Source organism: Coregonus clupeaformis, chromosome 4 (genome assembly GCF_020615455.1).
Source record: "Coregonus clupeaformis isolate EN_2021a chromosome 4, ASM2061545v1, whole genome shotgun sequence".
Classification (NCBI taxonomy): Eukaryota; Metazoa; Chordata; class Actinopteri; order Salmoniformes; family Salmonidae; genus Coregonus; species Coregonus clupeaformis.
In genome coordinates, this window is record NC_059195.1 from 6,945,244 (window position 1) to 7,017,332 (window position 72,089).

General features: G+C 43.3%; 1 protein-coding gene across 1 annotated transcript; it reads left to right on the forward strand.

Moving 5' to 3' along the window:
• Positions 1 to 24,677: 24,677 nt before the first annotated feature.
• Positions 24,678 to 58,078, forward strand: LOC121550480 (ATP-dependent RNA helicase DDX18-like). Its single transcript, XM_041862750.2, has 14 exons — positions 24,678 to 24,822; positions 29,121 to 29,312; positions 29,447 to 29,677; positions 38,124 to 38,259; positions 38,487 to 38,587; positions 42,969 to 43,168; positions 50,151 to 50,265; positions 50,391 to 50,530; positions 50,846 to 51,007; positions 52,352 to 52,504; positions 52,654 to 52,767; positions 52,928 to 52,984; positions 57,029 to 57,206; positions 57,434 to 58,078. Exons 1-14 carry the CDS (start codon positions 24,717 to 24,719, stop codon positions 57,577 to 57,579), a joined length of 2,031 nt encoding a protein of 676 aa, XP_041718684.2. The 5' UTR covers positions 24,678 to 24,716; the 3' UTR covers positions 57,580 to 58,078.
• Positions 58,079 to 72,089: the final 14,011 nt, after the last annotated feature.

Sequence of the window (72,089 nt, forward strand, 5' to 3'; positions counted from 1 at the left end):
CCCTTCTGCAGTGATGATTTATGAACTTCTTCGACAAAAAGATAATGATCATTAGAAAGCAAATGATGGACTCCTCTTTGAATCTGCGTATTTCTCCAAAGCTCAGCTGTCCTGAGTGTGCACAAAACTGCCAGGACCTAGGATCAATGGACACACTCTAGTCTTTTAATCCTATATCTCTTGACACATTCATGAAAATAGCCATGGCCTCTAAACGTTCAAGCTGCATACTGGACCCTATTCCAACTAAACTACTGAAAGAGCTACTTCGTGTGCTTGGTCCTCTTATGTTGAACATAATAAATGGCTCCCTATCCATTGGATGTTTACCAAACTCACTAAAAGTGGCAGTAAAAAAGCCTCTCTTGAAAAAGCCAAACCTTGACCCAGAAAATGTAAAAAACTTTTGCCCTACAGTATATCGAATCTCCCATTCCTCTAAAAAATTTTTGAAAAAGCTGTTGTGCAGCAACTCACTGCCTTCCTGAAGACACAAAATGTATATGAAATGTTTCAGTCTGCTTTTAGACCCAATCATAGCACTAAGACCGCACTCGTGAAGGTGGTAAATAACCTTTTAATGGCGTCAGACCAAGGCTCTGCATCTGTCCTCATGCTCCTAGACCTTAGTGCTGCTTTTGACACCATCGATCACCACATTCTTTTGGAGAGATTGGAAACCTTAATTGGTCTACACAGACAAGTTCTTGCCTGGTTTAAATCTTATCTGTCGGAATGATATCAGGTCGTCTCTGTGGATGATTTGTCCTCTGACAAATCAATTGTACGTTTCGGTGTTCCTCAAGGTTCCGTTTTAGGACCACTATTGTTTTCACTATATATTTTAACTGTTGGTGATGTCATTCGGAAACACAATGTTAACTTTCATTACTATGCGGACGACACACAGCTCTACATTCGATGAAACATGGTGAAGCACCAAAATTGCCTACCCTGGAAGCATGTGTTTCAGACATACGGAAGTGGATGGCGGCAAATGTTTTACTTTTAAACTCGGACAAAACAGAGATGCTAGTTCTAGGTCCCAAGAAACAAAGAGATCTTCTGTTGAATCTGACAATTAATCTTGATGGTTGTACAGTTGTCTAAAGAAAAACTGTGAAGGACCTCTGCATTACTCTGGACCCTGATCTCTCTTTTGACGAACATATCAAGAATATTTCAAGGACAGCTTTTTTCCATCTTCGTATCATTGCAAAAATCTGAAACCTTTTGTCATAAAAAGATGCAGAAAAGCTAATCCATGCTTTTGTCACTTCTAGATTAGACTACTGCAATGCATTACTCTCCGGCTACCCGGATAAAACAATAGATAAAACTTTAGTAAGTGCTAAACACGGCTGCTAGAACCTTGACTAGAACCAACAAATTTGATCATATTACTCCAGTGCTAGCCTCTGGCTTCCTGTTAATGCTAGGGCTGATTTAAAGGTTTTACTGCTAACCTACAAAGCATTACATGGGCTTCCTCCTACCTGTCTCTCCGATTTGGTCCTGCCGTACATACAGTGAGGGAAAAAAGTATTTGATCCCCTGCTGATTTTGTACGTTTGCCCACTGACAAATAAACTATCAGTCTATAATTTTAACGGTAGGTTTATTTGAACAGTGAGAGACAGAATAACTAAAAAAAAAATCCAGAAAAACGCATGTCAAAAATGTTATAAATTGATTTGCATTTTAATGAGGGAAATAAGTATATGACCCCCTCTCAATCAGAAAGATGTCTGGCTCCCAGGTGTCTTTTATACAGGTAACGAGCTGAGATTAGGAGCACACTCTTAAAGGGAGTGCTCCTAATCTCAGTTTGTTACCTGTATAAAAGACACCTGTCCACAGAAGCAATCAATCAATAAGATTCCAAACTCTCCACCATGTCCAAGACCAAAGAGCTCTCCAATGATGTCAGGGACAAGATTGTAGACCTACACAAGGCTGGAATGGGCTACAAGACCATCGCCATGGGCTACAGACGGATTACCAGGACATGTACTCCGAGCATGTGCTGACCAACTGGCAAGTGTTTTCACTGACATTTTCAACATGTCCCTGACTGAGTCTGTAATACCAACATGTTTCAAGCAGACCACCATAGTCCCTGTGCCCAAGGACACTAAGATAACCTGCCTAAATGACTATCGACCCGTAGCACTCACGTCTTTAGCCATGAAGTGCTTTGAAAGGCTGGTCATGGCTCACATCAACACCATTATCCCAGAAACCCTAGACCCACTCCAATTTGCATACCGCCCCAACAGATCCACAGATGATGCAATCTCTATTGCACTCCACACTGCCCTTTCCCACCTGGACAAGAGGAACACCTACATGAGAATGCTATTCATTGACTACAGCTCAGCGTTCAACACCATAGTGCCCTCAAAGCTCATCACAATGCTAAGGATCCTGGGACTGAACACCTCCCTCTACAACTGGATCCTAGACTTCCTGACGGGCCGCCCCTAATTGGAAAGGGTAGGTAACAACACATCTGCCACACTGATCCTCAACACGGGGGCCCCTCAGGGCTGCGTGCTCAGTCCCCTCCTGTACTCCCTGTTCACCCATGGCTGCATGGCCAGGCACGACTCCAACACCTTCATTAAGTTTGCCGACGACACAACAGTAGTTGGCCTGATCACCGACAACGATGAGACAGCCTATAGGGAGGAGGTCAGAGACCTGGCGGTGTGGTGCCAGGACAACAACCTCTCCCTCAACATGATCAAATCAAAGAAGATGATTGTGGACTACAGGAAAAAAATGGAGGACTGAGCATGCCCCCATTCTCATCAACAGGGCTGTAGTGGAACAGGTTGAGAGCTTCAAGTTCCTTGGTGTCCACATCACCAACGAACTATCATGGTCCAAACACACCAAGACAGTCGTGAAGAGGGCACGACAAAGCCTATTCCCCCTCAGGAGACTGAAAACATTTGGCATGGGTCCTCAGATCCTCAAAAAGTTATACAGCTGCACCAGTGACTGACTGGTTGCATCACCGCCTGGTATGGCAACTGCTCGGCCTCCGACCGCAAGGCACTACAGAGGGTAGTGCCTGGAGCAAAATACAAGAAATGCGTCTTTTAGTTTGGGTATTGCTGTAAAAGCCATCTACTCTATACCTGTGTTGGTGTTTTCATCGCGAGCGAGCCAGAGTTTGCCCACCGCGCAACCCCCTCGCCTCGCTCCTGAACCTCAGCATCAATAAGTGAAGAGTGTCTCATCTGTTTGGTTTTCACAGAGCTCTCTGAAGAGCTCGGAGGATTGCTTCCCCCAACTTGAAAGACGTTTTCGACAGAGGGAGGTGCTGCCTTTTGAGCATGTAAAGGTTGAGGTGGGAAAGTGCTTGTCCATCGATCGGCATCCAAAATGTCACGGGTAACTGTAGAGTGTCGGATGGGGATGGGCTCTGAAATGAAGCCCGGTGCAGGATTCTTTAGACTGGGCTTCTCATCCCAAAGACTGTCCTTGCATATATGTCACAAAGTGTCTTCCTGTCAGTGGCTAGTGTGTGTGTGTGTGTGTGTGTGTGTGTGTGTGTGTGTGTGTGTGTGTGTGTGTGTGTGTGTGTGTGTGTGTGTGTGTGTGCGCGCGCACGCGTATGTCTTTCTTCACATTGTGACCCCTGTGTATCTTACCTTTAGTAAAATGGAGAACTGATACTTTATCTGATTTTATATGACTTTCTGATGCATCCGTCAACCCAACTCTGGGTAGTTTCCAATGTAATTTTACCAGGCAATGTCAGAGGAAGGCCCTCAAAATTGTAAAAGACTCCAGCCACCCTAGTCATAGACTGTTCTCTCTGCTACCGCACAGCAAGCCGTACCGGAGCGCCAAGTCTAGGCCCAAAAGGCTTCTCAACAGCTTCTACCCCCAAGCCATAAGACTCCTGAACAGCTAATTATGGCTACCCGGACAATTTGCACTGCCCCCCCCCACCCCCACCCCGTCCCCCTTTTTTACTCTGCTGCTACTCTGTTTATTATTTATGCATAGTCACTTTAACTCTACCCACATGTACATATTACCTAAATTACCTCGACTAGCCGGTGCCCCCGCACATTGACTCTGCACCGGTACCCCCCTGTATATAGACCCCTACTGTTATTTTATTTTACTGCTGCTCTTTAGTTATTTGCTTTTATTTATTAAATTTTTTTGCTTAACACTTTTTTTATTTGTTTTACTTTGCGTTGTTGGTTAAGGGCTTGTAAGTAAGCATTTCACTGTAATGTCTACACCTGTTGTATTCGGCGCATGTGGCTGAGCTGGTCTGGTTACGCATGGTCTCGGGACTCCCGAGTGGCGCAGTGGTCTAAGGCACTGCATCACAGTGCTAGCTGTGTCACTAGAGATCCTGGTTCGAATCCAGGCTCTGTCGTAGCCGGCCGCGACCGGGAGACCCATGGGGTGGCGCACAATTGGCCCAGGGTAGGGGAGGGAATGGCCGGCAGGGATGTAGCTCAGTTGGTAGAGCATGGCGTTTGCAACGCCAGGGTTGTGGGTTCGTTTCCCACGGGGGGGTATAAAAAATAATGTATGCACTAACTGTAAGTCGCTCTGGATAAGAGCGTCTGCTAAATGACTAAAATGTAAAAATGCATCCACCATAGTTGCTGGAAGCATGCTGAAATGGACAGAAAATTACAACTTTGTTTGGGTCGGCATGATAATGTGAAAGGGGTATGACAGCTACGCAATGTACCAATCTGGAGCAAAATACAAGAAATGCGTCTTTTAGTTTGGGTATTGCTGTAAAAGCCATCTACTCTATACCTGTGTTGGTGTTTTCATCGCGAGCGAGCCAGAGTTTGCCCACCGCGCAACCCCCTCGCCTCGCTCCTGAACCTCAGCATCAATAAGTGAAGAGTGTCTCATCTGTTTGGTTTTCACAGAGCTCTCTGAAGAGCTCGGAGGATTGCTTCCCCCAACTTGAAAGACGTTTTCGACAGAGGGAGGTGCTGCCTTTTGAGCATGTAAAGGTTGAGGTGGGAAAGTGAGGGGTCAATGTCCATCGATCGGCATCCAAAATGTCACGGGTAACTGTAGAGTGTCGGATGGGGATGGGCTCTGAAATGAAGCCCGGTGCAGGATTCTTTAGACTGGGCTTCTCATCCCAAAGACTGTCCTTGCATATATGTCACAAAGTGTCTTCCTGTCAGTGGCTAGTGTGTGTGTGTGTGTGTGTGTGTGCGCGCGCACGCGTATGTCTTTCTTCACATTGTGACCCCTGTGTATCTTACCTTTAGTAAAATGGAGAACTGATACTTTATCTGATTTTATATGACTTTCTGATGCATCCGTCAACCCAGCTCTGGGCAGTTTCCAATGTAATTTTGTATTACTTTGTAGTTACAATGTAACAACATTTACAGAAAATAGGCTAACCAGGAGAAATAAGGAGACAGGAGAACATTTTGACAAAGATTCATATTCAAATCGTTCAAATTCAATTCCCCATTTCAGACTCAAAGCAATAGCTATTTTAGTAAAACTTCCTAACACAGGGTGGTAAAGCTAGCTTAGCTAGCTAGCATTTCCCCATTATTCACTAATTTAACCTAAGTATAAGTATATCCTATGTAACAATATTGTTCTTACATTACACTTTATTCGGTATAGCCTTTGAGCCAGGTCATAATATAGAAATAAACTAATGACCGGGAGTTAATGACAGGGTGTGCCTTGTTACAATTGCTGTTACCAGGTCCTAGCCTATATATCAACTCTGGTATTACATGTGAATTCGATGGTAGTGGCACCTTGTAGTTACATGTAACAAGGTCATATTTTGTTTAGCATTATTAACATGGTAATTCACAGGTGACTTTAAAATGTGTAATTACAAAACATTAGTTACATAGTGGAACAAGAACATTTGTAATAGCATCAGTAAAATCAGGTAACAACACATCTGCCACACTGATCCTCAACACGGGGGCCCCTCAGGGGTGCGTGCTCAGTCCCCTCCTGTACTCTCTGTTCACCCATGACTGCATGGCCAGGCACGACTCCAACACCATCATTAAGTTTGCCGACGACACAACAGTTGTAGGCCTGATCACCGACAACGATGAGACAGCCTATAGGGAGGAGGTCAGAGATCTGGCCGTGTGGTGCCAGGACAACAACCTCTCCCTCAACGTGACCAAGACAAAGGAGATGATTGTGGACTACAGGAAAAAAAAGAGGACTGAGCACGCCCCCATTCTCATCGACGGGGCTGTAGTGGAACAGGTTGAGAGCTTCAAGTTCCTTGGTGTCCACATCACCAACGAACTATCATGGTCCAAACACACCAAGACAGTCGTGAAGAGGGCACGACAAAGCCTATTCCCCCTCAGGAGACTAAAAAGATTTGGCATGGGTCCTCAGATCCTCAAAAAATTATACAGCTGCACCATCGAGAGCATCCTGACTGGTTGCATCACCGCCTGGTATGGCAACTGCTTGGCCTCTGACCGCAAGGCACTACAGAGGGTAGTGCGTACGGCCCAGTACATCACTGGGGCAAAGCTCCCTGCCATTCAGGACCTCTATACCAGGCGGTGTCAGAGGAAGGCCCTCAAAATTGTCAAAGACTCCAGCCACCCTAGTCATAGACTGTTCTCTCTGCTACCGCACGGCAAGCGGTACCGGAGTGCCAAGTCTAGGTCCAAAAGACTTCTCAACAGCTTCTACCCCCAAGCCATAAGACTCCTGAACAGCTAATCATGGCTACCCGGACTATTTGCACTGCCCCCCCACCCCATCCTTTTTACGCTGCTGCTACTCTGTTAAGTATTTATGCATAGTCACTTTAACTCTACCCACATGTACATATTACCTCAACTACCTCAACTAGTCGGTGCCCCCGCACATTGACTCTGCAACGGTACCCCCTGTATATATAGCCTCCCTACTGTCACTTTATTTTACTGTATATATAGCCTCCCTACTGTCACTTTATTTTACTTCTGCTCTTTTTTTCTCAACACTTTTTTTGTTGTTGTTTTATTCTTACTTTTTTTGTTTAAAATAAATGCACTGTTGGTTAAGGGCTGTAAGTAAGCATTTCACTGTAATGTCTGCACCTGTTGTATTCGGCGCATGTGACCAATAAAATTTGATTTGATTTGATTTAATTACACAAGTGGAATAGCCTTCAGCAAGTGGATGTGTAATTACACATTCCTTGTTCCAATTGTGTAATAACTGACAGCGCTATAACCTCATTACCATGTAATAACATAGTAACACATATGTAACTACTATGTTGTTACTATAGTTATTACTGTGAAGTTAAATAGTAATAGGGGCAACTTAATGTTAAGTGTTAACTAATTCTCTATCATATTCCGTAAACAACTCCAGGTGACAGTAATCATTATGTTTCAGCCTGATGATGACAGCACAGCACAATACAGACTTTATCCACTCAAACATTCTCTTTAATCTGTAATAATATAATAATAATATGCCATTTAGCAGACGCTTTTATCCAAAGTGACTTACAGTCATGCGTGCATACATTTTTGTGTATGGGTGGTCCCGGGGATCGAACCCACTACCTTGGCGTTACAAGCGCCGTGCTCTACCAGCTGAGCTACAGAGGACCACATCTGTCTTATCTATAGCCCTAGCTCTCTTCTGTTCACATTCACCCATATGGATTCATTTGTACGTTATTCACTCTCATCAATCTTCTTTAATATTTATGCAAGAATGAATGATTCCTGAAATGTTGAAATGAGGATGATCATGAGAGGGTATAAGAGAGATGGAAAAAGACTAAGAATAGAAGGGCGAGAGAGACAGTGTCATGCCTTCTCTTCTTGGTTCTTGAGTTAATTGGCATCTGTCTTAGCTCAACATCATTGGGACCGTTAAAGCACCAAAGACGTTTGTTTCCCTTCCCCTAATGTATGAATTCGTCAATCAATCAATCAGTTATCAATCAACCAATCAGCTTGATTTCCCAGTGCCCACTCTACCATAGTGTCGTCTCCTGTGCCTACCTACAGCTGAGGCAGCTACACTACATCACTCCTAGACTGGTAATCACTTTCCCTCCCTCTCTCCCTCCTCTCTCTCCAGAGAGAAAGATATTGTGTTTGTGTGGTTTAACGGTCCTCTTCCTGTCTAGTGCTCCTTTTCACTTTTAACATTTCAATCCCTGGTTGGAAGATTGCTATTTCTATGCTCTTCTGATGTTTCTTCGCAACAGCATAGGACAGGAGCTCTCTTTCATGAACTCAAATCTGTCACTCTCTGCTTAGTTTTTCTTCTGCACTAGACAGTGTTATCTTCAATCCTTTCATTAAAAATGACCACTGCCAATGCACTTTTTCTCTCCTACACCTGTGGAACAGGGAATTAGAATATTGGGATATAATTGTTCAGATGGATGAGGAGAAGAGGAAGTCGTTTTCTTCCTTTGATGGATCCCAGACTTGTCGGTGTTCCCAGAGCTCCGCTGTCGGAAGTTAATCTGCTGGCTTTCATTTATTTATTGTAATGGAAAAATGATATATTCCCATAATGGAAAAATATTACCACAAATATCGTCCTCATACAAAAAAAAAACTTTATCCAAGCCCACTTTGTAGCCAAACCCCATCCCTTTAAGTCATGTGTGTTCTCCCATGATAAGACTATGCATTAATAACAGTAATATGGAAATAGTAATCACCAACGTTAAGAATGTATTCTCTTTACGGTGCTTTATTTAATTAAACTCTTAGCTGGATTTACGTAGGTTTATACCTTAATTATAAAAAAAATTAGGAAATCATAACTTTCTCTCGCACAAAGTTATTGGCTAATTTCATCCTCATCATTGTAATCAAATTAAGTCTGCTGGACATTTCTGTTCCACACAGCAAATAACACTCCCTTGGCCTCGCAAACGCAACCCAGAAAGTAAATCAAACAGAGAATTTTGATTAAATTATATCCGGGAGCTGTATCACCCAATTGTTCTGATCCAAGCAAGCCCAATCATTAAAAAATAATGGTTTAATTGCATTTCCACTTGCCATGTCACAACCAGAGAGAGGTTATTCTTCTTAGTGGACTACTTCTGTGTTTTCATCTTGGAAACTGGAGGGAAAGTAGTTTAGCATCCACCCTCACAATCCACACATAGCAGAGGAAAGGTGAAGTAGGCAGGTTGATCTTCTAGCCGCTAGCTGTGATTACCACTCATGTTCCTATTAAGGCCAGGGCACACCTAATCAGCCCCCTGAGCATGTAGCATGCAGTGCTACACGGCTAAGCTAGCACTTTCACTCTCTTCCTTTCCTTTACCTCTTCCTCTCAGTCTACCTTCTTCTTTCCTATTTCATGCTCTCAAGCGTGTTCTCCAGGGCCTTTTTTTCCTTTTCATATGTTGTCCATTAATTATAAATGAAAGAATGTGCCTCTAAAGAGTGTCGTTAGGGACATGGTTGATGTTACGGGGCCAAGGTGAAAGGAGACCCTAGGGATTTTCTTCTACCTTTATAAAAGAGAAAACCACGCTCAGAGAGATGGAGGGAAGGATGGAGGAAGGAGAGAAGCTTTAGTGTACAGCACCCTGCAGGGTATGAAGAAGTGTATACAGTACCTGGGATGATTTAGAACCACCCAAACATACATGAGACGATAGCTTTGTGAGTCGGAATTATGTGGCTTTCATGAAAGAGTAATGTCCAGAGAGCTGATTAAATCGGTCAGTGCTGTTAACTCTACAGTACAGTGCCTTCAGAAAGTATTCATACCCCTTGATATATTCAAACTTTTGTTGCGTTACAGCCTGAATTCAAAATGTATTAAATGTTGTTTTTTTTCTCACCCATCTACACACAATACCGGTGTTGTCTTGGCTGTGTGCTTAGGGTCGTTGTCCTGTTGGAAGGTGAACCTTCGACCCAGTCTGAGGTCCTGAGCACTCTGGAGCAGGTTTTAATCAAGGATCACTCTGTACTTTTCTCTGTTAATCTTTCCCTCGATCCTGACTAGTCTCCCAGTCCCTGCCGCTGAAAAACATCCCCACAGCATGATGTTGCCACCACCATGCTTCACCGTAGGGATGGTGCCTGGTTTCTTCCAGACGTGACGCTTGGCATTCAGGCCAAAGAGTTCAATCTTGGTTTCATCAGACCAGAGAATCTTGTGTCTCATGGTCTGAGAGTCCTTTAGGTGCCTTTTGGCAAACTCCAAGCGGGCTGTCATGTGCCTTTTCCTGAGGAGTGGCTCCGTCTGGCCACTCTACCATAAAGGCCTGATTGGTCAAGTGCTGCAGAGATGGTTGTCCTTCTGGAAGGTTATCCCGTCTCCACAGAGGAACTCTGGAGCTCTGTCAGAGTGATCATAGGGTTCTTGGTCACCTCCCTGACCAAGGCCCTTCTCCCCCGATTGCTCAGATTGGCCTGGCGGCCAGCTCTAGGAAGTATCTTTGTGGTTCTAAACTTCTTCCATTTAAGAATGATGGAGGCCACTGTGGAATGATTACTCTCCTCCCCACAGCAGGCAACCAGACTGGACTGTTCTTCTAGCAAGGTGTTTCAGTTCTGGAGCATTGCCTGAGGCTCTACTTTTGATGATGATGTCAATCACTTCAGATAACACCGGGTCGTTTCTGGTGTTTCTCTGCACTGTTTCTCCACACATCAAATCAAATCAAATTGATTGGTCACATACACATTTTTAGCAGATGTTATTGCGAGTGTAGCGAAATGCTTGTGCTTGTAGTTCCGACAGTGCAGCAATATCTAGCAAGTAATATCTAACAGTTCCACAACAAATACCTAATACACACAAATCTAAGTAAAGGAATGGAATAAGAATATATAAATACAGTGGGGGAAAAAAGTATTTAGTCAGCCACCAATTGTGCAAGTTCTCCCACTTAAAAAGATGAGAGGCCTGTAATTTTCATCATAGGTACAAATCAACTATGACAGACAAAATGAGAAAAAAAAATCCAGAAAATCACATTGTAGGATTTTTTATTAATTTATTTGCAAATTATGGTGGAAAATAAGTATTTGGTCAATAACAAAAGTTTCTCAATACTTTGTTATATACCCTTTGTTGGCAATGACACAGGTCAAACGTTTTCTGTAAGTCTTCACAAGGTTTTCACACACTGTTGCTGGTATTTTGGCCCATTCTGTCACGATCGTTTACGAACGAGAAGGACCAAGGCGCAGCGTGATAAGCGTACATGTTTATTTAAACTTAAACACCACGACAAAACAACAAACGAAACGTGAAGTCCAAGGTAGACAAATAACATACCTCACACGGAACAAGATCCCACAACTAACAGGTGCCAAAAGGCTGCCTAAGTATGGTCCCCAATCAGAGACAACGAGCAACAGCTGCCTCTGATTGGGAACCACACAGGCCAACATAGATCTACACATTCTAGATCTTAAACATAGAACATCGACATAGCAAACACAACACAGAAAATACACACCCTGACTCAACAAATACAAGTCCTCAGAGTCAGGGCGTGACAGTACCCCCCAAAGGTGCGGACACCGACCGCGCCACATAAACATAACAGGGTAGGAGCCGGGTGGGCATTCCGCCTCGGAGGCGGATCCGGTTCCGGGCGTGACCACCACTTACTCTCCACCTCCCTGTTGCGCCCCTGGTCTGGTCTGGACCTCGGCGCGCTGCTTCCCCTCTCCTTCCTCCCACGACATACCAAGCCCTGTCTGGACCCTGGTGTGGGAGACCCCGAACCTGGAGAGGGGCTGACGTCTGGGTCTGGACTGGAACCGCTGACTGGAGCTGGACCCGACGACGGTTGATCGAACTGCTCTGGCTCCGGAGTGGAACCGCTGACCGGAGCTGGATCAGGCACCGGTGGAGCGGACTGCTCTGGCTCCGGAGTGGAGCGGCTGACCGGAGCTGGACTGGGCCCCGGTGGAGCGGATTGCTCTGGCTCCGGAGTGGATCCGCTGACCGGAGTTGGACCGAACCCCGGTGGAGCGGATTGCTCTGGCTCCGGAGTGGAGCAGCTGACCGGAACAGGCACGGGCCGTGCCGGACTGGACACACGCACCACTGGCTTGTTGCAGGGAGCAGGAACGGGCCGGACCGGGCTGACGACACGCACCACTGACTTGGTGCGAGGGACAGGAACAGGCCGGGCCGGGCTGGCGACGCGCACCACTGGCTTGGTGCGAGGGACAGGAACATGCCGGGCCGGGCTGGCGACGCGCACCACTGGCTTGGTGCGAGGGGCAGGAACAGGCCGGGCCGGGCTGGACACACGCACCACTGGCTTGGTGCAGGGAGCAGGAACGGGCCGGACCGGGCTGACAACACGCACCACTGACTTGGTGCGGGGAGCAGGAACGGGCCGTACCGGACTGGCGACGCGCACCACTGGCCTGGTGCGGGGAGCAGGAACAGGCCGGGCCGGGCTGGCGACTCGCACCACTGGCTTGGTGCGAGGGGCAGGAACAGGCCGGGCCGGGCTGGCGACGCGCACCACTGGCTTGGTGCGAGGGACAGGAACAGGCCGGGCCGGGCTGGCGACGCGCACCACTGGCTTGGTGCGAGGGGCAGGAACAGGCCGGGCCGGGCTGGCGACGCGCACCACTGGTTTGGTGCGAGGGACAGGAACAGGCCAGGCCGGGCTGACAACACGCACCACTGACTTGGTGCGGGGAGCAGGAACGGGCCGTACCGGACTGGCGACGCGCACCACTGGCCTGGTGCGGGGAGCAGGAACAGGCCGGGCCGGGCTGGCAACTCGCACCACTGGCTTGGTGCGAGGGGCAGGAACAGGCCGGGCCGGGCTGGCGACGCGCACCACTGGCTTGGTGCGAGGGACAGGAACAGGCCGGGCCGGGCTGGCGACGTGCACCACTGGCTTGGTGCGAGGGGCAGGAACAGGCCGGGCCGGGCTGGCGACGCGCACCACTGGTTTGGTGCGAGGGACAGGAACAGGCCAGGCCGGGCTGGCGACGCGCACCACTGGCTTGGTGCGAGGGGCAGGAACAGGCCGGGCCGGGCTGGCTTCACAGTAGGTATGGTGTTCTTTGGATGCAACTCAGCATTCTTTGTCCTCCGAACACGACGAGTTGAGTTTATACCAAAAAGTTATATTTTGGTTTCATCTGACCGTATGACATTCTCCCAATCCTCTTCTGTATCATCCAAATGCACTCTAGCAAACTTCAGACGGGCCTGGACATGTACTGGCTTAAGCAGGGGGACACGTCTTGCACTGCAGGATTTGAGTCCCTGGCGGTGTACTGTGTTACTGATGGTAGGCTTTGTTACTTTGGTCTCAGCTCTCTGCAGGTCATTCACTAGGTCCCCCCGTGTGGTTCTGGGATTTTTCCTCACCGTTCTTGTGATCATTTTGACCCCACGGGGGAGATCTTGCGTGGAGCCCCAGATCGAGGGAGATTATCAGTGGTCTTGTATGTCTTCCATTTCCTAATAATTGCTCCCACAGTTGATTTTTTCAAACCAAGCTGCTTACCTATTGCAGATTCAGTCTTCCCAGCCTGGTGCAGGTCTACAATTGTGTTTCTAGTGTCCTTTGACAGCTCTTTGGTCTTGGCCATAGTGGAGTTTGGAGTGTGACTGTTTGAGGTTGTGGACAGGTGTCTTTTATACTGATAACAAGTTCAAACAGGTGCCATTAATACAGGTAACGAGTGGAGGACAGAGGAGCCTCTTAAAGAAGAAGTTACAGGTCTGTGAGAGCCAGAAATCTTGCTTGTTTGTAGGTGACCAAATACTTATTTTCCACCATAATTTGCAAATAAATTCATTAAAAATACAACAATGTGATTTTCTGGATTTTTTTTTCTCAATTTGTCTGTAATAGTTGACGTGTACCTATGATGAAAATTACAGGCCTCTCTCATCTTTTTAAGTGGGAGAACTTGGTGGCTGACTAAATACTCATTGTCATAGAGGCATAGGCTAAGATGCAATAGATAGTATAGAATACAGTACAGTGGGGAGAACAAGTATTTGATAGATTGCCGATTTTGCAGGTTTTCCTACTTACAAAGCATGTAGAGGTCTGTAATTTTTTATCATAGGTACACTTCAACTGTGAGAGACGGAATCTAAAACAAAAATCCAGAAAATCACATTGTATGATTTTTAAGTAATTAATTTGCATTTTATTGCATGACATAAGTATTTGATACATCAGAAAAGCAGAACTTAGTATTTGGTACAGAAACTTTTGTTTGCAATTACAGAGATCATACGTTTCCTGTAGGTCTTGACCAGGTTTGCACACACTGCAATAGGGATTTTGGCCCACTCCTCCATACAGACCTTCTCCAGATCCTTCAGGTTTTGGGGCTGTCGCTGGGCAATACAGACTTTCAGCTCCCTCCGAAGATTTTCTATTGGGTTCAGGTCTGGAGACTGGCTAGGCCACTCCAGGACCTTGAGATGCTTCTTACAGAGCCACTCCTTAGTTGGCTGTGTGTTTCGGGTCGTTGTCATGCTGGAAGACCCAGCCACGACCCATCTTCAATGCTTACTGAGGGAAGGAGGTTGTTGGCCAAGATCTCGCGATACATGGCCCCATCTATCCTCCCCTCAATACGGTGCAGTCGTCCTGTCCCCTTTGCAGAAAAGCATCCCCAAAGAATGATGTTTCCACCTCCATGCTTCACGGTTGGGATGGTGTTCTTGGGGTTGTACTCATCCTTCTTCTTCCTCCAAACACGGCGAGTGGAGTTTAGACCAAAAAGCTCTGTTTTTGTCTCATCAGACCACATGACCTTCTCCCATTCCTCCTCTGGATCATCCATATGGTCATTGGCAAACTTCAGACGGGCCTGGACATGCGCTGGCTTGAGCAGGGGGACCTTCCGTGTGCTGCAGGATTTTAATCCATGACGGCGTAGTGTGTTACTAATGGTTTTCTTTGAGACTGTGGTCCCAGCTCTCTTCAGGTCATTGACCAGGTCCTGCCTTGTAGTTCTGGGCTGATCCCTCACCTTCCTCATGATCATTGATGCCCCACGAGGTGAGATCTTGCATGGAGCCCCAGACCGAGGGTGATTGACCGTCATCTTGAACTTCTTCCATTTTCTAATAATTGCGCCAACAGTTGTTGCCTTCTCACCAAGCTGCTTGCCTATTGTCCTGTAGCCCATCCCAGCCTTGTGCAGGTCTACAATTTTATCCCTGATGTCCTTACACAGCTCTTTGGTGTTGGCCATTGTGGAGAGGTTGGAGTCTGTTTGATTGAGTGTGTGGACAGGTGTCTTTTATACAGTTAACGAGTTCAAACAGGTGCAGTTAATACAGGTAATGAGTGGAGAACAGGAGGGCTTCTTAAAGAAAAACTAACAGGTCTGTGAGAGCCGGAATTCTTACTTGTTGGTAGGTGATCAAATACTTATGTCATGCAATAAAATGCAAATGAATTACTTAAAAATCATACAATATGTTTTTCTGGATTTTTGTTTTAGATTCCGTCTCTCACAGTTGAAGTGTACCTATGATAAAAATTACAGACCTCTACATGCTTTGTAAGTAGGGAAACCTGCAAAATCGGCAGTGTATCAAATAATTGTTCTCCACACTGTATATACATATGAGATGGGTAATGCAAGATATGTAAATGTTATTAAAGTGGCATTATGAAAGTGACTAGTGTTCCATTTATTTAAGTGGCCAGTGATTTTCAAGTCTATATGTAGGCAGCAGCCTTTCTGTGCTAGTGATGGCTGTTTAACAGTCTGATGACCTTGAGATAGAAGCTGTTTTTCAGTTTCTTGGTCCCAGCTTTGATGCACCTGTATTGACCTCGCCTTCTGGATGATAGCGGGATGAACAAGCAGTGGCTTGGGTGGTAGTTGTCCTTGATTATCTTTTTGGCCTTCCTGTGACATCGTGTGCTGTAGTTTCTATGTGAGAATTGACAGAACAATTTGAGATAGCAAAAATATTTTCGGGCTATCCCACATTAAATAATACTACAGTTTACTATAGAATACTACAGTACTTGCTATATAATTATAGTAAATTGTAGTATACTGTAGAATATTATATACTATGGCCCAGTACATCACAGGGGCAAAGCTCCCTGCCATCCAGGACCTCTATACCAGGCGGTGTCAGAGGAAGGCCCTCAAAATTGTCAAAGACTCCAGTCACCCTAGTCATAGACTGTTCTCTCTGCTACCGCACGGCAAGCGGTACCGGAGTGCCAAGTCTAGGTCCAAAAGACTTCTCAACAGCTTCTACCCCCAAGCCATAAGACTCCTGAACAGCTAATCATGTCTACCCGGACTATTTGCACTGCCCCCCCACCCCATACTTTTTACGCTGCTGCTACTCTGTTAAGTATTTATGCATAGTCACTTTAACTCTACCCACATGTACATATTACCTCAACTACCTCAACTAGCCGGTGCCCCCGCACATTGACTATGCAACGGTACCCCCCTGTATATATAGCCTCCCTACTGTCACTTTATTCTATTGTATATATAGCCTCCCTACTGTCACTTTATTTTTACTTCTGCTCTTTTTTTCTCAACACTTTTTTGTTGTTGTTTTATTCTTACTTTTTTTGTTTAAAATAAATGCACTGTTGGTTAAGGGCTGTAAGTAAGCATTTCACTGTAATGTCTGCACCTGTTGTATTCGGCGCATGTGACCAATAAAATTTGATTTGATTTGATTTACACACATGCGCGGCAGGTAGCTTAGTGGTTAAGAGCGTTGTGCCAGTAACCGAAAGGTCGCTGGTTCTAATCCCTGAGCCGACTAGGTGAAAATTTTTTGTCTATGCCCATGAGCAAGGCACTTAACCCTAATTGCTCCTGTAAGTCGCTCATTTAGAGCGTCTGCTAAATGACTTAAATGTAGCTCTGTTTGGACAAATGTGGAAGAAGCCCATCTGTTAGCTCTTATGGCAGGTAAGTTTACATTTCTTTCTTCATTGTAATATGTTTTTGGAAGCTAGCTTGATTCTATATGGTGCTATAGCTAGCTAGCTAGCTAGCTAGCATGATCTTTAGAACAGGAATAATTTATTTGCTAAGACCTAGTAACTGACCTAAATCCCATGATTTATTGATCACCCAGTTAGATCTGGAGTTTTAGTAGAAGCACGCCTGAAGGTAGAAAATAATTTGTTTAGCTTTGACGTTGGCTGCAAATCTGTACTGCCCTTTAATTAATATAAACCATTTACAGGCTGCAATACACTCCCAGTTAGACAGGGTCTTTTCAGGCCTCTGTCAGCTCCACAATGCCCTGGGGGACGTGAAGGACATCCAGAACTCCTTGGCAGAATTTAGCAATGACTTGAGGCAAAGCATCAACACCATTGAGAGCCTGAAGGATGTAAAATATGCTGGGGATGCAACAGAGTCAGCTTGCTTCATCCGTGGCGAACCTGAATAATATTTTTTCAGGTATGTTCAGCTGCACCATTACATGCCACTTGATTGGGAACTATTATTGTTGGCTTGCATTGCATTTGATGTGACACTGTACTGTTACAATGTATTTGTTTATTAATATTTATCCTGTCCCCTGTGCAGTGTTTGAGGTGGCAGACACTCCGTTAATGATAGAGCAAGCCGAGCTGCTGGAGGATCACCACAAGCTGATGAACCTGGAGTGCTCATCTAATGACCTCATGTACGATCACTACCACATGGGCAGCAAGAACACGCACAACATGAACCTCATTCGAAACTACTTTGTCAAGGTGCAGGGCCTGTCGGAAGACCAGGCCAAGCAACTGTGGATAGTGCTGAAGGCCACAGTGAGCAGTGATGCTGGTGCATTGCTTCCCAACACATTACAACACCTTGACAGGTTCTCCCAGCTCTACCACATCACTGTGTTCATGAGGGTGCAAGAACTGGCTGCAGAGGGCCTGATGACCAACAAGGTTGTGTCCCTCCTCACCTGGGTCCTCAATTAGTACTTACAAAAGGAAGTCTATACTGCCCTCTGTGACTCATGTAGCCACAGTGATATCTGGACACCAATCATACCTTTCTATCATCTTAGGTTGTAAACTAACTATGTTCGCATCCACATTAATGTAGAAGTGTTTAGAAACATATTCTATTGTTATTTACAATAAAAGTGACTCCAAAATGACACAATACATTATTTACCATTAATTTCTATTGGGTACAAAATAATCTGAAACACAACCAAAACAAACAGAAAATGCATCCAACAAATTTGTAGAGTCACAAGCTTGATGTAGTCATTGCGTGCTATGAATATGGGACCAAATACGTAACTTTTTACTACTTTAATACACATAAGTAAATTTGTCCCAATACATTTGGTCCCCTAAAATGGGGGGACTATGTAAAAAAAAGTGCTGTAATTTCTAAACGGTTCACTCAATATGGATGGAAATACCCTCAAATTAAAGCTGACAGTCTGCACGTTAACCTCATCGACATTGTATTATTTCAAATCAAAAGTGCTGGAATACAACAAAACATGTGTCACTGTCCCAATACTTTTGGAGCACACCGTAAGTGTTTTTTTCCCCCAAGGAGATCTTCATCAGAAAATACACACGTCTTGATCTAACTATTCAGTCAGTTTCAGCCAATAGCTTATGATTTCTGATGTAAGTAAGCCACCTTTTCACTGCTATTTCCACTGATACTGTTATTGATGTGTATTGTAATGAATACTGCTGTTATAGTTTGTCTGTCCTATCTCTGTTCTCCTCCAGGCTGAGGGGACTGACCGGCTGTGTGACTCCATCGTTGCCATAGCTGAGGGGTTCAAATTCAAATGCAGACACATTAAATGCAGTGAAGGTAAGTTGTAAAACTATTTCAATGGAACATCTATTTAACATAGAAATCACCACCTTGGTGCTGATGTTGGTTGCAATTACCCAACATAGTGTACATTGTATAGACCACATGAATGTTAACAATAGTGTATGTTTGCACAAACATAATGTTTTTGTAATCACTAATGTAGGATTTTAGTAGTAGAACTATATGTTTAATGTGTAATTAGACAAAGTACTTTATGATGCCTGAAATATGAGTAATCTGTTATGAATTCCTTACTGTTATTGTGAAAAAGATTTTATCCTAAATGACTGAATGGATGAATCTGTCATTCTTGTAGATCTTTTAGAACTACCAATTTATTGTTTATCACTGTAAATCTATATTTCTCTCAAGTCTGCATGTAACAAATGTAGGCAAATTCAAACTAACATGCCTCCAGTGTTTCTAGTTGCATTCCTCCTTCTCACCCTTGTATCCTGCATCCCTCCTGCCAAAGATCTCTCATGTAGTGTGACTTAGGCATTCAGATAGTGAAACGTTATTATTTTTCAGCTAGCCATCAGTTGATATTCAAATATGAATCAAATATTTCAAAATATGAGTACAATAAAGTTATTTCCAAAGGTTTATTGATGAAGTGGGCTGCATACAATGAGAATTGGGCCATTTTGACCCATTCGCCTAATCTGTTAGGTGAGCTGTCATTATAATTGTACTAATATCAGCACAAACAGGGTTCAGTGCAGTGAATGTATGTGTAAATTGATCAAATAAAGCAGTTTGGAGAGCCTGATACAGAATTGAACACTCACTTGTAGCTATTGACACCTGCTGTATACCATGAGAATTGGGCCATTTTGACCCATTCGCCTAAGATGTTAGGTGTGCTGCCATTATAATATACACTGAGTGTAACGGGGTGCGCCCCGTTCAAAGGCATTTCAAGATTTATTTTTCCCATTCACCCTCTGAATGGCAAACATACACAATCCATGTCTCAATTGTATCAAGGCTTAAAAATCCTTATTTAACCTGTCTCCTCCCCTTCATGTACACTGATTGAAGTGGATATAACAGATGACATCAATAAGGGATCATAGTTTTCACCTGAATTCACCTGGTCACTATGTCATGGAAAGAGCAGGTGTTCTTAATGTTTTGTACACTCAGTGTAGGTACAGTATCAGCTTAAAAGGGGTTCATTTACAATCTTTGAGTTTAACATGCAATCTCAACACTAACCCTAACCTGAATTCTGTGTAATTACTCAATTTCAAGCCATTTGTCAATGGGTTTTGTACCATAATGTTTGACCAGTGCACCTTCCTAACATCAGGGTGCAGGACACAGTCTTTGCCAGTGAGAACCAAGAGGGGCCCAGCTTTGTTCCTGCCTCCAGAAGGCTACTGAGTAAGAAGGGCTGCATTCTGTTCCATTAAGCCCTCTGCACCACCAAGTCCCCTGAAGTACTACCACAATATCCTACCCCCAATTCAGTAGTGGTCTTCCGTGAGGTGCACGGCTGTAAGTTTTGTCCTCCGTGACTGGGAAAGACCCATAAGATCCTACATGCACCTGGTTTGAATCCCAATATTGTGTTCATTGTTTTCACAGCCCTTTAAGTAATGAGACTTTAAAACAGTGACCATACAATTAGGAGTAAAATTACTTTGCATGTGTGTGCTACTATGCTATCTGGACTATGGATGCAAGGACAGACAATTTTGAACGGGGCCTAAAATTAACACCCACCACCTGGCAAATGTGGGTAGATTTTGGCATTGGCGGGTAAAATGTCTATTTCACCAGCCATGTTGGCAGGTGGTCAGGGCTCCACAGTGAGAGCATTTCACTTGCATTTGTGAATAGAAATAGTCAAGTATGATCACATTTATAGTAAAATAAATGCTGCAGTAGCTTTCAAAGTATTTCTGCCGTTTTGTTTCATAGCTGGTAAATTAATCGCACAAAGTCAAAGAACTACAAATCCTATATAGCCTATTCCACCTCATGCTACAACACTGCCTGGCAGGGGGATGTGCGCACGTGAAGAGCTGAGTGAAAGATTAATTTTTATACTGATGGCCGGGGGACCAGGATTGATGTAGCCACAGGGAAAGAGTCTGCCTTGGACCTCACTCTGGTATCTAGTGCGATGGGTGAGCAGGTGATGGCTCGGGTGGATATGAGAGGGGATGTGGATAGTATGAATAACTGGGTGAGAACAACGTTAGTGGGGGCAGCTACTGAGGCTATACCTAAGAATTCAGGGAGGAGGAGGAGGAGGAACGTTATCCCATGGTGGACGGAGGAGTGTGGGGCAATGGTGAGGAGTAGGAACAGGGCATTTAGAGTACTGCGAAGGAAGCATAACTTCAAACATCTGATTCGGTATAAGCAGGCCCAGGTCCTGGTGAGGATAACTATTCGTCAGGCAAAGAGGTCATGTCGGCGTCTGTTCTGTGACACCATTGGAAGGGCAACACCTGTGGGAGAAGTGTGGGGAATGATTAAGAGGATGAGTGGGGTCAGAAGGGAGTTGGATTATCCAGTGTTGACGAGTGGGAAGGATGTGGCAGTAACAGATGTGGAGAATGCAGAGATGATGGCCAAAGCATTTGTCCAAGTGCATAGCTCTGCAAATTTGTCAGAGGAGGGGCAGAGGGGGAGAGAGAGAACGAGAGAGGAGCATCCTGGAGTGCTGGATAGGAGGGAGGATGTAAATGATGCGTTGAATATACCATTTACCATGGCAGAGGTAAAAAGGGCAATAGGTAAAGCTGGGTTAACTTCACCTGAGAAAGATGAGGTGTGCTATGTGATGTTGGCCCATCTTAGTGATGAGGCACTGGATAAAGTATTGGTGTTGTACAACAGAGTGTGGGAGGAGAGGAGACTACCGGGCAGCTGGAAGGAGGTAGTAGTGGTACCAATCCGGAAGCCAGGGAAGGACCTAATGAGGCCAACAAGCTATCGGCCAATAGCTTTAACATCACATGTATGTAAGATTATGGAACGTATGATTTCGGAGAGGCTAACTTACTTCCTGGAGAGCAGGGGGCTAGTATCGCCACATTAGAGTGGGTTAAGGAAGGATAGGGGAACTATGGACCCAGTGCTCTGCTTAGAAGCAGAGGTCAGGAAGGCAGTTACTGTTGTAACTGTCTTTTTTGATGTGGAGAAGGCATATGATATGATGTGGAAGGAGAGGTTGTTAATCCAGCTTGATATTATGGGGGTAGGAGGAAGAACGTACAACTGGATAAAGGATTTCCTGTTTGGAAGGTCTATCCAGGTGAGGGTGGGGAAGTCTCTATCAGGCAGCTACCTGGTGGAAAACAGTACACCGCAGGGGAGCGTGATTAGTCCTCTGTTGTTCTCAATCATGATCAATGATGTTTACTCTCAGGTACGGATGGATATTTGGAGGTCTTTATTTGCAGATGATGGGGCCTTATGGAAGAGGGGAAGAAATGTACCATACATAGTCAGGAAGGTACAGGAAGCAATTGATGAGGTAGAGCGGTGGGCATTAATGTGGGGATTCAGGTTCTCTGTAGAGAACACTCAGACAAAACTCTTTACCAGGAGGTAGGTGTGAGATGAGGTATGCTTGAGGTTATATGGGAGAAACTTGGAGAGGGTGGGGGCCTTCAGGTTCCTTGGGGTATACTTTGACACTAGACTGACCTGGGTAGAACACATTGAGAGAGTGGTGGGAAAGCGTAAGAAGGTGCTAAATGTGATACGCTGTCTGGTGGGGAAGAAGTGGGGGGCTGGGCGTTCCTCATTGAGGACCATGTATGTTGCATTGATCCGATCTGTAATAGACTTTGTAGTATAGCGTATGGTTTGGCAGCCCGGACCTCATTGGAAAGGCTAGATGTTATACAGGGGCAAGGACTTCGAATATGTAGTGGGGCGTTTCGGACCTCCCCAGTGGCTGCACTACAGGTGGAGATGAGGGATATGCCATTGCAGATTAGGAGATACTTGAAGTTGTATGGAAGGAATCTGGAGAGAGTGGGAGGGTTTAGGTTCCTGGGGGTCTGGTTTGACACTCAAATGACATGGGCGGAGCATATTAACAGAGTAATTGTCAAAGGAAATAAAATATTGAGTGTGATGCATTGCTTGTCAGGAATGGATTGGGGGCAGATTGAATGGCGTTGAAAATGATATATATAGTGCTGTTAAGGTCATCAATGGATTATGGATGTATAACATATGGATCAGCAGCTCAGACATCTTTTAAAAAAGCTAGATGTTATCCCGAGTGGCGCAGCAGTCTAAGCACTGCATCTCAGTGCTAGAGGCATCACTACAGACCCTGGTTTGATTCCAGGCTGTATCACAATCCAGCCATGATTGGGAGTCCCATAGGGTGGCGCACAATTGGCCCAGCGTCGTCCGGGTTTGACTGGGGTAGGCCGTCATTGTAAATAAGAATTTGTTCTTAACTGACTTGCCTAGTTAAATAAAGGTTAAATAAAAATAAATAAAAAATATCCAGGCCCAAGCCCTAAGAATATGTTGTGGAGCACTCAGGACCTCCCCAATGGCATCGATGCAGGTAGAGTTGGGAGAGATGCCGTTAAAGTTAAGAAGACAACAGCTAGCCATGACATATTGGGTAAATCTACAAGGACATAAGGTTACACATCCTACTAAAAGGTGCTCCTAGAGTGCTGGGAACAAAAATCTGAATACAAGCTTTTGGTGGATAGAAAATTGCATGGCGAGAGAGATGGGGTTGTTTGGGAGGGAGTTTAGCCCCTCTGTGGTTCTTCCTGCTATCCCACCTTGGGTTCTCCCTCAACCAGTATTATATCTAGGGTTGCTTGAGAGGGTAAGAGATGTTGAGGAAGGAGTAGATTCAGTTGTAAGTGAACATTTAAGAACACAATACTATGCTTTCTTGAATATATTCACATATGGATCTAAGGACCCTAAAACAGGGAGGACAGGAGCAGCTTTTAGTGTTCCTGAGTTTAAGGTGGCAGTGACGAAAAGAGCAACAGATAATTTATCTGTTTACACAATGGAGTTGTTGGCCATACTATTGGCTGCAGAGTGGGTGGAGGAGGTGAGGCCAGACATCTGCTCTGACTCCTGTGCAGCACTGATGAGCTTAAATTCATGTGTGTCTCAGAGCAGACAGGATGTATTGTATGAGGCTTTGCAGTGTTTGTATAGGGTGAAACAGATGGGGGTATTTGTGATGTTCCTCTGGGTACCAGCTCATGTGGGAGTAGAGGGGAATAAGGAAGTGGATATTATTGCCAAGCAGGCTCTTAAACATCCTAATGTTGAGATGGAATCGTCAATCAGTAAAGCAGAAGCCAAGGGATTAATAAGAACAGTTGTTGAAAATAAGTGGCAAGAGTTGTGGAACAGGGAGAGTAAGGGAAGACACCTGTATAAGATCCAGGAAAAGGTGAGTGCAGGAAGGTCCTCAGGCAGACAGAGAAGGGAGGAAAGTGTAGTCACAAGGCTGAGACTGGGATACACAAGGCTAAATAGTACATTGAATGTGGTGGGGGAAACATCCGACTGGGATGTGTGATCATTGTCAGGAGGAGATGGAGACAGTGGAACATGTTCTATTTCAGTGCCAGCAATATGTGAGAGAAAGGAAGCGATTGTTATTAGATTTGAGGAGTAATAGGGTTGAAGAGCCAGAATTAAGTGAACTGCTGGGGAAATCTTCAGGGGTAGTATTTAATTATGTATTTCGTTTCCTTAGGGAGACGAGATTATTGGGTAGGATTTAGACCTTCACTGTCTCTGGTCCACACTCCAGTCCAGTTGGTGGCGGTAATGCACTTTAAAGTTGGTTGCCAACCGCCATATAAAAGCCACAGAAGAAAAAAATAAGAAGAGTAAGAGGAATTCCACGTGTGTGTGCGCTCAGCTGCAATCATGGCAGATCTTCAGATGAGGCTTCTTCGGCAGAAAATCCAGAAAAGAAGCGAAAAGAACAAAGAGCGAAAGCTACTTCAGAAACGGAAACCGGAGGAAGATAATGGTAACTGTTTTTCGAGTATCATTGTCGACAAGTTGTATTGACACTCGCGCTAGCCAACCTCGAAGCAAGGCTAAGTAGCTAGCTATGTTAGTTTGCTTAACTATCTAGTATGTCTCTGGTGGATGTTTCTGCAGAGTTGATTGTCTATATCGGAAGTCACGCATTAAAGACAGTCTTTTAGTTCAGTAACGAGTGAATGAACATGATCCCCATTCCGTTAGCTTGTGGTGTTTTTCTAGCTAACGTTAGCTACTACATTTACATTTTAGTCATTTAGCAGACGCTCTTATCCAGAGCGACTTAGTTAGTGAGTGCATGGGTCATTCTACAGATTCGGTGCCTTTTGTGATTGAGGAGGATGAAACAATGAACATTAAAATCTTAAGCTTTTTTTTATTTGATGTGACAAAGTAATGTGTGTACTTGATAGAAAATACCTTTTCCCATCTCAATGTAGAGTATTAAGTTATTATTCTGTATTATTTTCTCAAACAAGTCCCAATTTAATTCAACCCCGTCACAGTCATTTTGTTATTCAACTATTCATTTTTCCAATAAGCTTGAGATCAGCTTCTGGCATAATCTCACAGTTTAGATGTCCCTTGTAAATAATGGCATATTGTAATTAAAGAGAAAATCAAGAAAAACTGACCAGCACCATCCTTTCCAGTTTACGATGAAGAAATTTCTAATCTAACTCCACATTTTCGCAAGAAATGTGCAAGAATGCTGCGTAATTCCTGACAAAATTGAAATAGCCTTATTTACCCTGATTTAATACACACAATAAAAACACTATTGATGTTATATTTTGTGTATTTAATACAAAAATGTAAAAAAAATAATCTCGTAACAGGGATGAATGCACCGCAACAGGGTTGAAAATCATGTAACAGGGTTGAGTGAAAAGCATCACGTGTCATATGTTTTATCTTTTGAGATCACTAACATGTTGCCATTTTTTAAACCTACTGTCAACATAGCTTTTAAAATCTAAAGAATCTAGATGAAAGCTAGACAGAGTAAAACACATTAATGAACTAATAACAGTAACAACATTTCATTGATTTCATAAAAATATCCATCTGATAATGGCAGGAGTCTGTTTGAACATTGAGCAAACATCTTAACATTGATAACCTATATAGGTCACATGTTGCCATTTTTTAACATTTTAAACTACTGTCAACATAGCTTTTAAAGTTTAAACAATCAAGATGAAATCTAGACAGATTAAAACACATTAATAAACTAACAACAGTTACAACATTTCATTGATTTCATAGAAATATCCAGAGTAATGGCAGGAATGTCTGTGTTGTTTGAACATTAAGCAAACATCTTAACATTAATAACCTATAGGTAAGCCTACAGTTTGTTCACCATTTTTACTGAGAGAGCCTAGCCCACACTTCCTTCTGTATTTCCATGTGCCTAGAAGTCACCGGTTTAGGGGGATCAATGTGTTCCAAGATGTCCTCAAATGGATACCACAGGATATCATCAAGAAGTGGCCAGAAGTACCTATTTGGTCCAGCACAGCACATGCATTTGACCTGCACATGGGATTCATCTGTGGCTAGAATTATTCCGGGATAGAAATCGTCATCATATTTGGCCACGCACCATTTCCCGCATATGTCTGGATTTGCCCAATCAACCTCCCTCTGTGACACGACTGATGTAACTTTAGGGGGTAAATGTGAAATGTTGTGTATTGAAACACTGGCATTCCAGTTTCTTGTTGTGGACTGTGCACATACAGCTTACATCACGGTAGGCAATTTGCCTTGCAGCCACACAAACAACTTGGTGGATCCGCATTGTGGATGGAACTACTGGCAAATTGGCTGGCATACCTTGGACGGCTTTCTCGATGGCCTCGTCTTCAATGAAGTAAAGCTTGATGGCAGTGTTGTTCTCCTCTAAGACCCTGTACAGAGTATGAGCATTTGGGATGTCACATCCTTGACTTATCAGCCTGTCTGCGGTTCTTTTTAGGGTTGCACCAACACCATCTGGTGCTCCCTTCCCATGCCCTGCTTCAAAGAAATTCCAAGACCCTGCCCTCAAGCCCCTCTTGGCCAGTTCTGTGCTGAACAGAAAGAAATTGCCTTTTTGCCTGTACTGGGTACAAGGGCCATCGCTGAAGAAGTGTACTGTTGATACCTTTGCTTTTGCCGCTCCTTCGCTTTTCTCCATCCCTTTCTCCTCATCTTTTGACCTCTCTTATCTAGATCTCCTTTTCCTTTCTTCTTTCCTGCTAAAACATATTTTGTCCATCTCATGCGTTCACTCCAGAGGTACTTTTCCCTTCGTTCTGGATCAGCATTTCTTCTTGCCCTGTACTCTCTTTGCCTTTCTGCTGCTGTTTTTGCCATTGTTGAATCTGAAATTGTAGGTCAAGGTCAAGTCAATGACCAGTTTACTCTCCAAAACTAATTACTGTATCCTTTTAATCACTATGTAGTAAAATGAACGTGAACTTGCAGATAATACTCCTAAATATGTCAGTACAAACCAGTCGGCTAGTGAACATGAACCCCTCACGCACCAGTTGCCAAGGCAGTATACTGTATGTCTTTTTAGACTAGTCTTCATTTACATTCTCTAGTCTTTTTATGCATTACCAAATTATGCTTTAAAGCAACAAAACTTTATTTTCTGTTGATTGTGTGTCCATGACCACCACCACCTCGTGTCTTAAAGATCTTACATTTCCAGGAGAATTACCTGACCACCGGCGCGCGGATGTCCCTCACCTTCCTCTCTATGTGTGTTTCCTTTCTGCTGCTGTTTTTTCCATTGTTGAATCTGAAATTGTAGGTCAAGGTCAAGTCAATGACCTGCTTACTCTTCAAGACTAAATATTGTATCCTTTTAATCACTATGTAGTAAAATGAACATGAACTTGCAGATAATACTCCTAAATATGTCAATGTATATAGGAGAGAGAACAAATTAATTGTCACTTTTTTAAAAAAAATCTTCGTACTTTTAGTTGATACTGTAAAACCGTAAACAACAAACATTCAACAAGAAAATATGATTGGTATTAAGCAATATACATTAAATATTGCTAAGATTTAACAGCTATTCAACCCTGTAACAGCCATTCAACCCCGTAACATTGAAAAATGTGATGGGGTTGAATGTGACAGGGTTGAAGATTTTGTGCTAATCTGTTGCTAATTCGGGATGCTAGCAGCTAGCAGTGTGCCACATGGCATTATTCAACAAAATACATTGTTATACTTCATAGCTATAAAAACAATTATTGGTAAAATCTTAACTATGAATTCCCCCCCAACAGAGTTGAATACCTGAGATTGACAAAGCCCATATGTGCTTAAAAAACATGAAATATTTATAAAAAGTGAGAGAGCAGCTTACCACTTGTCACACCAGGCTTCTCTGAAGACTTGTATGATGTCACTTCCTCATAAATGATGTCCACAGGATCAAACCATTATTTAATTGTGAGTGGGGGGTATTGTTGCGTTACGGGGTTGAAAGAAATACAAGGACAGGGGTAAAAGCCTGAATTTCTCAGAAAATAAAATGTCTTATGCTGAGAAAATGGATTATGCATAATAAGGGGGCATATACAATTCATTTAACAAAAAAAAAGCATTATTATTTAACACTGTGTACTCAAAATGAGTCACGCCATTTGCATGATGGTCAATAGGGACAGGCGAAATTCTTAATACTCCTAAGAAAAGCAAACATATAAGTATTGAAATTCATCTCTGTTTAAAATCATATTCTCTACTCCATATTAAAAACATGTAAAACTTTGAAATGTTGTAATTTAAGTGTAGTTTGATAAATGTTCTGACAAGTTATAACACTAGTACATCTTGGGACACTGACAATACTGAAATGTCACCGAATCTGTAGAATGACCCGCATACATTTTCATACAGGCCCCCCCTGTGGGAAATGAACCCACAACCCTGGCGTTGCAAGCGCCATGCTCTACCAACTGAGCTACAGGGGACCTACAACTGTTTATTTTTTTAGCTAATGTTAGATATAAGTAAAACACCAAAATCCTACTGCAATGCTACGCTATTTAACTACTAATTCGGCAATTTCGAAACATTGTTGTACAAGTGAGGTTTTGAGACATTGATCTCTTCCCGTTATTGATATCTGCCATATCTGAATGAAGAAGTTGCCAATCGGTTAGTTAGTCAGTTAGCTAACGTTTGCTAGCTAGCTACATGGCATTGGTTGTTAGATAGCCTGGTTGATGTGATTTTATATTCTGTGTAACGTTACTTTATTCACAGACGACGCAAACCGACTTCCGGAGGAGTGTTGTGATGAAAGGAGTCAGGTGGCCACTGCAATGTCAAAGCCACAGAATGCCAAACCCACTAATAAGCAGCAAAAAGAGAAGAATGTGTCTGCAGAGGTGGACACAGAAGAACATTTTGTCAAGAAGAAAAAGAAAAGGAAGCTCAACACCACTGAATTGCCAGGTAATGTTGTGTACTACTCAGTAATTTATTAGAATGGTTGTTGAACCATTCATGGGGTAAATGGCTAAAAGTGTCAGTTTCCCAAGTAGTGAATCTTGTCCATGTCAAATAATATTGACATGTTTCTAATGTAGGTGTGAAAAAATCCAAGGAGGAGGATATGGAGGAGGAGAGGGGGCTGAATGTGACAGATGAGGATGCTGATCAGACCACAGACCAACCCACACAGCCTCTTGAATGGGGGGAGGAGGATGAAGAGGGCGACGATGACAAGGGAAGTGAGGATGAGGTGGAAAAGGGGGAAAGAGAGAAGTTTGGGGATGATGAAGAGGAAGATGGACCAGAGCTCCCATCTGGCTTGACAGGTATTCAATGTTCAATGATATAGACATACAGTGGGGAAAAAAAGTATTTAGTCAGCCACCAATTGTGCAAGTTCTCGCACTTAAAAAGATGAGAGGCCTGTAATTTTCATCATAGGTACACGTCAACTATGACAGACAAATTGAGAAAAAATAATCCAGAAAATCACATTGTAGGATTTGTTATGAATTTATTTGCAAATTATGGTGAAAATAAGTATTTGGTCACCTACAAACAAGCAAGATTTCTGGCTCTCACAGACCTGTAACTTCTTCTTTAAGAGGCTCCTCTGTCCTCCACTCGTTACCTGTATTAATGGCACCTGTTTGAACTTGTTATCAGTATAAAAGACACCTTTCCACAAACTCAAACAGTCACACTCCAAACTCCACTATGGCCAAGACCAAAGAGCTGTCAAAGGACACCAGAAACAAAATTGTAGACCTGCACCAGGCTGGGAAGACTGAATCTGCAATAGGTAAGCAGCTTGGTTTGAAGAAATCAACTGTGGGAGCAATTATTAGGAAATGGAAGACATACAAGACCACTGATAATCTCCCTCGATCTGGGGCTCCACGCAAGATCTCACCCCGTGGGGTCAAAATGATCACAAGAACGGTGAGCAAAAATCCCAGAACCACACGGGGGGACCTAGTGAATGACCTGCAGAGAGCTGGGACCAAAGTAACAAAGCCTACCATCAGTAACACACTACGCCGCCAGGGAATCAAATCCTGCAGTGCCAGACGTGTCCCCCTGCTTAAGCCAGTACATGTCCAGGCCCGTCTGAAGTTTGCTAGAGTGCATTTGGATGATCCAGAAGAGGATTGGGAGAATGTCATATGGTCAGATGAAACCAAAATATAACTTTTTGGTAAAAACTCAACTCGTCGTGTTTGGAGGACAAAGAATAATGAGTTGCATCCAAAGAACACCATACCTACTGTGAAGCATGGGGGTGGAAACATCATGCTTTGGGGCTGTTTTTCTGCAAAGGGACCAGGACGACTGATCCGTGTAAAGGAAATAATGAATGGGGCCATGTATCGTGAGATTTTGAGTGAAAACCTCCTTCCATCAGCAAGGGCATTGAAGATGAAACGTGGCTGGGTCTTTCAGCATGACAATGATCCCAAACACACCGCCCGGGCAACAAAGGAGTGGCTTCGTAAGAAGCATTTCAAGGTCCTGGAGTGGCCTAGCCAGTCTCCAGATCTCAACCCCATAGAAAATCTTTGGAGGGAGTTGAAAGTCCGTGTTGCCCAGTGACAGCCCCAAAACATCACTGCTCTAGAGGAGATCTGCATGGAGGAATGGGCCAAAATACCAGCAACAGTGTGTGAAAACCTTGTGAAGACTTACAGAAAACGTTTGACCTGTGTCATTGCCAACAAAGGGTATATAACAAAGTATTGAAAAACTTTTGTTATTGACCAAATACTTATTTTCCACTATAGTTTGCAAATAAATTCATTAAAAATCCTACAATGTGATTTTCTGGATTTCGTTTTCTCATTTTGTCTGTCATAGTTGACGTGTACCTATGATGAAAATTACAGGCCTCTCTCATCTTTTTAAGTGGGAGAACTTGCACAATTGGTGGCTGACTAAATACTTTTTTTCCCCACTGTAGGTCAATCAGAGGCCTTTACACTACCAAATGTTAGCCTTGTCAATTGTGCATGTTATGTGTAGCAATCATTTCTCAGTCTTAGATATGGGCCAGGAACTATTTACAATTGTGCCTCTGCCAGCATACAAATATGTATAATATTCTGTGTTTTCCTGGTAACCATGGTCCTTTACTCTAGGTAATCCCGAGGCAGTCTACTTGTGTTGTGTGTTAGTAGGGATGGGCATTTAAAATGAGAATAATATAAATTTTATTGAGATATCCGCAGTCTGAGAAAGTTGTGTGTGTATATAGTTGTGTGTGTGCATCACCATACACAAAAAAAAAAAAATTATGCACGCATGACTGTAAGTCGCTTTGGATAAAAGCGTCTGCTAAATGGCATATTATATATATATATATATATACTGCTCAAAAAAATAAAGGGAACACTTAACAACACAATGTAACTCCAGGTCAATCACGCTTTTGTGAAATCAAACTGTCCACTTAGGAAGCAACACTGATTGACAATAAATTTCACATGCTGTTGTGCAAATGGAATAGACAACAGGTGGAAATTATAGGCAATTAGCAAGACACCCCCAATAAAGGACTGGTTTTGCAAGTGGTGACCACAGACCACTTCTCAGTTCCTATGCTTCCTGGCTGATGTTTTGGTCACTTTTGAATGCTGGCGGTGCTTTCACTCTAGTGGTAGCATGAGACGGAGTCTACAACCCACACAAGTGGCTCAGGTAGTGCAGCTCATCCAGGATGGCACATCAATGCGAGCTGTGGCAAGAAGGTTTGCTGTGTCTGTCAGCGTAGTGTCCAGAGCATGGAGGCGCTACCAGGAGACAGGCCAGTACATCAGGAGACGTGGAGGAGGCCGTAGGAGGGCAACAACCCAGCAGCAGGACTGCTACCGCCGCCAGCAGGCCACAAATGTGCATGTGTCTGCTCAAACGGTCAGAAACAGACTCCATGAGGGTGGTATGAGGGCCCGACGTCCACAGGTGGGGGTTGTGCTTACAGCCCAACACCGTGCAGGACGTTTGGCATTTGCCAGAGAACACCAAGATTGGCAAATTCGCCACTGGCACCCTGTGCTCTTCACAGATGAAGCAGGTTCACACTGAGCACATGTGACAGACGTGACAGAGTCTGGAGACGCCATGGAGAACGTTCTGCTGCCTGCAACATCCTCCAGCATGACCGGTTTGGCGGTGGGTCAGTCATGGTGTGAGGTGGCATTTATTTGGGGGGCCGCACAGCCCTCCATGTGCTCGCCAGAGGTAGCCTGACTGCCATTAGGTACCGAGATGAGATCCTCAGACCCCTTGTGAGACCATATGCTGGTGCGGTTGGCCCTGGGTTCCTCCTAATGCAAGACAATGCTAGACCTCATGTGGCTGGAGTATGTCAGCAGTTCCTGCAAGAGGAAGGCATTGAGTCCCCCTCAGGAGACTGAAAATATTTGGCATGGGTCCTCAGATCCTCAAAAAATTCTACAGCTGCACCATCGAGAGCATCCTGACTGGTTGCATCACCGCCTGGTATGGCAACTGCTTGGCCTCCGACCGCAAGGCACTACAGAGGGTAGTGCGTACGGCCCAGTACATCACTGGGGCCAAGCTTCCTGCCATCCAGGACCTCTATACCAGGCGGTGTCAGAGGAAGGCCCTCAAAATTGTCAAAGACTCCAGCCACCCTAGTCATAGACTGTTCTCTCTGCTACCGCACGGCAAGCGGTACCGGAGTGCCAAGTCTAGGTCCAAAAGACTTCTCAACAGCTTCTACCCCCAAGCCATAAGACTCCTGAACAGCTAATCATGGCTACCCGGACTATTTGCACTGCCCCCCCACCCCCATCATTTTTACGCTGCTGCTACTCTGTTAATTATTTATGCATAGTCACTTTAACTCTACCCACATGTACATATTACCTCAACTACCTCAACTAGCCGGTGCCCCCGCACATTGACTCTGCAACGGTACCCCCCTGTATATATAGCCTCCCTACTGTTACTTTATTTTACTTCTGCTCTTTTTTTCTCAACACTTTTTTTGTTTTATTTTTAAAAATAAATGCACTGTTGGTTAAGGGCTGTAAGTAAGCATTTCACTGTAATGTCTGCACCTGTTGTATTCGGCGCATGTGACCAATACAATTTGATTTGATTTGCTATGGACTGGCCCGCCCGTTCCCCAGACCTGAATCCAATTGAGCACATCTGGGATATCATGTCTCGCTCCATCCACCAATGCCATGTTGCACCACAGACTGTCCAGGAGTTGGCGGATGCTTTAGTCCAGGTCTGGGAGGAGATCCCTCAGGAGACCATCCGCCACCTCATCAGGAGCATACCCAGGCGTTGTAGGGAGGTCATACAGGCACGTGGAGGCCACACACACTACTGAGCCTCATTCTGACTTGTTTTAAGGACATTACATCAAAGTTAGATCAGCCTGTAGTGTGGTTTTCCACTTTAATTTTGAGGGTGACTCCAAATCCAGACCTCCATGGGTTGAACCGTAAAACAGCGCCGGAGAAGATGGCTGCCGTTTTACAGCCCTCTAACCAATTGTACTATTATGTGTGTTTTTCCGCGTTATTTGTAATTTATTTTGTACATAATGTTTCTGCCATCGTCTCTTATAACCAAAAAGAGCTTCTGGATATCAGGACAGCGATTACTCACCTCGTACTGGACGAAGATTTTTTCTTCAACGAGGAGGCCGCGAAGGATATCCTACAGACACCCGACAAGGCCCAAATCCCCGTCATTCGCGTGAGGAAGAGACTGAGATATCGTGGACGTCGGTCGGGGTGCCTTGTAAGGATCCGACGGCGAGCGAGTAAACTGCCTCTTCCATCAATCCTATTAGCCAATGTTCAATCATTGGAGAACAAATTGGATGACCTAAGATTACGGTTATCCTACCAACGGGACATTAGAAACTGTATCTTATGTTTCACCGAGTCGTGGCTGAATGACGACATGGATAACATACAGCTAGCGGGCTATACGCTACATCGGCAGGATAAAACGGCTGACTCCGGTAAGACAAGGGGTGGCGGTCTGTGTATATTTGTAAACAACAGCTGGTGCACAAAATCAAATACTAAGGAAGTCTCGAGGTTTTGCTCGCCTGAGGTAGAGTATCTTATGATAAGCTGTAGACCACACTATTTACCAAGAGTTTTCATCTATATTTTTCATAGCTGTCTAGTTACCATCACAAACCAATGCTGGCATTAAGATAGCATTGAATGAGCTGTATAAGGCCATAAATCAGCAGGAAAACGCTCATCCAGATGCAGCGCTCCTAGTGGCCGGGGACTTTAATGCAGGGAAACTTAAATCCGTTCTACCTAATTTCTACCAGCATGTTAAATGTTCAACCAGAGGAAAAAAAAACTCTAGACCACCTTTACTCCACACACAGAGACGCATACAAAGCTCTCCCTCTCCCTCCATTTGGCAAATCTGACCATAACTCTATCCTCCTGATTCCTGCTTATAAGCAAAAACTAAAGCAGGAAGCACCAGTGACTCGGTTAATAAAAAAGTGGTCAGATGACACAGATGCTAAGCTACAGGACTGTTTTGCTAGCACAGACTGGAACATGTTCCGGGATTCTTCAGATAGCATTGAGGAGTACACCACATCAGTCACTGGCTTCATCAATAAGTGCATCGATGATGTCGTCCCCACAGTGACCGTGCGTACATACCCCAACCAGAAGCCATGGATTACAGGAAACATCCGCACTGAGCTAAAGGGTAGAGCTGCCGCTTTCAAGGAGCGGGACTCTAACCCGGACGCTTATAAGAAATCCCGCTATGCCCTCCGACGAACCATCAAACAGGCAAAGAGTCAATACAGGACTAAGATTGAATCGTACTACGCTGGCTCTGACGCTCGTCGGATGTGGCAGGGCTTGAAAACTATTACAGACTACAAAGGGAAGCACAGCCGCGAGCTGCCCAGTGACACAAGACTTCCAGACGAGCTAAACCACTTCTATGCTCGCTTCGAGGCAAGCAACACTGAAGCATGCATGAGAGCACCAGCTGTTCCGGATGACTATGTGATCACGCTCTCCGTAGCCGATGTGAGTAAGACTTTTAAGCAGGTCAACATTCACAAGGCCGCAGGGCGAGACGGATTACCAGGACGTGTACTCCGAGCATGTGCTGACCAACTGGCAAGTGTCTTCACTGACATTTTCAACATGTCCCTGACTGAGTCTGTAATACCAACATGTTTCAAGCAGACCACCATAGTCCCCGTGCCCAAGGACTCTAAGATAACCTGCCTAAATGACTACCGACCCGTAGCACTGACGTCTGTAGCCATGAAGTGCTTCGAAAGGCTGGTCATGGCTCACATCAACAGCATTATCCCAGAAACCCTAGACCCACTCCAATTTGCATACCGCCCCAACAGATCCACAGATGATGCAATCTCTATTGCACTCCACACTGCCCTTTCCCACCTGGACAAGAGGAACACCTACGTGAGAATGCTATTCATTGACTACAGCTCAGCATTCAACACCATAGTGCCCTCAAAGCTCATCACTAAGCTAAGGATCCTGGGACTAAACATCTCCCTCTGCAACTGGATCCTGGACTTCCTGAAAGGCCGCCCCCAAGTGGTAAGGGTAGGTAACAACACATCTGCCACACTGATCCTCAACACGGGGGCCCCTCAGGGGTACGTGCTCAGTCCCCTCCTGTACTCCCTGTTCACCCATGATCGCATGGCCAGGCACGACTCCAACACCATCATTAAGTTTGCCGACGACACAACAGTGGTAGGCCTGATCACCGACAACGATGAGACAGCCTATAGGGAGGAGGTCAGAGACCTGGCGGTGTGGTGCCAGGACAACAACCTCTCCCTCAACGTGACCAAGACAAAGGAGATGATTGTGGACTACAGGAAAAAAAAGAGGACTGAGCACGCCCCCATTCCCATCGACGGGGCTGTAGTGGAACAGGTTGAGAGCTTCAAGTTCCTTGGTGTCCACATCACCAACGAACTGTCATGGTCCAAACACACCAAGACAGTCGTGAAGAGGGCACGACAAAGCCTATTCCCCCTCAGGAGACTGAAAAGATTTGGCATGGGTCCTCAGATCCTCAAAAAATTCTACAGCTGCACCATCGAGAGCATCCTGACTGGTTGCATCACCGCCTGGTATGGCAACTGCTTGGCTTTCGACCGCAAGGCACTACAGAGGGTAGTGGGTACGACCCAGTACATCACTGGGGCCAAGCTTCCTGCCATCCAGGACCTCTATACCAGGCGGTGTCAGAGGAAAGCCCTCAAAATTGTCAAAGACTCCAGCCACCCTAGTCATAGACTGTTCTCTCTGCTACCGCAGGGCAAGCGGTACCGGAGTGCCAAGTCTAGGTCCAAAAGACTTCTCAACAGCTTCTACCCCCAAGCCATAAGACTCCTGAACAGCTAATCATGGCTACCCAGACTATTTGCACTGCCCCCCCACCCCATCCTTTTACGCTGCTGCTACTCTGTTAATTATTTATGCATAGTCACTTTAACTCTGCTCACATGTACATATTACTTCAACTACCTCAACTAGCCGGTGCCCCCGCACATTGACTCTGCACCGGCACCCCCCTGTATATATAGCCTCCCTACTGTTATTTTATTTTACTTTGCTCTTTTTTTCTCAACACTTTTTTTGTTGTTTAATTTGTACTTTTTTGTTAAAAATAAATGCACTGTTGGTTAAGTGCTGTAAGTAAGCATTTCACTGTAATGTCTGCACCTGTTGTATTCGGCGCATGTGGCCAATAAAATTTGATTTGATTTGATACATTTGATTTCCATTGATAATTTTTGTGTGATTTTGTTGTCAGCACATTCAACTATGTAAAGAAAAAAGTATTTAATAAGATTATTTCATTCATTCAGATCTAGGATGTTATTTTAGTGTTCCCTTTATTTATTTGAGCAGTGTATGTATTTGTGTGTGTGTGTGTGTGTGTGTATATATATATATATATATATATAATTTTACTTTAAGAAAGTTGGGCAGGGGCCAGCGGTGTGTGAGACACCAGAGGGAGAGAGAAAAAGTAGCCACTGACTCGCGCTAGTTAGACATACATGTTAATGCCATAGGTTATCTGTTATCCCATCTGGCAGTGCCTGTCTTTACTGCATCAAATCGATGTAAAGTAGCTAGCTAAGATAGTCAGATGTTAACTAGGCTAGTTGAGGCTATTTTACTGCTCTCCCCCTTCCTTGTCTACAACATTCCATTCAGATTAAACAACAGCCTACCTGTCGGTTGCTCATTGTAGCCTACTCATTTATCTAACTTTATTCTGTAATTTCACTTCCATTTTTGCATTGATTAGTGATCTCCCACTTCACGTTGCTGCACATGGTGCCTCTGACTGTAGTGCAAACAACAAGCTACACGCGTGAAACTTGTGTAGGCTATACAGTAGCCTATGTCTTTGTATTGGGTGCACGTCATGAAAACGACTCAAAAGTTTGTTTTATTAAATTAAGCATTTCAAATGTCATGGTATAGCCGTATCTGTAGCAATGTCACATGGATAATTTTATTTAATTGAGACAAAGCCTTTTCATTTTAAAAATAGGCCTATGATTTTTATTTATTTTTATGAATAGGCCTACTCTCGCAACTAGGCCTATTCAAATACCAACGTCAGTTTGGATGTTAGAATAACCGTGCCCATCCCTATGTGTTAGTGCTAGACTAGAGCCCTTCCATGCTAAACCCACGAAGGTGGGAACTCTGAACTGTGGTTTCTGTATCTCAGGTGCGTTTGAGGACACGTCGTTTGCCTCTCTAGCCTCTTTGGTGAGTGAGAACACTCTAAAGGGTGTGAAGGAGATGGGCTTTGAGCACATGACTGAGATCCAACACAAAAGCATACGGCCCCTACTGGAGGGAAGGTACGCCTACAGTTTATCGCTAAGTTTCATGTTAGGCAGAATCGCCACCTGTTCATGTATCCCTGCAACTCTACCAGGCTGACTAAAGCAGAGCTCTGTAAAATCCATCCAGGACCACTAAAAGTTGGTGACTTGCATCCTAGAATCAGCCCTACAGGACTGATAAAGAACTAATATTGTTTTGGCTTGATCGATGACTCCCTTATTTTATATTTTGAATCTTCTAGAGATGTCCTGGCTGCTGCTAAGACTGGCAGTGGTAAAACCCTGGCCTTCCTCATCCCCTCCATCGAGCTCATCTACAAACTCAAGTTCATGCCTAGAAACGGTAAGATTAGTAGAAGATTGAACCAATGTAGATGGTTGAAGCAATGTTATAAATATTCTGCACGATAACGCTACAAGCTTCACGTGCATATATCTATATGCGGGCTTGGGTGGAGTCAGATTTATGGAGCAGCGGACACATTTTGGTAACGTGATACCTCGCCGGTCCATGCATTTCTAGACTCCCAAATAACAAAGATCACAAGGGGTGATGGCAGAGATTTTTCTGTTGATAACATCATCACAACTGTAAGCTAATTTGAAAGAACCAACTGCATATTTAAATAATAGCTAGGCCTACATGTAATGAAAGTTAAGGTTTGATTTACATTACCATATTTTGTGCCTGCCAGTAAGCTGTAGGTTACTCCGCTAGCAGCTTGCTAGGTAGCTGGCTAAAAAGAGCAAGCAAGCTAGCCTTTTAGCATCCCACATGTCGCTCATGTGAAATAATTTGCCCTGGCAGATATTTTTTTAGCCTACTCGCCAGTCTAACTTACAACATTATCCCAATTTAATATGCTGCTTCAATGTATTTGCTCCCATATCAGCTAAAAATAGAGAAGGCACATGGCTACCAGCTGTTTTTACTGTGTAGCAGTAGTTATTACTTCACAACAAAATACCTTTTGGGGGGGATTCTAATAAGGCTACAATGTAGGGTTAATTGTTTGAACAGTTGCTGAGATTATATTTGGTTATCAATGCTACTTTGATGCATAGCCTGTAGATCAGATCAAGGAACCAAGAGACAACACTGCCCCCACGGCTCCACAAGGAATGATAAGGCGCATTTCATTTTCAGGTAACACAAAAGTATGTTGAATGTCGGCACATATTACAAGGAGCCACCCTTTTTGTGACTAAAAACTACATTTCAACACTGCGCTACGCTCCGTATCTACTGTCTCTTTAGAGTGTGTAGACCCCTTTAGGTGTTCACGAATATATGAAAGGACTGGGTAGGAGTAAGCAATATGGCAATGTTTTGACTTAACTCTCCAGTAGACTAGGCACAATTTCCCTCATTACCTTTCACCCATCCAGTCTTACTAGCTCTGCTAACATCAAAGGTGTAGGGTCTAGACCGGGGGGTGGGGGGGGCAAAGTACGGCACGCTGGAAACTTTAATAAAAAAAAAAAATACATTACACAAATGTATTAAATATAATTTTTTGGCTTAAAATTACTAATTCCGTGATATACAAACAACCTCCAATAGATGCCGCAGTAGCCTGGCAGCACGCTCTGTATTTGGGCCTACAGTCAGATTCAGAATGTGCTCAGTCATCATAGCCACGTCATTGCTTGAACACTTTTCACGTGAAAAATGAGTGCTGTGAAAATGAGAAGTGGACTCTGAATGTCGTGTGTTTTTAAAAGAATGGACAGCAAAATACTTTTTTACTAATATTTGACATAAGGCGGTATGTATGATATGCAAAGAAAGTGTTACTGGATAAGAGCGTCTGCTAAATGACGTAAATGTGTTAGTTTTTAAGGAATATAATCTAAATCGCCATTTTTCAAGCAAGCATGCTACCTACGCTAGCAATCTGTCCTCTCAGGAAAAGGCAAGGAAGGCCTCAACTTGCCACAAACTTAAAAGGCCAACAAAATATGTTTACTAAATGGTGCTCTACTCAAGACTCTGTAACAAAGGCAAGCTACGTAGTGGTGCATAAAATTGCAAAGCATAGCAAGCCTTTTGCTGAAGGGGAGTTTGTAAAAGTGTGTATTACATTTTAGTCATTTAGCAGACGCTCTTATCCAGAGCGACTTACAGTTAGTGAATACATATATATATATATATATATTTTTTTTTATACTGGCCCCCCGTGGGAATCGAACCCACAACCCTAGCGTTGCAAACGCCATGCTCTATCAACTGAGCTACATCCCTGCCGGCCATCCCTGCCGGCACTGAACGCGCCCACATCGCAGTGCCGCACTGAGACATACAGTGGCACTTTGATCGACCTGCATGCTGAGTTTTCCCGCCGCTTCTCAGACTTCACCAAGACTGAGCTGGAGTTTGTGTCATGCCCCCTGTCTTTCGACAGTGAGAAAGCACATCCAGACACACAATTGGAGCTAATCGACATCCAATGTGACAGTGCTTTGATGGAGAAGTACAAAACAGCAACAATAGACCAGGTCTATGGCTCACTGAATGAAAAAAGTGCCCAAAGGATGCTTGTTTTATTCGGGTCCACATACAGTTGAAGTTTACATACACCTTAGCCAAATACGTTTAAACTCAGTTTTGCACAATTCCTGACATTTAATCCTAGTAAAAATTCCCTGTCTTAGGTCAGTTAGGATCAACACTTTTATTTTAAGAATGTGAAATGTCAGAATAATAGTGATTTATTTAAGCTTTTATTTATTTCATCACATTCCCAGTGTGTTAGAAGTTTACATACACTCAATTAGTATTTGGTAGCATTGCCTTTAAATTGTTTAACTTGGGTCAAATGTTTTGGGTAGCCTTCCACAAGCATCATTGTCCATTTGGAAGACCCATTTGCGACCAAGCTTTAACTTCCTGACTGATGTCTTGAGATGTTGCTTCAATATATCTTCATAATTTTCCTTCCTCATGATGCCATCTATTTTGTGAAGTGCACCAGTCCCTCCTGCAGCAAAGCACCCCCACAGCATGATGCTGCCACCCCCGTGCTTCACCGTTGGGATGGTGTTCTTCGACTTGCAAGAGACCCCCTTTTTCCTCCAAACATAACGATGGTCATTATGGCCAAACAGTTCTATTTTTGTTTAATCACACCAGGGGGCATTTCTCCAAAAAGTAAGATCTTTGTCCCCATGTGCAGTTGCAAACCGTAGTCTGGCTTTTTTATGGCGGTTTTGGAGCAGTGGCTTCTTCCTTGCTGAGCGGCCTTTCAGGTTATGTCGAGATAGTACTCGTTTTACTGTGGATATAGATACTTTTGTACCTGTTTCCTCAAGCATCTTCACAGGGTCCTTTGCTGTTCTGGGATTGATTTGCACTTTTCTCACCAAAGTACGTTCATATCTAGGAGACAGAACGCATATCCTTCCTGAGCGGTATGACGGCTGCGTGGTCCCATGGTGTTTATACTTGCATACTATTGTTTGTACAGAACGTGGTACCTTCAGGCGTTTGGAAATTGCCCCCAAGGATGAACCAGACTTGTGGAGGTCTACAATTTTTTTGAGGTCTTGGCTGATTTCTTTTGATTTTCCCATGATGTCAAGCAAAGAGGCACTGAGTTTGAAGGTAGGCCTTGAAATACATCCACAGGTACACCTCCCAATTGACTCAAATTATGTCAGTTAGCCTATCAGAAGCTTCTAAAGCCATGACATTTTCTGGAATTTTCCAAGCTGTTTAAAGGCACAGTCAACTTAGTGTATGTAAACTTCTGACCCACTGGAATTGTGATACAGTGAAATAATCTGTCTAAACAATTGTTGGAAAAATTATTTGTGTCATGCACAAAGTAGATGTCCTAACCGACTTGCCAAAACGATAGTTTGTTAACAAGAAATGTGTGGAGTGGTTGAAAAACGAGTTCTAAAGTGTATGTAAACTTCCGACTTCAACTGTATGTGTGTGACCAAACGTTCTCATGAATTACAACAAATCCCGTCACAGGTCAAATTTAACAAATTACCACTTGTCAGCTGTTCTGAGAATCTCTACATCAAAGATGACACCAGACGTTGATACCCTTGCCAAGAGAGGTGACAAGACCCATTGTTCACATTAAGACTCAAATAACCGTGACTGGGGTAGGCAAGGATTATGCTTTTTCATGGTGGTTATGCAGTGAGAATTATCCAGCAATGCACTTGGATATAGGTAGTAACATTCAGTCAGATTTGGCTTAGGTGATTGGATAACTGTAAATATGGCTCACAATGGAGATGAGAATTGTTCCTTAATATGCTTTCAAAAACAGACCATTCCAAATGAAATGGATGCTCTTACCATATGTTGCACAAATTGTTTTTTTACACTTCTGCGGTTACATTTTGCATGTTTTTAAGTTTGTTACTAAGTTTGATTGTACTTTACAAGGGTAGAGATACAGGATCTGTGTGTGTTTGACTGTGTCTGTGATGTTATAAATTATATCAATTTAGCGAAATGTTTGTTCACAAACTAGGGTAGAATTGTTCTGCAGTACACTAGTAGTTGCGTGTCAATGTGAAAATGAATAAAGGCTTCACATGTTTTGTCACACATATAGTATGTGACCCTTCACTTGGTTGCAAAAACTCAATGTGGCCCTTGAGCCAAAAGGTTTGCCCACCCCTGTTCTAGACTAAAGGAAGGGGCTAGGAACTGAACTGAAATGTGCCTAAGACAGAACCCTGCTCCCCACTATCCCAAGGCACGGGCGTGGTGATCCTGTCCCCAACGCGCGAGTTGGCCATGCAGACGTACGGTGTGATGAAGGAGCTGATGACCCACCATGTGCACACCTTCGGCCTGATCATGGGCGGCAGCAACCGCACGGCCGAGGCCCAGAGGCTGGCCAATGGCGTCAACATCCTGGTGGCCACCCCCGGCAGATTGTTAGACCACCTGCAGGTAACCATAAGAACAGTAACTGTATTAAAGCACTTTTCATACATGTATATCAAAGTTGGGACCAGGTAACCTCTGAGCACCACAATGTTGACTAAGGATCAGACTGTACACTGAACAAACAACTATTACAGTTCATATAAGGAAATCAGTCAATTTAAATATATTCATTAGGCCCTAATCTATGGATTTCCCATTACTGGGAATACAGATATGCATCTGTTGGTCACCAATACCCCCCCAAAAAAGGTAAACCAGTCAGTATCTGGTGTGACCATTTGCCTCATGCAGCGCATAGTTGATTGTGGCCAATGGAATGTTGTCCCACTCCTTTTCAATGGCTGTGCGAAGTTGCTGGATATTGGCGGAAACTGGAACACGATGTCAAACACGTCGATCCAGAGCATCCCAAATATGCTCAATGGGTAACATGTCTGGTGAGTATGCAGGCCATGGAAGAACTGGGACATTTTCAGCTTCCAGGAATTATGTACAGATCCTTGAGACATGGTGCCGTGCATAATCATGCTGAAACATGAGGTGATGGCGGCGGGTGAATGGCACGACAATGGGCCTCGGGATTTTGTCACGGTGTCTCTGCATTCAAATTGCCATCGAAAATTGCAATTGTGTTTGTTTTTCCGTAGCTTATGCCTGCCCATACCATAACCCCACCGCCACCATGGGGCACTCTGTTCACAACATTGACATCAGCAAACCGCTCGCCCACACGACACCATATTCACGGTCTACAATCTTCCCGGTACAGTTGAAACCGGGATTAATCTGTGAAGTGCACACTTCTCCAGCGTGCCAGTAGCCATCGAAGGTGAACATTTGCCCACTGAAGTCGGTTACGATGATGAACTGCAGTCAGGTCAAGATCCTGGTGAGGATGATGAGCTTCCCTGAGACTGTTTCTGACAGTTTGTGCAGAAATTCTTCGGTTGTGCAAACCTACAGTTTCATCACCTGTCCGGCTGGCTGGTCTCAGACAATCCCGCAGGTGAAGAAGACGGATGTGGAGGTCCTGGGCTGACTTGGTAACGTGGCCTGCGGTTGTGAGGTCAGTTGGACGTACTGCCAAATTGTCTAAAACGACAGAGGCAGCTTATGGTAGAGAAATTAACATTCAATTCTCTGGCAACAGCTCTGGTGGACAATCCTGCAGTCAGCGTGCCAATTGAACGCTCCCTCAACTTGAGACATCTGTGGCATTGTTGTGACAACTGCACATTTTAGTGGCCTTTTATTATCCCAAGCACAAGGTGCACCTCTGTAATGATCATGCTGTTTAATTCGCCTCTTTATATGCCACACCTGTCAGGTGGATTATCTTGGCAAAGGAGAAATGCTCACTAACGGATGTAAACACATTTGTGTGAAATACACTTTTTGAGTTTATGAAAAATGTATGGGATCTTTTATTTCAGTGCATTAAACATGGGACCATCACTTTACATGTTGCCTTTATATTTCTGTTAAGTATATAATGTTTCAGTGTCCCCGACTTATAAAAAAACAACTCGGTCGACCGAGAGTCATCTGTTCTTTCGACGAATCGATTGGTAGAAGTTTTAAAACGTGTATTTTTCCATATAAACACACCCTAAGTGTTTTTAATATAATGAACTATATGCACTGAGCTTGTCGGATTCTTTAAACACAGTTTGATGAAATAATTAATTAGAGCTTCAAACTAGTCACCTTTCGCCGAAATTTGCCATTTTGAATCTAAAATAGGTAACCTACGTGATTTGTGTATACACTTTTGGATTACTACTGGCTGTATCCAAGGCTCAGCTAATCGTTCACATAACAATGCAGCGCTCTGGAAAGACCGCGGAGAGTGGAAAGGCAATTAGTCCGGTTACAGCAGCACGTCCTCTGAACGACAACAGCGGTAGGTGAGAAGCCTGACGACGGAGACTGGGGTGATGAAGCATACTTCATGAGCTGTAACCGAAAAACAGCTGGCTTTTGGAAAGTTTAAGGTGAGGGAGCAAGTGTGGTGGAACAAGAATTGTTAGCATTAAGTATCTTGCTAGCTGGATCGAGTTCTTCGTTAGCTAGCCAGAGAAATGTTGAGCAACATTAGCCAACATAGCTGATCAAATAATTGTAGTTTATGGTGTGAAAATTAGCTGGCTAAAGTCAGACATCTAGCTAGCTAACGTTACAACATCAGATGAGCTAACGTTAGTAACGTAAACTTGAGGAACCAATTCGCTATGGTATTAACTGGTATAAGACTCCTTGCCGTTCCTCAAGCTATAACGTTAGTTGATCACTGGAACCTGGCCATCTGTATGAAACGTTAACTCGCTATCGAACTAACTACTATCTATGAATTAATGTTTTCCCTCTACAGTATGTGTTTAATTTTAAGAATGAGAGAATTAGGCGTTGCTTGTTAAACAAGTGGATTCAGGGATGAAGTGTAGCTGGAGCTGGGCCAGGTTTAAGCTGGATGCCTAGAGGTGAAAGTAACAGCACTCACTTTTTCAATACGGTGGATAAAAAGGGGTATGCCGGGTGTACTCTGCCTGGAACAGAACAGATGTACACAGGCAGAAAGTGTACAATGTAATAATGCGTAGTGTAGCCCAAAGAGATTGCTTTTGTTGTGTTGAACTTGACATACTGTAACAGTTGAGTGAGGGGAGGTTATTTAATTTTTTACTCAGAACGTTATTTTTGCACACATGTAGCCTTCTGCACTTGATCGACGTCTACTATTGTGACCACTATAGTCGTAGCTACTATAATAGAGAAAAAATAGAATGCCTGTTTCATTCTATTTATACTTTAAGATGTTTTTTTTCCCAAGTGTGTTATTTACATATGTGTGTGGTCACAAGCTTTCTATTATAAAGGCTGTCATGGCTAACTGCAATATTAATGTATTGTTTATTCTGTGAACTTGAGTGTAATTTACAGTAAAGTCTAGGCAACAAATAACATTGGATTGCTTTCCTTAAATGTTTTTGCTTTGAGTTAGGTTCACATTAACTACAGACTGATCATGTAGATCATATTCTTTGTTTAATTAGTACACAGTTAAACTGCATTTCAAGAAGGGATCTAGTCACTAGAAATTAGCTTTTTAAAGCTGATGCATGGTTCAGTGCAAAAAAAAAAAGTATTTTTATATCCCTGATTTTAAGACTCATTACTCAAACGGGAGCCAGAGATCAAGCTAACCAGAAGAAGAAGAAGAATAATTTTTAAAAAACGGGTCCTTACCCACCCCTCCCACTGCTGCTGGCCTTCACAGATTCTGCAGTTACATTTTACATTTTAGTCATTTTAGCAGACGCTCTTATCCAGAGTGACTTACAGTTAGTGAGTGCATACATTTTCATACTGGCCCCCCGTGGGAAACGAACCCACAACCCTGGCGTTGCAAGCGCCATGCTCTACCAACTGAGCTACAGGTAGAGCTTCTGAAGTTGCCGGTAATAGGGGTCGGCAACCTTTTTCACGTGGAGTGCCAATTCACAATTTCTTACAATTTCAACCATTTACGATTTTCATATGCACATTTTCGTGGAACAGTTTCAATTATAATAGTTTTCGTATCTCAATCATTTGTGGTTAATCTAAATGAAAATGATACAAATCTCAAAGTTAAAATTAATCTAATGTAAGAGCGCATGCCTCTGCCAAATGGACATGTTGTATTACACACCGTGAGCCATTGGCAGCTAAATAATTTAGCGCAGATCGCAGAGAGGCCTATATACCGATGCAATTCTATTGCCAACTAGGTAAAAATAGCCTGCATTAAACCAACAAATAAAAGCATTGCGGGTAGAAAATATCAGAATAAATATCCTATAAATCACATTGGCTATGCATGGCAGTTCATGTTCTTTCAATCTCAATCTCTCTGCTCTGCCTGTCTGCAACGAACATTTTTATCAACTATCAACTGGGTCCAGCCCGAAGCTAGCAAACTTGCAGCGTTATATCAACTATTCCCTCAGTTTCCTGCGCCAATGAGCTCAGAACAGAACATCTGTATTTGTGCAAAGGATAAGAAGTAATAAGGCATTTTATGACATCTGCCTGATCAAAGCATGAAATGTTTTCATTTCACGCTGAGATTCAGTGTTTATTAAAAAGGGGAGAGCTGGAAAGAGATTTCAAATACATTGAGGACTATTGTCATTAGGGCTGATCGCATTTAGTCGATTGTTTGGTCGATAGGCTGTTGGTCGACCGAGACGCCTTACTGATTCACGTCTATCTGAGAGGAGTAAGGCCGCGGGAATGGCACACCAGTAGTACATTTACCCGTTAATTCCCATCTGGTTTCTATCATTTCTGTTAATGCATAACATTTATTCTTATTAAAATCTAACAGTTATTGTAGGAGTGGACACGTTGTTTGCAGAGTGCACAACCTAGGCTACACTTGTGAGAAATACATTTTGGTTTATTTCATTCCATTTACGAGTTGTCAATTTATTCATTATTTTTGTTTTGGAGCACTCCTGTCAATCTTGAGTATGGACACGCACCTGATTACGCATATAGAAGTAGGACTAGTCTACCTGGCCTGCGTGCAAATGTAGGCCTGTAAATATGCCCATTTGGGGATCTGATACTATTTGTGATCGTCTTAACTCACCATCACTGTGGAGCTTCTCAAATAAATGTTTTCTTCGCCTCAAACAGCAAGTCAACGAAGTCTGTTTTTACATCCATTTGAGAATGACAATAGTTCCTAAACGTAGCTTATTTGAGAAATCTTTCCTGCTCCCCTTTCGATTACCACTCAGTATGAAAGGGGTGGAAAATGACATGCTCTGATGTGGTAAATACGTCATAGGCCTACCTGATGACTTCTGATCCGTTGCGCAAATAGCCTACAACAAGCAGTGTCTATGTCCGGAGCTCACTGGCACGGAAACTCTGAGGGCCTAGAATATTTTATACAATGTTGCAAGTTTGCTAGCATGAGCTTTGCGCATGACAACATTAATACAATAGGTGATACAATGTTTCCAGTTCCATGCAGACTGGCTATGCATGGCCTATGTGATTTTATAGGATATTTATTTTTATCAGGATATTTTCTACCTGCGGGCTGCAATGTTTTTTTATTTGTTGGCTTTATGTAGGCTATTTTTACATATTGGCAATAGAAGGTACTTTAAGATAGAATTTTGATGAACCACGTGACATTGATTTTGAGATGAAGGCTTTATTAAAAATGTAATTAAACTGTTCCATGAAAATCATAACTGGCACGCAGATTAGTTACAAAGAAAAAGTCCAGTGTGTTCTTTTGCCCATCTTAATCTTTTATTTTTATTGGCCAGATGTGGCATTTTCTTTGCAACTCTGCCTAGGTCAGCATCCCGGAGTCGCCTCTTCACTGTTTAAGTTGAGACTGGTGTTTTGCGGGTACTATTTAATGAAGTTGCCAGTTGAGGACCTGTGAGGCATCTGTTTCTCAAACTAGACACTAATGTATTTGTCCTCTTGCTCAGTTGTGCACTGGGGCCTCCCACTCTTTCTATTCTGGTTAGAGCCAGTTTGCGCTGTTCTCTGAAGGGAGTAGTACACAGCGTTGTACGAGATCTTCAGTTTCTTGGCAATTTCTTGCATGGAATAGCCTTCATTTCTCAACAAGACTGACAAGTTTCAGAAGAAAGTTATTTGTTTCTGGCCATTTTAAGCCTGTAATCGAACACACAATTGCTGATGCCCAAGATACTCAACTAGTCTCAAGAAGGCCAGTTGTATTGCTTCTTTAATCAGCACAACAGTTTTCAGCTGTGCTGACATGATTGCAAAAGGGTTTTCTAATGATCAATTAGCCTTTTAAAATGATAAACTTGGATTAGCAAACACAACATGCCATTGGAACACAGGACTGATGCTTGCTGATAATGGGCCTCTGTACGCCTATGTAGATATTCCATTAAGAATCAGCCGTTTCCAGCTACAATAGCCATTTACAACATTAAGAATGTCTACACTCTATTTTTGATCAATTTGGTGTTATTTTAATGGACAAAAAAATTGCTTTTCTTTCGGAAACAAGGACATTTGTGACCCCCAACTTTTGAACGGTAGTGTATATTTGCGCGCAGGCCAGGTCACCTATGCGTAATCAGTTGTGCATCCTTACTCAACATTGACAGGAGAGCTCCAAACAAAATACTTATTAATACATTGACAACTCGGAAATGGCAAGAAATAAACCTAAACTTGTTTCTCACAAGTATAGCATGGGTTTTGAGCTCTGCAAATGACGTGTCCACTCCGACAATGAGAATGGTAAACGACTGTAATAATAATATATTGAATGCATTAACAGAAATGACCATAGCCAAACAAACATTGTAGATTAGAAATGATGGGGATTAACTGTAAATATACTAGTGATATATGTAATGGCCATTGATAGACACTAACAATCAAACAAGTCATACAATGAAGTTATGAAACAATGAATGCACACATTGGCGGGAGAGCACATTCTGGGGAGAGACGCGCCTTGTACATCTTAGCCACACTCCCCTTCTTGACTCAATTTTTTTTAAATATACACAAGACACATCTTCACAAATACTGTAGGCCTAAGGAATACTCTCAAACGGTGTCAGGTCCAAAGCAGTAGCCATTTATGGAAACTAATGCAATTTCACTTATTTTTTCAATTTTCTCAAATTGCTTGGCGTGCCAAAGCAAATACCCTTGCAATGCCTGTCCTAGAGTGCTGGACTGTGCCATCCCCGCAGCCTCTGCAATGGATTAGTCCACTGAGACAGGTGTGAATCAGACAAGTGTCTGCCATAAAATAAATCAAATCAATTTGCGACCTCTCAACAACCAAAAATCTGTCGACCGACAGCCTATCGACCAAACAATGGACCAGTCGACTAAATGGGGTCGGCCCTAGATTTTTGCACACATTCAGTCCCGGGCACTTTTAATTTGTTTCTCCCCACCCCCTTGCTCTCTGTAGAATACTGCCGGCTTCATGTATAAGAACCTCCAGTGTCTGATCATTGACGAAGCTGACCGTATCCTGGAGGTCGGCTTCGAGGAGGAGCTGAAGCAGATCATCAAACTCCTGCCAAGTATGTACCCACATCATGGCCATAACCATCCTTGCATATACTGTACCATGGCGTTTGATGCTATTTGTCTGTTTTTATGTGTAACTCCCAGTGTTTTAACATGTCTAACGTGCCTTCTTTTTCAGAGCGGAGGCAGACCATGCTGTTCTCGGCCACCCAGACCCGTAAGGTGGAGGATCTGGCCCGTATCTCCCTGAAAAAGGAGCCCCTCTACGTGGGTGTGGACGACAACAAGGACAACGCAACCGTGGATGGCCTGGAGCAGGTAAACAAAACTACTCACTGCTGCAGAGTGACGATACTCATGCATGACATGCCAGGGGGTCAGCTTGTTGTTGCTAGTTAAGCGGATTGTCGTCACTTGTCCCAAGACTCGAGGTATCTGAAAGTAGCAAAGCTTTGTTTTTGGTTAGAGAGTATTGGGTCGTTTGAGACCCTGCCATGTCTCCTCCACGGCAAGGTTATAGGTAAACCTCACATCAGTTAGAATGTGTACTTCAGACAGGAATGTGGTTTTCTGGTTTTCTCTGGTGCTTCAGGGATGCGTGGTCTGATATGTAAACGTTGTCTTGGTTTTCAGGGATATGTGGTGTGTCCCTCAGAGAAGCGCTTCATGCTGCTCTTCACCTTCCTGAAGAAGAACCGCAAGAAGAAGCTTATGGTGTTCTTCTCATCCTGCATGTCGGTCAAGTTCCACTACGAGCTGCTCAACTACATTGACCTTCCCGTCATGGCCATCCACGTGAGTTGTCACCTCTCTGTCCAGAGGGGTATACTACAAAGCAGGATCAATGAGTTAGCCAGCTAACTTTGATAAACAACCAGAAATTACTACAGATTTTAGGGTTCGTTAAGCTAAAATATTATGCGTGTTGGGTTCTTGAGTCAATTAGACCATGCTCATTTCAAGCTTATCTTTATTATTTTTTTAAAGTAAATTTATTTTATAACATTTAGGCAAGTTAGCTGGCTAACTCCTTGATCCTGCTTTGTAGTATACCCCTCAGGGTTGTAAACATTAGGGCACACCATAGCTAAGCGTTTTGCAAAGGAAAACAAAAATGTGTTTCCTATGGGACAAGTTCAGATAGTACCTTCCCGTTTCTGACAGTTTATCTGTTTAATGCCTGCAGAACACGACCCAACTCACTTCATTCGCTTGTCTCAGGAAGTTATTCGGAGCCCTTTTGAGTCAAAAAGACACTCAAGCCATATATACCACAGGCGATAATTATGCCCAAACTAAGTGTCCCGAGTAACAGCAAGGTAGTTCCAAGACTAGCAACATATTGCAGCCTATACTCTGTGTCAGAAGTCTTCAGGCTATTATCTGACTCAATTTGAGCTTTGCTACAGTGAACCCCAGTCTGAATCCACAAGGCATTCTCTCTCTTATTTGTCTGCTGCAGAGACAACTGGTACATCCACACTTGGGTCTAAAGGCCGTGTACCATTCATTATAACACAACATATATGAACATATATTGCGCTGTGGGATTAAACATTAACATGTACTGTTTCGTTCAGCAATAGGCTGCATGCTTCCCATCCGAAACAGTTCGCAACAGTTCGTGCTTATATTCATGCATATACAACATTTTGTGACGTTTTTGTTTGGCTGTTCGTGCACATTAAAAAAATAAATCTAGGCAAGCAGAAGTCTACGCCCTTCGTTGATCATTGGTCAACAGTAAGGATTCTTCAGTGAAGTGTTGTCATTCAACGATAGACGACTCGTTTTCATGCACATTTTGTCACATGAGAAATACTGCACCAACCATCTTAGTTGGGTATAAAATTGCGCAACTAAGATCTCCTCTGCAAAAATGACAGATTTGAGTTATCTTAGATTAATTCAAACTATTTTGGCTACGGCGTCTCAAGATGAACAAATATTACTATTGCCGCTTTTTCTCATTTTTCAAGGGAAGGTCTTTTTTTAAGGGAGTAAGCGAGCATACGCATTCAGTTCGTCTAGCCAACCGAACCGAAGCATGCGGAAGCCTTTAGCCAGGCGTCTTATCTTCTGTGGTCAATGCAGCCTGTGGCTGACGTCTAATCATCTCCTTTTGCTTTGATCTCTCAGGGGAAGCAGAAGCAGACCAAGCGTACCACCACCTTCTTCCAGTTCTGTAACGCCGACTCGGGCATCCTGCTGTGTACAGACGTGGCGGCCAGAGGCCTGGACATCCCTGAGGTGGACTGGATCGTCCAATATGACCCCCCAGATGACCCCAAGGTACCTAGTGAAGTTTGAGACACTCTTTCATGCATCTTCGACACTAGCCAGAAATAACCCCTAGCCTATAGGTATCTCTAGCCAATGCCTCAGTGAAGCATTCACATTTGTTTCCCTCTTCCTTATTTCTTCCCTCTTTCTTTTCCTAGGAATACATCCACAGGGTCGGCAGAACGGCTCGCGGGATCAACGGCATAGGCCATGCCCTCCTAATCCTCAGGCCAGAGGAGCTGGGCTTCCTGCGCTTCCTCAAACAAGCCAAGGTAAGACCCTAACCCAACCATCTCTATCCCAACCATCTCTGACCTTACCTCAACCCAGCTCTCAACAGCAAAACAAGGAAAACATGCAAAAGATTAACCGTTTTTCAGCAGTGATATGTTTTAAAATGACATTTTTTATTCTGTTTTTATTTTGCATCAGGTTCCTTTGAGTGAGTTTGAATTCTCTTGGGCAAAGATCTCCGATATCCAGGGTCAGGTAAGATATTCATCCACATTTATTACTGCATGTGCATCAGCGCTAACTGACATTTCATCTGTCACATAGTGGACTGCAACGGCTAATTAGTTGAAATGGTCAAATGATAAGCGACTTCTTACATACACTCTCCTACGTATTTATTTGGACAATGAAACGAAAACGTTTAATTTGGCTCTATACTCATGCGTTTTGGATTGGAGATAAAATGTTTTGAGGTGACAGTACATAATGTCAACTTTTCTTTGAGGGTATTTTCATATACAGTGCCTTCAGAAATTATTCATACCCGTTGACTTATTCCACGTTTAGTTGTGTTGCAGCCTGAATTCAAAATTGATTAAATATATTTTTTGGGTCACCCAGCTACCCCCCGTTGTTGGTAAAGGTGAGAGCTTAGCATGTTTTGGGGGTATGCTCTTTGGGCCTCTAACTTTTTCACGATTCATTATTCACGATTCATTCATGACTATCCGTAAGCATGGTAGCATCCACATTAATGTAGAAGTATTCAGAAACATTCTATTCTTTACAATAAGTGACTCCAAAATCATACAATACATTATTTACCATTCATTTCTATTGGCACAACATCTGAAGCACTTCCAAAACAAACTGTAAATGCATCTAACAAATGTGTAGTCACGCTTGATGTAGTCATTGGGTGCTAGGAATATGGGACCAAATACTAAACTTTTGACCACTTCAGTACACTAAGTTAATTTTTCCAAATACTTCAAATGAGTTGACTAGATGCATAAAGTGCTTTCATTTCTAAAATGTTAAAGATATACAGTGCCTTCAGAAATTATTCACACCCTTTACCTTTTCCACATTTTGTAACAGCCTGAATTTAAAATTCTTTAAATTTAGATTTTAGCACCTGATCTACACACACTATTCCCTCATAATGTCAGTGAAAATTAGTTTTGTAGAACATTTCTGAAATTAATAAAAAATGGAATGCTGAAATGTCTTGTCAATAAGTATTCAACCCCTTTGTTATGGCAAGTAAAATAAGTCCAGGAGTAAAAATGTGCTTAACAAATCTCATAATAAGCTGCATGGACTCATTCCGTGTTCAATTATAGTGGTTAACATGATTTTTGAAGGACTACCCCATCTCTGCACCCCACACACATTATTATCTGTAAGGTCCCTGAATTGAGTATTGATTGTCAAGCACAGATTCAACCACAAAAACCAGGGACGTTTTTCAATGCCAAGGGCACTGATTTGGTAGTGTAAAAAAATAATATCCCTTTGAGCATGGTGAAGTTATTCATTACACTTTGGATGGTGTATCAATACAGCCAGTCACTACAAAGATACAGGCATCCTTAACTGTTGCCAGAGAGGGGAAAAACTGCTCAGGAATTTCACCATTAGGCCAATGGTGATTTTAAAACAGAGTTTAGTGGTTGTGATATGAGAACTGAGGATGCATCAATATTGTAGTTACTCCACAATACTAACCTAAATGACAGAGTGAAAAGGAAGCCTGTACAGAGTACAAATATTCCAAAACATGCATCCTGTTTGCAACAAGACACTTAAATAATACTGCAAAAATAAACTCTGCAAAAAAAATGTCCCTTTTTCAGGACCCTGTCTTTCAAAGATAATTCGTAAAAATCCAAATAACTTCAGATCTTAATTGTAAAGGGTTTAAACACTGTTTCCCATGCTTGTTCATTGAACCATAAACAATTAATGAACATGCACCTGTGGAACGGTCGTTAAGACACTAACAGCTTACAGACGGTAGGCAATTAAGGTCACAGTTATGAAAACTTAGGACACTAAAGAGGCCTTTCTACTGACTGAAAAACACCAAAAGAAAGATGTCTAGGGTCCCTGCTCATCTGCGTGAACGTGCCTTAGGCATGCTGCAAGGAGGCATGAGGACTACAGATGTGGCCAGGGCTATAAATTGCGATGTCCATACTGTGAGACGCCTAAGACGGCGCTACAGGGAGACAGGACGGACAGCTGATCATCCTCACAGTGGTAGACCACGTGTAACAACACCTGCACAGGATCGGTACATCCGAACATCACACCTGCGGGACAGGTACAGGATGGCAACAACAAGTGCCCGAGTTACACCAGGAACGCACAATCCCTCCATCAGTGCTCAGACTGTCCGCAATAGGCTGAGAGAGGCTGGACTGAGGGCTTGTAGGCCTGTTGTAAGGCAGGTCCTCACCAGACATCACCGGCAACAACGTCGCCTATGGGCACAAAACCACCGTCGCTGGACCAGACAGGACTGGCAAAAAGTGCTCTTCACTGACGAGTCGCGGTTTTGTCTCACCAGGGGTGATGGTCGGATTCGCATTTATCGTCGAAGGAATGATCGTTACTCCGAGGCCTGTACTCTGGAGCGGGATCAATTTGGAGGTGGAGGGTCCGTCATGGTCTGGGGGCGGTGTGTCACAGCATAATCGGACTGAGCTTGTTGTCATTGCAGGCAATCCCAACGCTGTGCGTTACAGGGAAGACATCCTCCCTCATGTGTTACCCTTCTTGAAGGCTCATTCTGACATGACCCTCCAGCATGACAATGCCACCAGCCATACTGCTCGTTCTGTGCGTGATTTCCTGCAAGACAGGAATGTAAGTGTTCTGCCATGGCCAGCGAAGAGCCCGGATCTCAATCCCATTGAGCACGTCTGGGACCTGTTGGATCGGAGGGTGAGGGCTAGGGCCATTCCCCCCACAAATGTCCGGGAACTTGCAGGTGCCTTGGTGGAAGAGTGGGGTAACATCTCACAGCAAGAACTGGCAAATCTGGTGCAGTCCATGAGGAGGAGATGCACTGCTGTACTTAATGCAGCTGGTGGCCACACCAGATACTGACTGTTACTTTTGATTTTGACCCCCACCCCTTTGTTCAGGGACACATTATTCAATTTCTGTTAGTCACATGTCTGTGGAACTTGTTCAGTTTGTCTCCAGTTGTTGAATCTTGTTATGTTCATACAAATATTTACTCATGTTAAGTTTGCTGAAAATAAACACAGTTGACAGTGAGAGGACGTTTCTTTTTTTGCTGAGTTTGTGGCAAAGAAATTAACTTTTTGTCCTGAATACAAAGTGTTATGTTTGGGGCAAATGCAACACATCACTGAGTACCACTTCATATTTTCAAGCATGGTGGTGGCTGCAACATGTTATGGGTATGCTCGTCATCGGCAAGGACTAGGGAGTTTGTTAGGATAAAAATAAACCGAATACAGCTATAAGTACAGACAAAATCCTAGAGGAAAACCTGTTTGTCTGCTTTCCAACAGCCACTGGGAGACAAATCCACATTTCAGCACGACAATAACCTAAAACACAAGGCCAAATCTACACTGGAGTTGCTTACAAAGACTACATTGAATCTTCCTGAGTGGCCTAGGTACAGTTTTGACTTTAATCGGCTTAAAAAGCTATGGCAAGACTTGAAAATGGCAGTCTAGCAATGATCAACTTCACAGAGCTTGAATAATTATTTTAAGAATAATGGGCAGTGTTTTACAATCCAGGTGTGCAAAGCTCTTAGACTTACCCCAAAAGACTCACAGCTGTATTCACCGCCAAAGGTGCTTCTACAAAGTATTGACTCAGGAGTGTGAATACTCATGTAAATGTTATATTTCTGTTTTTAATTTTCAATACATTTGCAAACATTTCTAAACATGTTTTCACTTTGTCATTATGGGGTATTGTGTGTAGATGGGGGGGACAATTCTTTCTATATTTAATCAATTTTTAATTCAGGCTGTAACAACAAAATGTTGAATAAGTCAAAGGGAATGAATACTTTCTGAAAGCACTGTATTTGAAAATACCCTCCAATAAAAGTTGACATTCTGTACTGTCGCCTCATATAAAACATTTAATCTCTAATCCAAAATACTGTGGTATAGAACCAAATAAAGCCTCACTGTCCAAAAAAAATATGTAGCGGAGTGTATGTGCAATTATCTGACAAGCCTTAATCTCAATGACATATCCACAGAAAAATTTGTAGTTTTCACGATTTGTTCTTTGCAGCTGAATAAGCTGATTGAGAAGAACTACTACCTGCACAAGTCAGCTCAGGAGGCCTACAAGTCCTACGTGCGGGCGTACGACTCGCATTCCCTCAAAGCGATCTACAGTGTCAACACGCTCAACCTCCCCATGGTGGCACAGTCTTTCGGCTTTAAAGTGCCTCCCTACGTCGACCTCAGTATCCTTTTCTACGTCCATGTTGCCTGAGCATATTTTCATCAATGTTGTTTCTGAAGGGTTGCATTGTCTTACTTTGTTTGTCAATGTCTGTTCTCATGACTTTCATAAACATCCCTTATTCCATCCCTCTGTCACCCCCCTACAGGTGGTAACGATAAATGCCTATTCCCAATTGGTCAATTCAGTGCAGTACAGTGTTTCCCTTAACCCAGCACTCCTCTCCAGACGTTCACAGCAAAGGAGGACTGAAGATGACGAAGAGGGGCGGAGGAGGCGGCTTCGGCTACCAGAAGGGCAAGCCCGCTCACAAAGCCAAAATCTTCAAGCACGTCAACAAAGGCAAGGGGGACAAGAGGCAATTCTCCCGCTAACCTGCGGTCCTTTGGGGGCAATTACAAAATGGCTTCATGACCTGGACACACTCCCCTCTCGCTCTCTATCTAGAGACCAATCTATTACCCTGTACTGGGCATTGTGTCTTGCTCCCTATTTGTGTGTGTTAGACCAGTCTCTTGCCACCTGTAAGAGGCCCAGTTTTCGCTCCAATGACTCCACCTGTGTCTTTCTGAACAGGTATTTTGTGTCTTTAGTGACAGGACTCTGTGGGCTAATAACTGTTGAAGACATCCCCTGCATTCCTTTCCTTACAGCAGATTTGGATTTTACCATGGACTGTCTTTGATTTAATTATGCAGAACTGTATATTGATAAATGTATTTGCATTATTTTCATCCTTCTACTTTACTGGCCAATTTAAATAATGTATATACACCCACACCGTTTGTTGGCACACACAGAATTTCAGAGCGTTGCAACCATTGAATTCCCATTTATTGTATACTTTTTATATTAAAAAAACAAGCCCTTCCAGTTGTTGATACATTTTGTACCTAAGGGTTAGTGCACTTGCAACCTTAATAATTATAGGTAGGGTATTGCAACCAATTTCCAGAACAAAAGTAATTGCACGCTGTTTTTGTAATTTGAGGAACAGATCACCATTGAAGAGATCCTCTGAGCAAATGGTTGTAGTGACAAAAGTTCCACATGGGGGCGGTGTATTCAAGCACAGGTTTAATGTAGGTGGTGTAGTGAAGTTATGTGTCTGAACCAGTCTGAAGACAGTAGTCCAGTTGTGCACAATGTTGGTAACACTTTACTTAACACCCAGTGTCATAACATGGTTGGTTATTTACATTTTAGTCATTTAGCAGACGCACTTACTTTTAGTGCATACATTTTCATACTGGTCCCCCGTGGGAATCGAACCCACAACCCTGGCGTTGCAAACGCCATGCTCTACCAACTGAGCTACACAGGACTAGGTTATGACAACTACATAAATGTCAACCACACAAGGCAAAACATCCCATTATACCATAGCCTAGGTTTTGTTATTGACCATGTTAAATGATCATTGTAATTGCGCACACATTGATGTCAGACATGCACCTATTCCAATGCTCTGTTTCTGATAACTGGGATGAATGCAGGAGCCGGGCAAGACACCCTCTTTTTGACTGATATAAGGGCATGTATGTGATCAACCTATCTGGCTTATATGATTTATGATGGTCATGTTGTTTGACAGTTTCATGAAGTGTAATTTCTACAAGTTATTTAAAATATGATGGAAAATAACATGACTGTAAATAATTAATTACAACAGGATTTAAGAAACAAACTTTCAAATAAAAGCAAACTTCTTGGCAGGGAAAAAAACTAATTTTACTAAATGTGGGTTTTGACACATGTAGGGGTCATAAGCAGCCATAAAATCACACATCACAACAGGTGTAAATATGGGTCATGACCGTGTTATGACATGGTTATGACCGCTTCATAACATGTTATGACACAGAGTGTCAAAGTGTTACCATAATATTACCATGGTCAGGATATAGGTAAATAATTATAGTATATGCTAGCATAATAGCAAGCAGAGCCGTGATCTCAAACAACTTTTTATGGAGGTGCTAGTTCCACATGTCATATCCACCAACAAGTTATATAACACTATTCATGGTAATGTCTGAAAAAACATTCAATGGAGATTTTCCATTGAGCAAACACAGCTTAGTCTGTGTCCGGGAAACAGTCTGAGTAATACAATATGTTATGAGGATTTTATGCCCTCGCCCCTAACTGGTTGTTCCGGTTTCTTGGCACAAGATTCATTACATTTCTCTGAACTTTCCCCTGGAGGTTACACTCCCATCTAACTCTACAGTATACTCTTGTCACGTGGCGGCTCATCTTCATCAATGCCATGAACTTGTCATAACCCGTCAAATCATTCATGTTTGATTGAACATCAGTAATTGTTACATCTGTTACAGTGAGCCTGTGGCAGGCACGTGCACAGATAGGAGTAAACCTGTGGCCAGCACATGCCCCTTTGCCCTCCCACTTGTCAAGTGCCCTTTTGGGTGGTGTGTACACACAAACGTATGTGGACATCCCTTCAAATTAGTGGATTCGGCTATTTCAGCCACACCAGTTGCTGACAGGTGTATAAAATTGAGCCATGCAATCTCCAGAGACAAACATTGACAGTAGAATGGCCTTACTGAAGAGCTCAGTGACTTTCAACGTGGCACCGTCATAGTATGCCACCTTTCCAACAAGTCAGTTCGTCAAATTTCTGCCCTGCTAGAGCTGCCCCGGTCAACCGTAAGTGCTGTTATTGTGAAGTGGAAACTTCTAGGAGCAACAACGGCTCAGCCGTGAAGTGGTAGGCCACACAAGCTCACAGAACGGGACCGCCGAGTGCTGAAGCGCGTAGCGCGTAAAAATCGTCTGTCCTCTGTCCTCGGTTGCAACACTCACTACCAAGTTCCAAACTGCCTCTGGAAGCAACATCAGCACAATAACTGTTCGTTGGGAGCTTCATGAAATGGGTTTCCATGGCCGAGCAGCCGCACACAAGCCTAAGATCACCATGCGCAATGCCAAGCATCGTCTGGAGTGGTGTAAAGCTGGACTCTGGAGCAGTGGAAACACGCTTCACCATCTAGCAGTCCGACGGACGAATCTGGGTTTGGCGGATGCCAGGAGAACGTTACCTGCCCAAATGCATAGAGCCAACTGTAAAGTTTGGTGGAGGAGGAATAATGGTCTGGGCTATTTTTCATGGTTCGGGCTAGGCCCCTTAGTTCCAGTGAAGGGAAATCTTAATGCCACAGCATACAATGACATTCTAGACGATTCTGTGCTTCCAACTTTGTGGCACAAGTTGGGGGAAGACCCTTTCCTGTTTAACCATGACAATGCCCCCGTGCACAAATCGAGGTCCATACAGAAATGGTTTGTCAAGATCGGTGTGGAAGAACTTAACTGGCCTGCACAGAGCTCTGACCTCAACCCCATCGAACACCTTTGGGATGAATTGGAACGCAGACTGCGAGCCAGGCCTAATCTCACTAATGCTCTTGTGGCTGAATGGAAGCAAGTTCCCCGCAGCAATGTTCCAACATCTAGTGGGAAGCCTTCCCAGAAGAGTGGAGGCTGTTATAGCAGCAAAGGGGTGACCAACTCCATATTAATGCCCATGATTTTGGAATGATACATTCAACGAGCAGGTGTCCACATACAGAACAAAAACATAAACTCAACATGCAACAAGTTCAATGATTTTATGGAGTTACAGTTCATATAAGGAAATCAGTCAATTGAAATAAATTCATTAGGCCCTAATCTATGGATTTCACATGACTGGGAATACAGCAATGCATCTGTTGGTCACAGGAAAAAAAGGAAGAAACAAGTAGGTGCGTGGATCAGAAAAACCAGTCAGTTTCTGGTGTGACAACCATTTGCCTCATGCAGTTTGACACATCTCCCTTGCATAGTTAACTGTGGAATGTTGTCCCACTCCTCTTCAATGGCTGTATGAAGTTGCTGGATATTGGCGGGAACTGGAACACACTGTCGTACATGTCAATCCAGAGCATCCCAAGCATGCTCAATAGGTGACATGTCTGGTGAGAATGCAGACCATGGAAGAACTGGGACATTTTCAGCTTCCAGGAATTGTGTACAGATCCTTGACATGGGGCCGTGCATTAACATGAGGTGATGGTGGCAGATGAATGGCACGACAATGGGCCTCAGGATCTCGTCACGGATTAAAATCCAAGTGTGTTCGTTGTCCGTAGCTTATGCCTGCCCATACCATAACCCCACCACCACCATGGGGCACTCTGTTCACAACGTTGACATCAGCAAACCGCTCGCCCACACAACGCCATACACGTGGTCTGCGACTGTGAGGCCGATTGGACATACTACCAAATTCCCTAAAATGACGGAGTCAGCTTATGGTAGATAAATGAACATTAAAGTATCTGGCTACAGCTCTGTTGGACATTCCTGCAGTCAGCATGTCAATTGCATGCTCCTTCAAAACTTGAGACATCTGGTAGTGTGACATAACTGCACATTTTAGAGTGGCCTTGTATTGTTCCCTGCACAAGGTGCACCTGTGTAATGATCATGCTGTTTAATCAGCTTCTTGATATGCCACACCTGTCAGCTGGATGGATTATCTTGGCAAATGAGAAATGCTCACTAACAGGGATGTAAAGAAATTTGTGCACACAATTCGAGAGAAATAACTTTTTGGTGCGTATGGAAAACTTCTGGGATATTTTATTTCAGATCATGAAACATGGGACCAACACTTTACATGTTGCGTATATATTTTTGTTCAATGTATATAATATTTTTGTCTGTTGAATCCATTTCCTGCAAGTCGTCTTGATGTCAAGTTTGCCACCCCCCACCCCATTCGTTGGTTGGATCTGTTGGGCTGCCCTGTACGGAGGTTGTGCGTGCCCAGTTGCGCCTGTTTCCCAGCATGCCCTGTACTGAAATTGCGCATGCACGTTATCCAAACATGCGTGGCTTGAGATGCAGTCACCGGTCAAGCGCGTGTGTGGCTAGCTACCTAGTTTAAATATCAACAGTACTGTCACAGCAACATAACATTTGATTAACACTTTTTGACCACTTTAATTTCAAACAATCACAGAAAGGTACTTAATTGTTACCCAGAAAGTATTTGATATTGAGATCAAAACGGCTTTAAGAGCATTGAAGATAAATCACAATCAGTTAGAAAAATCATCAACATCAATGATCAGCTGATAGCCCATCCTCTTTTCCCAATGTCAATCATGTCTTTAGGAGGCACTGTAACTAGCTTGCTTACAATTTGTGATGAGTGAGTGTGTTGTTGCAGAAATAAATAGGCCTGTGCTCTAAAATGTTCGCTACAGAGGCAATTCGTATGTAATGAATTTCGAGATATGAATGATAAAAGTCCTTTTTTTTTTCAAGCGGGGCTGGGTTGCCCTTGTTTCAGTTGGAGCACCTGCCCGCTGAATGGTCTGTGCACGGCCCTGGCCTGTGGCATACATGTTTAACATTATACCTACAACCTAATGACTTGCAAGTCAGATTGAGTTTCTATTGACTGAGCAGTTGCTGGAAGAGAACATATTTTAAATAACACTATGTTGCTGTGAGTGGAAAAGCTTCAATAACATGTTTATTGGGGAGTGCTTATGAAGACTTTATAAAGCCTTTATAAATTGTAGTTTGCTTAAAGTGGGACCGATAAGGGTGACGTCATAATAGACCTACTACTATTGGGCACCATCGGTCTGGTTAGTTCAGATTACAGTACCACAAGGGATGACGTTGGGCAGGAAACATCATGTTTCTGATAGTGCACACACTCTCCACCATGCAATCATGCAGCTGCCATCCCAATTATGAGATGTAAGCTCAGCCTGTCAGTATCTGGCATACAAGGCTTTCCCAAAATGCATGCTAAAGCAAATACTGTATGTCAAAAGAACACATTTCAGGCCCAGTCTGTCACAATCACAGATTTTGTTTTCCTAAGTTTCATGTCGTAATTCTCTCATACTGGCAAAGACAGTCGAGGCCAGAATATAATTACAAATAATTTGTAGACTGCAAATTGACCACAAAAAGCTCAATCAGATATATTTGACTGAAACAGAATCATTTCAAATCTTGCATTTGTATACGATCACGTGTGTCTCTATTATGCGTGGGAATACTTGGGAACAGATTTCCGAAATTAAAATCACTTGGAGCTGATTTCCTGGTTTTTTTACAGTCTCTTATTTCTAACAAAATGTTTTGTTTTTTTCTCAGAAAACTTGGGGGGCCAAATATAACCACCCGTGGGCCAAATTCGGCATGCCAGTTGGGGAACCCTGGTATAGGCCTAGGCGTTGCTGTTGGTTCATTGATTGTGCAGGGCGGCTTACAGAGTATAGCTAGCCTACAATTATAATGAATTTGGATTTGATGTTGAATAGCCTTTTTAATATTTTCATAATTAATAGGCTGACACATTAGCTACAGAATTTGATGGTTGCCACTAAAAAGAGGATGATCCCAGCTTTCTACTGCTACTATATTTATTTCTCAGCTGCTAATATATTCAGCACATTGCTCTGCTGTAAAACCGGAGTAGCCTACCAGCATGATTGAAAAAGGAACCGCAGGAAAGCGCAGCCTCCATTTGCTATTCGAGGGCATACGGATGACATGTCTTTTTTTCCCTGCCCCTGTTCCTGCCCATTTGATAATGGCCCATTCTAAATTGAAACTAATTTCACATATTAGTAAAGATTAAATTGAGAATAGTCTGATGAGTGAGAATATTATCACTTGATGAGAGAATAGCATGTGAAGCCTGAGGCATGGAACAGAGTGCAAGCTTTTTTTGCGACTTTTTCCAAATTATCAATATAGCTGCATCATGCAGCTCATATATGTTTTGATTTCTAAGACATTCTAAGGTTTGTATGATTCACAACTAAACTTGCCAAATAACTCTAAATCTAGCATATAGGACCTATTTCAAATGATCACTTTTACGCTCAACTTAACTCCTATGCGCACTCGCTTGGCAATGGGAAAAATATCCTTTCTATTTTTTTCAGCTAAGTTCAATTATATTCTTCTTACTATAAAATAATATAATTAAGCAATAAGGGCAGAGGGGGTGTGGTATATGGCCAATATACCATGGCTAAGGGCTGTTCTTCTGCATGACGCAACGCTGAGTGCCTGGATACAGCCCTTAGCCGTGGTATATTGGACATATATTCAATTGATTATTTAGACTTTTTTAATGTAGATGTTCCAAAGTCGCGCATCAGCGGCTGGTAGGCCTATGCGTGGAGGCCTGGAGATGCTAAAGTGTTTGTTAATTAACGGTCAATTACAGTGAGACCGGTAGTCATTTGCATGACAGTTACCTTCTAACACAATTTCATGACTGCCACAGCCCTAGGTCAAGTCCCCCCTCTCACCCCCCAAATGTGATTTGATGACCTGGCTTGGGGACTCTGGGTACTATTTGTCAACCCCTACCACACTCTCTCTTGTCATGTTAAAGCCCCCTCCTCTCTAATGGAATGGGGTGACATGGAATCAGTGGTATAAAGTACTTAAGTAAAAACACTTTAAAGAACTACTTAAGTAGTTTTGGGGGGTATCTGTACTTACTATTTCTATTTTTGCCAACTTTTACTTTTACTTCACTACATTCCTAAAGAAAATAATTTACTTTTTACTCCATACATTTTCCCAGACACCCAAAAGTACTTGGGGAAAATTGTCAAATTCACGCACTTATCAAGAGAACATCCCTGCTCATCCCTACTACCTCTGATCTGGCAGACTCACTAAACATAAATGCTTTGTTTGTAAATTATGTCAGAGTGTTGGAGTGTGCCCCTGGCTATCCGTAAATAAATAAAAACTAGAAAATGGTGCCGTCTGGTTTGCTTAATGTAAGGAAAATGAAAATATTTATACTTTTACTTTTGATACTTAAGTATATTTAAAACCAAATACTTTTATACTTTTACTCAAGTAGTATTTTACAGGGTGACTTTCACGTTTACTTTAGTCATTTTGAGTGTAGACTGGCTCAGAGGTGCGAAGATGAATGGCAAGCCACAGGCAGAGACGCCCTTGCTGTCTCTGCCTGGCCGGCTCCCATCTCCGCTGGGATTCTCTGCCTCTGACGGGGGCTGAGTCACTGGCTTACTAGTGCTCTTCCATGCCATACTTAGGAGGGGTGCGTCACTTGAGTGGGTTGAGTCAGTGACGTGATCTTCCTGCCCGGTTTTACGACCCCTCAGGCTCGTGCGGTGGAGGAGATCTTCATGGGCTACAGTGAGGGAAAAAAGTATTTGATCCCCTGCTGATTTTGTACGTTTGCCCACTGACAAAGACATGATCAGTCTATAATTTTAATGGTAGGTTTATTTGAACAGTGAGAGACAGAATAACAAAAACAAAATCCAGAAAAACACATGTCAAAAATGTTATAAATTGATTTGCATTTTAATGAGGGAAATAAGTATTTGACCCCTCTGCAAAACATGACTTAGTACTTGGTGGCAAACCCCTTGTTGGCAATCACAGAGGTCAGACGTTTCTTGTAGTTGGCCACCAGGTTTGCACACACCTCAGGAGGGATTTTGTCCCACTCCTCTTTGCAGATCCTCTCCAAGTCATTAAGGTTTCGAGGCTGACGTTTGGCAACTCGAACCTTCAGCTCCCTCCACAGATTTTCTATGGGATTAAGGTCTGAAGACTGTCTAGGCCACTCCAGGACCTTAATGTGCTTCTTCTTGAGCCACTCCTTTGTTGCCTTGGCCGTGTGTTGTGGGTCATTGTCATGCTGGAATACCCATCCACAACCCATTTCCAATGCCCTGGCTGAGGGAAGGAGGTTCTCATCCAAGAATTGACGGTACATGGCCCCGTCCATCGTCCCTTTGATGTGGTGAAGTTTTCCTGTCCCCTTAGCAGAAAAACACCCCCAAAGCATAATGTTTCCACCTCCATGTTTGACGGTGGGGATGGTGTTCTTGGGGTCATAGGCAGCATTCCTCCTCCTCTAAACACGGCGAGTTGAGTTGATGCCAAAGAGCTCGATTTTGGTCTCATCTGACCACAACACTTTCACCCAGTTCTCCTCTAAATCATTCAGATGTTCATTGGCAAACTTCAGATGGGTCTGTATATGTGCTTTCTTGAGCAGGGGGACCTTGCGGGCGCTGCAGGATTTCAGTCCTTCACGGCGTAGTGTGTTACCAATTGTTTTCTTGGTGACTATGGTTCCAGCTTCCTTGATCATTGACAAGATCCTCCCGTGTAGTTCTGGGCTGATTCCTCACCGTTCTCATGATCATTGCAACTCCACGAGGTGAGATCTTGCATGGAGCCCCAGGCCGAGGGAGATTGACAGTTATTTTGTGTTTCTTCCATTTGCGAATAATCGCACCAATTGTTGTCACCTTCTCACCAAGCTGCTTGGCGATGGTCTTGTAGCCCATTCCAGCCTTGTGTAGGTCTACAATCTTGTCCCTGACATCCTTGGAGAGATCTTTGGTCTTGGCCATGGTGGAGAGTTTGGAATCTGATTGATTGATTGTTTCTTTGGACAGGTGTCTTTTATACAGGTAACAAGCTGAGATTAGGAGCACTCCCTTTAAGAGTGTGCTCCTAATCTCAGCTCATTACCTGTATAAAAGACACCTGGGAGCCAGAAATCTTTCTGAATGATAGGGGGTCAAATACTTATTTCCCTCATTAAAATGCAAATCAATTTATAACATTTTTGACATGCGTTTTTCTGGATTTTGTTGTTGTTATTCTGTCTCTCAATGTTCAAATAAACCAACCATTAAAATTATACACTGATAATTTCTTTGTCAGTGGGCAAACGTACAAAATCAGCAGGGGATCAAATACTTTTTTCCCTCACTGTATACTCAGCCTTTTCTCAGGGTAGTAAATTGGTGGTCTGTTAATATCCCTCTTGTGGTGGGGGCTGTGCTTTGGCAAAGTGGGTGGGGTTATATCCTGCCTGGTTGGCCCTGTACGCAGTCTATCTCAACCTCTGAATGCTTGGCTATGAAAAGCCAACTGACATTTACTCCTGAGGTACTGACCTGTTGCACCCTCTACAACCACTGTGATTATTATTTGACCCTGCTGGTCATCTATGAACTTTTGAACATCTTGAAGAACAATCTGGCCTTAATGGCCATGTACTCTTATAATCTCCACCCGGCACAGTCAGAAGAGGACTGGCCACCCCTCAGAGCCTGGTTCCTCTCTAGGTTTCTTCCTAGGTTCCTGCCTTTTCTAGGGAGTTTTTCCTAGCCACCGTGCTTCTGCATTGCTTGCTGTTTGGGGTTTTAGGCTGGGTTTCTGTACAAGCACTTTGTGACATCTGCTGACGTAAAAAGGGCTTTATAAATACATTTTATTTTATTTTCTACTATGGTGTCGTTACTTTTACTCAAGTATGGCAATTAAGTACTTTTTCCACCACTGCATGGAATAGGGGGTAGCGGTCCTGAGTGGAAACCCTTGAACACAAAAGCACTGCACTGACATTATTTATGGATTTCTCATGTCCAATGTCAGTGAGAGCCTTTGGGGTCTGAGAATGGACAGAATGGCTGCCTTCTGTCAGATGAGCAATGTGAAAAGGTAGTCTTGCACAATGTGACCAAAGGCAGAAACTTTAGCACAATAAACAAGTGAAACTCTGCAAGGGCAGTGTACAAGCAACCTCTAAATGTACGAGTGCATTTCACTTTCAAACCAGTTGATGACGAGCAGCTATCGTGAGATTTGTTTGTTCACTCTTTCATGATATGAGTGATAAGAGGCAGATAAAATAAAACCACACTACAGGTTCCCATATAATGTTAATGAACGCTGTATTTGAAGTACAGGTGTGGTTTCGCATCAATATCCAATGACAATATTTGTGAAAGAAACAGCTTGCGGGGTCTGATAAGGCTGGTTTTAACCCCACAGTGTGGGTTACCGTTATCAACAATTGATTGACTTGGGGCCAACATATTTTATTGCAAAACAATGTTTGCTGATGAGGTGAGAAATCAAGCAACTTGTAATAATGCGCAATAGACAGTATATTTTGGTTCAATTCATATTGCATTGTCAAAGTTCTTACTTACCCAAATATAATTTAGTAAACTATAACAGTTTTTATTTGTTATAAAATATAAAACAGAAGTTGATACAGTTGCTAATTTCTATCTACGTCGTCATTTGTATTTGCACTGCTAAACTGCACTTCTAAAACGGCACAAGTAGTGTCCAACCCCAGCCTAAACGCCCCCTCCCACCCACCCCTGTCATGGGCCAGATAGAAACCATCAATGTTTCCACACAAACACAGCCAGTCATGCTCTCTCTCTCTCTCCAAGTCATTTTAGCATTCTGAGACAATTGCTACTCTGAACTACATATTAACAACGCATGACTAAGACTGTTGTCTCATTTGTTTGGGAAGACATTGCTACCACAGTAAGTTGATTCACAAAAAAAAACAGTTGTAAACTGATTTGATGAGTATTGTGTTTTTGGAGCATCTAGGGCAAAGGTTTACCTGACCTACTGTATGCACTGTGGTCTAACTAGAAGCTTCTCTGGGCTCCTCCATTAAATTGTTGATATCACTGCCTAGGCATGAGGGGAGAGCCGGATGGAATAGACACACGCCAGATGCAGGAGAGAACATCCCCTCGAAACATGCGTGCACACACACCGGGGCGGCAGGTAGCCTAGCGGATGGAGCTTTGGGCCAGTAACCGAAAGGTTGCTAGTTCAAATCCCTGTGCCAACAAGGTAAAAAAAAAATTTGATCTGCCCTTGAGCAAGACACTTAACCCTTATTGCTCCAGGGTCACCGTCAATAATGGCTGATCCCTGTCTGTGACCGCACTCTCCAAGGGTGTCTCAGGGGGAGTTGGGATATGCAAAAAACTCATTTCCATTTCACACCTCACACTTGTACAGGTTACCCACTTGTATATGCAGTTAAACAGGACAAATATAAGCACCCACTATTTTACTTTTGACGCTACCTTCAAGCCAGCCCAAACTGATACTTGATACTGTGATACTGTTTTTCTGCCATGCCCTCAATTACTCAGACACACAGAGAGATATGTCCAAATAACTAAAGCTTAAAGTTAATTTCACACTCTCACTTCTGACCCCTGTCCTCTCCTCGGCATGTAAAAAAAAAAAGGTTTGACGGCAGTGAGTAATTGCCCATCTGAGTTTCCTCAGTATTCACTATTCTGAGAACATGTGATGTGTTCTCCCATTCTAGCTCATTCTCCAAATTGTGTTCTTTAGACCATCTCATTGGTCATTGTGAAATGTAATTCCAACATATGTGGGCTGATGTAGCTCTTACTCAGCGCACAATTCACCACTATCCGTCCCAGTCACCATGGCAGCCAAGCCTCCCATTATTTTTATGTCTCTGTCATGCTGACGTAAGTTTTTCTCGAATGCTTGAGCACATTTCTCGAAACTTTACTCACTTCTTCAAAACTATTTAGACTGACCCAACCTCAAACATGTTTCGCAAAACAAAACATCTATTTTGCCAAAAATACACCAAGACTCTGAAAAGGTATACATTTGTCATCTGCTGAAAATGTTCAATCATGAATTTAATAAGCTGCCCCAGTACATGGTTATAAAAAATGGTTGAATTAGCAACAGTTTTGATATTCATCTCAACTCCTATCGTAATTAGAGATACACTACATGACCAAAAGTATGTGGACACCTGCTCGTCAAACATCTCATTCCAAAATCATGGGCATTAGTATGGAGTTGGTCCCCCCTTTGCTGCTATAACAGCCTCCACTCTTCTGGGAAGGCTTTCCACGAGATGTTGGAACATTGCTGCGGGAACTTGCTTCCATTCAGCCACAAGAGCATTAGTGAGGTCGGGCACTGATGTTGGGCGATTTAGGCCTGGCTCGCAGTCGGCTTCCCAATTCATCCCAAAGGTGTTTGATGGGGTTGAGGTCAGAGCTCTATGCAGGCCATTCAAGTTCTTCCACACCGATCTCGACAACCATTTCTGTATGCACGGGGGCATTGTCATGATGAAACAGGAAAGAACCTTCCCCAAACTGTTGCCACAAAGTTGGAAGCACAGAATTGTCTAGAATGTCATTGTATGCTGTAGTGTTAAGATTTCCCTTCACTGGAACTAAGGGAACTAGCCCGAAGCATGAAAAACAACCCCAGACCATTATTCCTCCTCCACCAAACTTTACAGTTGGCACTATGCATTGGGGCAGGTAGCGTTCTCCTGGCATCCACCAAACCCAGATTTGTCCGTCGAACTGTCAGATAGTGAAGTGTGATTCATCACTTCAGAAAACGGTTTTCCACTGCTCCAGACTCAAATGGCGGCAAGCTTTACACCACTCCAGCCGACGCTTGGCATTGCGCATGGTGACCTTTAGTTTTGTGTGCAGCTGCTCGGCCATGGAAACCCATTTCATGAAGCTCCCGACGAACAGTTATTGTGCTGACGTTGCTTCCAGAGGCAGTTTGGAACTCGGTAGTGAGTGTTGCAACCGAGGACAGACGATTTTTACGCGCCACGCGCTTCAGCACTCAGCGGTCCTGTTCTGTGAGCTTCTGTGGCCTACCACTTAGCGGCTGAGCCATTGTTGCTCCTAGAGGTTTCTACTTCACAATAACAGCACTTACAGTTGACCGGGTAAGCTCTAACAGGGCAGAAATTTGACGAACTGACTTGTTGTAAAGGTGGCATACTATAACGGTGCCACGTTGAAAGTCACTGAGCTCTTCAGTAAGGCCATTCTACTGCCAATGTTTGTCTACAGAGATTGCATGGCTGTGTGCTCGATTTTATACACCTGTCAGCAACGGGTGTGGTTAATAGAGCCGAATCCACTAATTTGAAGGGGTGTCCACATACTTTTGTATACAGTTGAAGTCAAAAGTTTACATACGCTTAGGTTGGAGTCATTAAAACTCGTTTTTCAACCACTCCACAAAGTTCTTGTTAACAAACTATAGTTTTGGCAAGTCAGATAGGACATCTACTTTGTGTATGACACAAGTAATTTTTCCAACAATTGTTTACAGACAGATTATTTCACTTATAATTCACTGTATCACAATTCCAGTGGGTCAGAACTTTACATACACTAAGTTGACTGTGCCTTTTTAAACAGCTTGGAAAATTCCAGAAAATGTCATGGCTTTAGAAGCTTCTGATAGGCTAATTGACATCATTTGAGTCAATTGGAGGTGTACCTGTGGATGTATTTCAAGGCCTACCTTCAAACCCTGTGCCTCTTTGCTTGACATCATGGGAAAATCAAAAGAAATCAGCCAAGACCTCAGAAAATAAATGGTAGACCTCCACAAGTCTGGTTCATCCTTGGGAGCAATTTCCAAACGCCTGAAGGTACCACATTTATCTGTACAAACAATAGTACGCAAGTATAAACACCATGGGACCACGCAGCCGTCATACCGCTCAGGAAGGAGACGCGTTCTGTCTCCTAGAGATGAACGTACTTTGGTGCGAAAAGTGCAAATCAATCCCACAACAACAGCAAAGGACCTTGTGAAGATGCTGGAGGAAACAGGTACAAAAGTATCTATATCCACAGTAAAACGAGTCCTATATCGACATAACCTGAAAGGCCGCTCTGCAAGGAAGAAGCCACTGCTCCAAAACCGCCATAAAAAAGCCAGACTACGGTTTGCAACTGCACATGGGGACAAAGATCGTACTTTTTGGAGAAATGTCCTCTGGTATGATGAAACAAAAATAGAACTGTTTGGCCATAATGACCATCGTTATGTTTTGGAGGAAAAAGGGTGTCGCTTGCAAGCCGAAGAACACCATCCCAACCGTGAAGCACGGGGGTGGCAGCATCATGCTGTGGGGGTACTTTGCTGCAGGAGGGACTGGTGTACTTCACAA

Excerpts from the sequence above, each read along its gene's own strand:
- LOC121550480 (XM_041862750.2), top strand. The coding sequence starts at position 24,717 with ATGGCAGATCTTCAGATGAGGCTTCTTCGGCAGAAAATCCAGAAAAGA. Across the intron at positions 50,531-50,845 it reads CCGTGGATGGCCTGGAGCAG|GGATATGTGGTGTGTCCCTC; the intron begins GTAAACAAAACT and ends CTTGGTTTTCAG. Across the intron at positions 51,008-52,351 it reads TTCCCGTCATGGCCATCCAC|GGGAAGCAGAAGCAGACCAA; the intron begins GTGAGTTGTCAC and ends TTGATCTCTCAG.